This window comes from Marmota monax, unplaced genomic scaffold (genome assembly GCF_021218885.2).
Source record: "Marmota monax isolate L192 unplaced genomic scaffold, Marmota_monax_Labrador192_F-V1.1 WCK01_AAM20220418_F8-fsc00109, whole genome shotgun sequence".
NCBI lineage: Eukaryota > Metazoa > Chordata > Mammalia > Rodentia > Sciuridae > Marmota > Marmota monax.
In genome coordinates this window covers 1628878-1689825 of record NW_026695229.1, presented here as the reverse complement: position 1 = coordinate 1689825, position 60948 = coordinate 1628878, and the positions used below count along the sequence as shown (strand labels likewise).

The following is a 60948-nucleotide window of genomic DNA, read 5'->3' as shown; positions in this document are numbered from 1 at the left end:
CCCCGGTCTGAATTGCAGCCTTTCTTCACCCCCTCCTTCCCTGTCCAATCCCACATCCCGTTCTCACTTTGGTTCTGACTCCAGCCCAGAATCCAGAGCACTCGCTTCCCCCGCCCCTCAGTCGGAGGGATGGTGCTTTGCGCATTTTGGGCTGCACCTCCTACTTCAGGCGTGACCGGGGCGTGGCCAGGGCGAAGACTGGGGGCGCGACTGTGGGAGTGGCCTGAGGGAGTGGGCTCCCGCGGCCCCGCCCCGCACCCCACTGCGCTCCACAGAGCCCAGACCCGGACAAGCCGTCCGGAGTCCCGCTGGCCATGGAGAAGCAAGCGCTGCGGCTGCATCTTTTCCCGCTGCTGCTGCTGCTCTGTGGTAAGGGGAAATTGGGCCCCGGGGCCCTCCAGCCTCTCACGGCCCCGGGGCCGCGCAAACCCTCGCCTTCCCCCGCTGCGCCTAGGTTGCGCACCTCCCCTTCCTTGGAGCTCAGAAGCGACGTGCGGTGACCCCAGAGCATCCCCCAGGTTCTGCTGGAGGGTCCTGGATCTCCCTGACATCAGAGGATCTGAGGGTTAAGGACCTGTGCATCAGGGGAGGCGCGGGGTTTCCTGTGGGCTGCTGCGACGTCCCAAGCCTGGGGTACCATCTCCCTACCTGAGGGGGAGGTAGTGAGTTCCCCATCCTGATGAGTGGTGCACACTGTGCGAGTCTGTGGGTTGGAGGACTCCTGACCTTGGTAGCGTTGGCCTTTCTGACAGCTTCTACCCGAGTTCTTTTCCAGAGAGAAAACAGACTCAGTGAGAAACATAGCTTACAAAATGGGAATCGATTAAATTAAAAACTTGTTTTGAAATAGCTTACTGAAGAAATTATCCAAGAATAAGAGGGTGCGTTTACACGTATGCGTGTGTAATGTATATATGTGAGTGTGTGTGTGTGTCTGATATAGGGGCTTTGGTGGAGCTTCTAGGCAAGCGAGAGGGAAGCTGGTGATGGGGAGGGCCCTGGCTTGGGTATCAGTGACTCAGGATCTATCCACCAGGGCTGTTGCCTCTTGGGTTCTTTCTGCTTTCCTCTTCTGGCTGCAGCCTCCTTGGCTGTAAAATGAAAAGGTGGGCCTGTTTCCCCAGCATTTAAAATCTGGGATTCAATAAGTGAGGTGGGAAAGGGTGCACCAGGCTTAGTGGTGACTTTCCTTCTATTGAAGAGGTCTCTGTTCAGATCCAGAGTTGGAGCCAGTCTGGGGTGGATTTTTGTGTTAAAAGGGTGAAGGCATGTGACTACTTCTAGAAATCAGTATACCTATTTGGGATTTCAGCAGGCCTTCAATGCAAGGACCCTCTGATTGCAGTCTTGATCTTCATGGTGGAAGGAAAATCCCCAGTTCATTCTGAGGGAACCCGAGATTCTCCCGGCCACCTCCAGCATGAAATTGAAAAGGAGTGCAGTAAGAAACTATGAAAATCTTCCTCTTTAATATATCTGGGTCTTTTATGGACCCAGTCTCCAAGGTCTACCTTTTTGTCCTGTTTTGGTGGTTCCCACTGTCCCCCTTGCCTAAGGGCCAGGTTCCCTAGTGGGGGCCAGGTCCAGCCTCTCACAGACCTGCCTGGTATTATCCTGGCCTGAGCAAAAGTCAGAGAGAGGCAAAATGTATTCATGGTCATAAGTAATTTGCAGAGGTGGGACCAGAATTCAATCTGCCCTCTGGAAGGAAAGAGCTGAGTTTCCCAACTTCCAGGAATGGTGATCATTTGTGCTCTGGATCCTGACACATTGGTGACCTGAGCTGCCTTTAGGCTGCACAGAGTAGGAGTTTGGGGGCCTGCCCACTGCTGGGACTAGGACCTGAAGAAATAGTTCCTATTGACCAGCCAGTCATGAAGACCAGTTCTGAACAGGGAGGGTGCTGACTTGCAGTGTTTCTTTAAGAATTATAAAGCATTATTCAGAAAGCTGTTGGCACTGCACATGTCATGGGGGGTCTAGGAGGTGTCTACTAAGCAGGTAGTTGCTATGGTGCCCAGCTCTTGCCCGGACTTTCTTGGTGTGGGTGAAAATCCTGCATCATAATTCCAACATCATAAGACACTTACTGGCCCTAAGCCTCAGTTTCTTGGACTACAATGTGGATGCAGCTATAGCAACCTGTAGAGGGCTCTGTGATGATCAGTTTGATTTGATTGAATTCTTCCCAATCCTCTTGTGCTGGACATGGGATTATGAAGAGAAAGGATTTATGCTTAAATAAGGGGCTGTGCCTAGCACATGTCCCTCATGAGGGTTCACATTCAGCACTAGAACATAGGACACCCTAATATGTGTATATGTCTCTGTGTGTGGACATATTACCATCATTTTTTTTGGTACCATCCCTTTTGTCATTAATAAAAGTAATGGGCTGGGATTGTGGCTCAGCAGTAGAGTGCTTGCCTAGTACGGGCGGGACCTGGGTTCCATCCTCAGCACCACATGAAAATAAAGGCATTGTGTTGTGTCCATCTACACCTAAAAAATAAATATTAAAAAAATAAAAGTAATGACACCACTGTGTCATCTGTGGTCATGTTACTTCTGCTGAGTCAAATACATCCAAGGACACAGTAGTAAGTATCCTTGGGGACTTAAAAGTCTTCAAGGAGGTGGTTGGTCAAATGCAGGGCTATCGATTTTTTTAAGCACTGGAGGTGTCTTGGAAATTGCCTGGTTCCACTTTTCATTTTATAGATAAGGAAACTGAAGTGGAGGGGTAGGGATGGAATTACCCGGATAAAGGTACTGGGGGCAGAATTTCCCACATATCATATATATCATAGCCTTCTAAGGCCAATGTCCAAGGCCTACCACAGACACCTTTGATGCTGTCATCTGGTTACTGCGGAGGAGGATGAGAGCGCCTGGATCTCATTTCAAAATGACTGACCACAAAAGGCTTTTCTCTTGGAAATGCATCTGTTTGGCTGTTTATCATCCTTCAGCATCTGGAAGTCCCTGAGACCAAAAGATGCACAGGCCTCTGTGTTCTTTGTTTCCCGATGAACCTAACCAAAATGGATTTTTATTTTGATTTAGTTCCTGAGAACTTCACTGGTTCCGTAAGCAGCACACAGCCAGTAGCCTGAGTGGAGTGACCCAGTTTTATGGGGTTTCAGGGTCCTGTGTCTTTACTCTGTTATTGTTATACTGGGTGGGTTGTGGGGTTGTGTAAGGACCCCCTTAAACTCTGTGTGTATCAGATATGGTGTCAGAATGGGCCCCTATGGAGAGCACTACATGTGTCCCATGTGCCTGTCTTGTGTGGGCCTAGGGCATCTTCAGAGCACTCTTGGTTAAGGAAGTTATGTCAGAACATCTGCTTGAGATACCTACCTGCACATGGTCCTTAGTAGCACATGTACAACTGCCTGGGCCTGGCTCTTGCTGTGCCGACATGCAGGGATTCAAGAAGAGAGATTCCAGGGAATACAAAGGTCCTGGGATACATACAGCTTCTGGGTTATATGGTGATTCTGGGATATTTAGAAGTTATAGGGTATATGGAGGTTCTGAGGCACAGAGAGATTCTGGGGTATGAGGAAATCCTAGGGTATACAAAGATTCTGGGGCACAGGCAGATTTTGGGGTATGTGGAGGTTCTGGGGTGTGTAAGTTTTGGAACACATCAAAATTCTGGAGCACGTGAAGGGTCTGGGGCACGTGGAGAATTGGGGCACATTAAGATTTAGGGTAGTAATTGAGTCAGGCATATTATAAGAGATCCCTCATCTTCTTAGATAGCTAGATTGGCTTGATTGAGGTTTATAGGTCCATGGTAAAGGTGCTGGACAATACCTGTTCTGACATGGGGGTGGAGGAAAATCAGTGCGGTCTTTGATCTGTCCCTTAGGGGTAGGGGGAGAACAAGAGCTCAGAGAGAGTGATGGTCACTGAAGGGTCACTGGTATTTATGGTATCTTGTCCCAGAGATCAGTTTCAGAGCATCATGGCTCATGCAAAGATCAGATATGGCCCTATGTTGGAGAAATGGTTTGCCAGATATAGCCATGATCTGGGTTGGCTGTGCAAATACCTATAAGGATTCAGATTCATTCTGACTTCCAAAGGATAAAGAGGAGGAAGGGGAAGGGGAGAGAGAGGAAAGGGAGATTGAGTAGGACAAGAGAGTGACAAGTGGGACTTTCCTGGCCAGTGCCCATTAGGATGGCAGGTGGAGCTCAGGAGATTGACCCAAGGGTGCTGAGAGGGATCCCAACAGGGACTGATGAAGCCAGGCCAGGAATGAGGACAAGGGCTGCTTATGGGGAATAGCCTGTGGACTGTCAAAGCCTGAGGTGGGGAGCTCATCCTTGACCTGCAGGGAAAGGAGGCTTTTGGAACAAAGAGGCTTTAGGGAGAAAGGAGCACAGGCTGCCTTCACCATTGTCTGCCTCCATGTTGCCCTTGGGAACTGCGCTTCTCAGTCACTAGTGCCCCAACATGGATCAGAGCTGCCTTTCCACCACCAGGCTTGGCAGATGCAGCTGAGCAGGCGGCAGAGACTTGCTCAAGGCATCTCTGGCTCAGAGGCTAACTCTGTATTTGGTCCTGGGAAAGTTGCTTTTCTTTTGGGTTTCTGTCTTCCCGTCTTTTAACTGGGATGGAACAGAGGCCAGATATTTTTTTTCCCCAAGGTTCTTCCCAGGATAGATGCTGATCTGGACCCTGAAACTTGGTACACAGCCCAGCCTCCACAGGTACTTGAAATGTTTACTGGGAGAGAAGAAAAGGAAATGAAAATAGGGGAAGATGAGCAGGTACCATTGAACTTGGAGCACCCAGAGCAAGGAGGCAAGCCTGGGATAGACCCTTGCTTGACAAATCAAGGATGGGAGTTGGGTGAGGGTGTTAGCCCAGACCAGGGATGACAGTCCACCTGGAGGTAACTCTGTGGGAAGTCAACGTGGCTCTGAATCTTGATCCCCACCATGTCTTACTGCGCAGGTCACTGTTCCTGTCTTAAGCACCTGTTCCTTCTGGTTGTTGTAGGTTGGTGGGTTGGACCACACTTAGAACAGGGCCCTGGGGTACACTGGTCAGTGCTGAGGGAGGTGGAGACTCAAGAGCTGAAGGGGAAAGGAAATGGGACAAGGTACTACCAGTTGGGTGCCTCTGGTTCCATTTCCAGGTAGAGACATGGAAGCTTAGAGATGGAAGTGAGTGTGTCAAGGCTGAAGGGCAGAACCCAGGTGAACATTCAGGATGCCTGGTTCCTGCCTGCTGTTCTCCATCCTCTCTGCCCTTACTGCTCAGAGTGTGGTCCTCAGACCTTCAGGCATGGCATCATCTGGAGCTTTTCTGACATTAGCACATTGGCCCTACCCCAGGCCTGCTAGAGCAGAATCTGTACAGTACGAGGTCACCAAGGAGGTGATGGGAGATGTGTTGCCTTCCATCACTCGTTATTGATCTGGGAACATGGGAGTCAATTGGAGAGGAGCTTAACAAACATGAGTTCTTATCTGAGGTTCTCAAACAACAGGCCTGAGTTGTGGCCTGAGTGGGTCTAGTGTGCAGCCTAGTAGGTATCTCTGTTCTATCTTGTGTGTTTGTAGAGAGATGGCAGTGCCCAGAGGAGCTGGAGCTGGATCCCATAGCCTCAGGGCTTTCTGGATGGGCTTGTGCATGTGGTCCCCACCTGTCTCAGGGAGGAATAGCTTTATTCTACTTTCAAAATGCAGGATAATCATTTACTTCAAAGCTTTTCAGAGTCCAAAGCTGTGTTAAAATAGAACCTGGAGTCATCAACCTGCACAGAGAGGGCAGCTGCTGGAGCCCAGGAAGGGTTTGTAATAAAGGCAGTCTGATTTATGAAGGAGGAAGGGTAGGCACCCCTGGGAGGGTGGGGGATAGCTGGAGCCTGGGGGAGCAGTGGTGGAAATAGAAAGCTGGATTGTGATGGTGTAAAGCCTTGACAGAGATTTTGTAGGTGCACAATTATTAACCAGTGGAAACACTCAGAATCAGAATTACTCTTTGTTAAAAATGAGGTGATAATAGGCTAGCAAGGTGAAGGGACCTGCCCAGAGTCACACAGTGAATTGAGGACGAGTGTGGACAAGGTCTCGCCCTCTATTTTCCAGCCAGACTGGGCAGATGGTAGGTGGGATGGTCAAGCTTCAGAAGATTGTCAAACCCTCTCGCTGCAGAGATGACACAGGATTCTCTTGAAGGGATGCCAGCCCTGGACTTGGCAGTGCTTGCCTGGGACTTCATGGTGTGAAGGCTCTGAAGGCCTGTTTGGGCTCAGTGGGAGATTGCTGTGGATGAAAACTCACTCTGCCTTTCTGTTAAGCTTTAAATAAACTCCAAAGACCTGTCCATCCTGCTCCTGGCCTTAGGTCCACTTTTTAAAGCCATTTCTCATTCCCTTTTACCCAAACAACTGTGCACATCTTACCTCTTCTATACAGTGTGCGCCCTGTTGCTGTGGGCACCTCTGCTCTGGTGCTGCTTAAGTTTTCTAAAGTCTTCCTGATTTTTTTTTTGTCTATTTGTTCTGTAAATTATTGAGAGAAGAATATTGAATTATCCAACTATAATTTTGAATTTGTGTATTCTCTTTACAGTTCTGTTTTTGTTTGTGTATTGCAATGCTGTTTTATTAAATACATAAATGTTTTAGATTGCTGTCTTCTTGTTGAATAAGCCTTTTTTTTGTCATGAAAAGACCCTCTTTTTTTTTAAAAAAAATTTTTAGTTGTTGATGGACTTTATTGTCTTTTTTTTTTTTAAAAAAAAGAGAGAGAGAGAAAGAATTTTAATATTTATTCTTTAGTTTTCGGCAGACACAACATCTTTGTTTTTTGTATGTGGTGCTGAGGATCCAACCCAGCGCCCCACGCATGCCAGGCGAGCGCGCTACCACTCGAGCCACAACCCCAGCCCTACTGTCTTTATTTTTATGTGGTTCTGAAGATCGAACCCAGTGCTGCATACATGCTAGGCGAGCACGCTACCATTGAGCCACAATCCCAGCCCCAGAAAAGACCCTCTTTATCTCTGGTAATATTGTTGGCTCCAAAGTATTCTTTGTCCACTACTGGTATGGCTGCTCCATCTTTCTTTTGATTTATGGTGGCATAGTCTATCTTTTCCTGCTTTCTTACTCTGAGTCTTTATTTCAAATAGAAATTGAATTTCCTACTTTCTTTCTTTGAGTCTTTATTTCAAATAGAATTCCTGTAAGCAGCCTACAATTAAGTGTTGCTTTTTGATGTTATCTGACAATCTTTGCTTCTTAAGTGAATTATTTAGACAACTTATTTTGAAACTGATTATTGATATAGTTAAACTTACCTTTTTTTTTTTTTTTTTTGGTGTTGGGGATTGAACCCAGGGCCTTATGCATGCAAGGCAAGCACTTTACCAACTGAGCTATATCCCCAGCCCAATATAGTTAAATTTAAATTTATCATTATGCTATAAGTCTTTTTTTCCTTTTCTCTTTTGGGCTTATTGTTTTTAACAATTCCAGTGTATAGTTATTTATTGCAAATTGGTTGTAACTTTTTTGTTACTTTAACGATTACTGTATTTATTATATTTACCTTTATTTATTTATTTGTTTTTTGTAGTTACTGGGATGGAATCCAGAGGGTGATCTACCACTGAGCTTCATTCCCAGCCCTTTCTATTTTATTTTGAGACTGAATCTCATTAAATTGCTGAGGTTGGCCTTGAACTTGAAATCATCCTTCCTTAGCCTCCCAAGTAGTTGAGATTATAGATGTGCCTGGCTAGTGGTTGCTTTAGAGTTTATGGTATGCATCTTTAACTTATCACAGTCTGTCTTTAAGTGACATATATCAATTTGTATATAACCTAAAAATCTGACATGTCTCCCTCCTGACTTGAAGTGCTTGCTATCATACCTTTTACTTAAGTCATAAATCCTACAATACATTATTATTTTTGTTTTCACAGTCAGCTTTTAAATATATTTAAATATTGAGATACAAAATTTATATATTACATAGTTACAATTTCTGGTGCTCTGCTTTCCTTGGAATATGTCTATATTTGCTTCTTATATAGTTTTTTTTTTCTCCTTGAAGAACACTCCAAACCTTATTTGTGGTTTAGGTGTTTTCTTTTTTTTAAACATTTATTTCTTTTAGTTATTGGCGGACACAACATCTTTGTATGTGGTGCTGAGGATCGAACCCGGGCCGCACGCATGCCAGGTGAGCGTGCTACCGCTTGAGCCACATCCCCAGCCCTAGGTGTTTTCTTTTGACTTTTTTTTTTTTTTTTTTTTACCAGGGATTGAACTCAGGGGCACTCAACCACTGAGCCACATCTCTAGCCCTATTTTGTATTTTATTTAGAGATAGTGTCTTATTGAGTTTTTAGCGCCTTGCCATTGCTGAGGCTGGCTTTGAACTTGTGATCCTCTTGCCTCAGTCTCCTGAGCTGCTGAGATTACAGGTGTGGTCCACGGCACTGTTATTCTTTTAACTTTTGTATGTTTGAAAAAATTTTGTATTTTACTGTAAAAAAACCTCAACTTTATTGGGATGTAATTAATATACTATACAATTTGCCCATTTAAAGTATACAATTGAATGTCTCTTAGTTCATTCATAGAATTTTGCATTCATCACTACAATAAATTTTAGGGCATTTTCATCACCCCCCAAATAATTCCCACATCCATTTGCAGCCATTTATTTGAACCTCCTTCTCCTTAAGCAATCACTATTTTTTCTTTCTCTATATATTAACCTGTTCTCTACATTTCATATAAATGGAATCAATATATGGTATTTTGTGATTAACTTCTCTCACTTAATATTTTTAAGGTATTCATGTTTTAGCATCGTCAGTACTTCTTTCTCTGTGGACAAAAACTTCCATTACTTCATGGACAAATAATATTATGCAGTTGTATCTATATAGTATCTATGTCCATATACCACATTTTATTTATTTGTCAGTTGATGGACATTGGACTATTTCCACTTTTGGCTCCTACAAACAATGCCGCTTAAACCTTTATATAAAAACTGTTGTGTGAACATGTGTGATATACATCTAGAAGTAGATTGCAAGATCACCGTAACTCTATGTTTACATTTGAGAAACTGTAGACCATTTTTAAATATGGCTGCATCATTTTGCTTTCTCATCAATAGTACATGAAGGTTCCAATTTCTGCACATTCTCACCAACAATTGTGTTCAACCCCAGGCCTGTAAAGGATCCACGCCTATTTAGTAATCCCCAAGAGAGAACTTGGAGGACTCAGTGGAGAGGTTTTGGACATTTTATTACTTAATCACTCCTTGGCAGTGGCCAGCCAGGATACAGTGGAGGGCTACAGGGGAAAAATATAGGCTGGGTTGCATGCCCACTGTGCAAGTGGCTTTCTTCAGATGATTTATGAGTGCATTCTTTTACTTTACAACCAAGGTCACTCTTTTCATATTCTTTCCCAGGAAGTGCATATAAGGGAAGTGGCCAGCTCCCCCTATCCATTTCCTCATTACCATATTCTTTTTTAAAAAATATTCTCTTTTTTATTGATTAAAAAATATGACAGCAAAATGCATTACAATTCTTATTACACATATATACCACAGTTTTTCATATCTCTGTATATAAAGTATATAATTTGTGTCTTCATACATGTACTTTGGATAATGATGTCCATCACATTCCACCATCCTTGCTAATCCCCTGCCTCCTCCCATTCCCTCCCTCCCCTCTTCCTTATCTAGAATTCATCTAATTCTCCCATGTTTTCCCTCCCTACCCCACTATGAATCAGCCTCCTTATATCAGAGAAAACATTCGGCATTTGTTTTTTTGGGATTGGCTAACTTCACTTAGCATTATCTCCTCCATCACCATCCATTTACCTGCAGATGCCATGATTTTTATTCTCTTTTATTGCTAAGTAAAATTCTATTTTGTATATATGCCACATTTTTTCTTATCCATTCATCCAGTGAAGGCATCTAGGTTGGCTCCACAGTTTAGCTATTGTGAATCTTGTTGCTATGAACATTGATATGGCTGTGTCCCTGTAGTATGCTGTTTTTAACTCCTTTGGGTACAGTCCAAGGAGAGGGATAGCTGAGTCAAATGGTGGTTCCATTCTCAGATTTCCAAGAAATCTCCATACTGCTTTCCATATTGGCTACACCAATTTGCAGTCCCACCAGCAATGTATGAGTGTACCTTTTTTCCCACATTCTCGCCAACACTTATTGTTGTTTGTCCTCATAATAGCTGCCATTCTGACTGGAGTGAGATGATATCTTAGAGTAGTTTTGATTTGCATTTCTCTAATTGCTAGAGATGATGAACATTTTTTTCATATATTTGTTGATTGATTGTATATCTTCTTCTGAGAAGTGTCTGTTCAGGTCCTTGGCCCATTTGTTGATTGGGTTATTTGTTTTTTTGGTGCTTAGCTTTTTGAGTTCTTTATATACCCTAGAGGAGTAAAAATTTGCTCCCAGGATGTAGGCTCTCTGTTCACCTCACAGATTGTTTCTTTTGCTGAGAAGAAATTTTTTAGTTTGATTCCATCCCATTTATTAATTCTTGGTTTTAATTCTTGCACTATAGGAGTCTTATTAAGGAAGTTGGGGCCGTATTCTTTTTAGAGGCCTTTTATCTCATGGCAGGCTTTCTCAGGTACTCATTACTGATTAACCCAACAACTTGTTGTTGTCTTTTAAATTATATTCATTTTTGTATATCTAAAGTGATATTTCATTGTAGTTTTGATTTCTATTTCCTTGGTGATAATGATGTAGATTATCTTTTCATGTGCTTTTTGGCCATTTGTATATCATGGAGTAGTAAAAGTTCTTTAAATATTATTATATATACAAGTCTCCTATCAGACTTGATTTTAATGCATTTTCCCCCATTTTGTGGGTTGTTTTTCACTGTTTTGATGGCTTCCTTTGAGGCAAAACATTTTCAAACTTTGATGCAGCCCCTTTATTTTTTTTTCTTTTGTTGCTTGTTCTTTTGATGTCATACACGAGACAGCTCTGTGTTGTACAAGGACACAGAGACTGACTCCTGTATTTTCTTCTAAAAATTTTCATAGTTTAGCTCTACATATAGGTCTGTTGTCCATTTGAGTTAATTTTTGCATATGATGTGAAGAAGGTGTCCAACTTTTTATTCCTTTGTATGTATATATCCAGTTGTTTCAGGACCATTGTTGAAAAGATTGTTCTTTCCATAATGAATTGTCTTGGTGACCTTGTAGAAAATTGATTTGTCATAATGTGTGGGATTATTACTGGACTCTCAATTCTATTTCATTGATTTATAGGTGTAGCCTTATGCCAGTACCACACTGTGTTGATTACTGTAGCTTTGTTGTAATTTGGGAAATTGGTACCTGTAAGTTCTACAACTTTATTCCTCTTTTTCAAGGTTGTTTTGGGGTATTTTGGGTCCCTGGTATTTCCATATTAATTTTAGCATGAGTTTATCAATTTATTGCAGAGGGCTAGCTGTGATTTTAAATTTGTGGGTTATTTTAGGTAATATTGACATCTTAATAACACTAAGTGTTCCAATTCATGAACATAGGCTATTTTTCCATTTATTTAGGTCTTATTTAAAATTTTTTAACATTTTTTATTTTTTGGAAGTGGTTGGAAACAATACCTTTATTTTATTTATTTATTTTTATGTGATGCTGAGGATTGAACCCAGGGCCTTGCATGTGCTAGACTAGTGTTCTACCGCTGAGCCACAATCCCATTCCTTTATTTAATTTCTCTTTACAATGTTTTACAGTTTACAAAGTATAGGTTTTGCCATTTTTAATTAAATTTATAACCAATAATTTAATTTTTTATTGTATTATAATAAAGTTATTTTTTAATTTACTTTTTGGATTGTTAATGTATATAAATACAATTTATTTTATGTATTGATTTTGTATTCTGCAACTTTGCTGAATTAGTTTATTATTTCTAACAGTTTTATTTGGTGTGGATCCTTTAGCATTTTCTACAAATAAAATCATGATATTTGTGAATGGAGATAGTTTTACACTTCCCTTTCCAATTTGGATGACTTTTATTTCTTTTCTTGCCTAATTGCTCTGGATAGAACTTCCAGTACTATGTTTAATAGAAGTGGTGAAAACAGACATCCTTATCTTTTCTTGATTTTAGGGGAAAATTCACTACTGAGTATGATGTTAACTCTGGGGTTTTCATCATGTTGAGGACTTTCTATTCTTTCCTTAATTTGTTGTCATTTTATTTTTTTATAAGGAAAAATCATTTGATTTTTATCAGATGCTTTTTATGCATCAATTGAGATGATCATGTGTTTTTTTTCCCCTTCATTCTATTAATGTGCTGCATTATGTTGAATTACCTTCTTATTTGTTTTTTTTTTTTTTTTTGGTGCTGGGGATTGAACTCAGGGGCACTCAACCACTAAGCCACATCCCCAGCCCTATTTTGTGTTTTCATTTAGAGACAGGGTCTCATTGAGTTGCTTAGCACCTGATGAGCTGAGGCTGGCTTAGAACTCGTGATCCTGGCAATTTGCAGATCTTTTAAAAGAACCAGTCTTTCCTTTTGTTGATTTCATTTATTATTTTTCTGTTTTGTACTTCATTAATTTCTCCTCTGATCTTATTTCCCCCCCTTTGTTCTGTTCTCTTTAGACTTAGTTTGTTCTTTCTCCTGTGTGGTAAGGTAAAAGGTCAGATAATTGATTTGAGGTCTTTTAAAAAAAATGTAGATGTTTGCTGCTGCATTTTCTCCTCTAAATATTTCTTTAGCTGAATCCTTCTAAGTTTTTGTATATTGTGTCTTAATTTTTATTCATATCAAAGTATTACCTAGTTCCTGTTATGAAGTCTTCTTTGATCTATTGGTTATTTAGGAATGTGTATTTATTTTCTACATTTTTGCGAATTTCCCCAACTTCTTTCTGTTTGTGATTTCTGATTTTAATTCTGTTGTGGTCAGAGGCATTATATGATTTCAATATTTTAAAATTTATTAGATATTTTTAAAAGAAGTTTCACATCATTTTTGTTTTTCTGTTCTAGTTTTACTGCAGAGAGATTAATTAGGTCTTTAACCTGTGTTTCATAAGGGCCCAGTCTTTACCAGTGCTGTTTTTCTGCCTCATTTGCATTCAAATTTCTATCAGTTGCCACTCTCTTTCAGTCTGAAGAAATTCCTTTGGTATTTTTTTTAATTGGGTGCTGGGGATTGAACCCAGGACTTCATGCATATTAGGCAAGCAGTCTATACTGGACTATAACTTCCTTTAGCATTTCTTGTAACATTAGTCTGTTATTGATGCTATTGCTTTGTTTTTCTGAGAATATCTTTATTTAATTTTAATTTTTGGAAAGATATTTAGCTGAATATAATTTTTTTTATTGGTTGTTCAAAACATTACAAAGCTCTTGACATATCATATTTCATACATTTGATTCAGGTGGGTTTTGAACTCCCAATTTTAACCCAAATACAGATTGCAGAATCACGTCGGTTACACATCTACATTTTTACATAATGCCCTATTAGTAACTGTTGTATTCTGCTACCTTTCCTATCCTCTACCATCCCCCCTCCCTCCCCTCCCATCTTCTCTCTCTACCCCATCCACTGTAATTCATATCTCTCCTTGTTTATTTTCCCATTCCCCTCACAACCTCTTATATGTAATTTTGTATAACAATGAGGGTCTCCCTCCATTACCATGCAATTTCCCTTTTCTCTCCCTTTCCATCCCACCTCATGTATCTGTTTAATGTTAATCTTTTCTTCCTGCTCTTCCTCCCTGCTCTGTTCTTATTTGCTCTCATTATATCAAAGAAGACATTTGGTATTTGTTTTTTAGGGATTGGCTAGCTTCACTAAGCATAATCTGCTCTAGTGCCATCCATTTCCCTGCAAATTCTATGATTTTGTCATTTTTTAGTGCTGCGTAATACTCCATGGTGTATAAATGCCACATTTTTTTTATCCATTCATCTATTGAAGGGCATCTGGGTTGGTTCCACAGTCTAGCAATTGTGAATTGTGCTGCTATGAACATCGATGTAGCAGTATCCCTGTAGTACGCTCTTTTAAGGTCTTCAGGGAAAAGTCCAAGAAGGGCAATAGCTGGGTCAAATGGTGGTTCCATTCCCAGCTTTCCCAGGAGTCTCCATACTGTTTTCCAGATTGGCCGCACCAGTTTGCAGTCCCACCAGCAATGTACAAGAGTACCCTTTTCCCCACATCCTCTCCAGCACTTGTTGTTGTTTGACTTCATAATGGCTGCCAATCTTACTGGAGTGAGATGATATCTTAGGGTGGTTTTGATTTGCATTTCTCTGACTGCTAGAGATGGTGAGCATTTTTTCATGTACTTGTTGATTGATTGTATGTCCTCCTCTGAGAAGTGTCTGTTCAGGTCTTTGGCCCATTTGTTGATTGGGTTATTTGTTTTCTTATTGTTTAATTTTTTGAGTTCTTTGTATACTCTGGATATTAGGGCTCTATCTGAAGTGTGAGGAGTAAAAATTTGTTCCCATGATGTAGGCTCCCTATTTACCTCTCTTATTGTTTCTCTTGCTGAGAGAAAACTTTTCAGTTTAAGTAAGTCCCATTTGTTGATTTTTGTTATCAACTTTTGTGCTATGGGTGTCCTATTAAGGAATTTGGAGCCTGACCCCACAATATGTAGATCGGAGCCAACTTTTTCTTCTATCAGACGCAGAGTCTCTGATTTGATATCTAGCTCCTTGATCCACTTTGAGTTAACTTTTGTGCATGGCGAGAGGAGGGGATTCAGTTTCATTTTGTTGCATATGGATTTCCAGTTTTCCCAGCACCATTTGTTGAAGATGCTATCCTCCCTCCATTGCATGCTTTTAGCTCCTTTATCAAATATAAGATAGCTGTAGCTTTGTGGATTAGTCTCTGTGTCCTCTATTCTGTACCATTGGTCCACCCTCCTGTTTTGGTACCAGTACCATGCTGTTTTTGTTACTATTGCTCTGTAATATAGTTTTAAGTCCGGTATCGCTATACTGCCTGATTCGCACTTCCTGCTTAGAATTGCTTTTGCTATTCTGGGTCTTTTATTTTTCCATATGAATTTCATGATTGCTTTATCTATTTCTACAAGAAATGCCATTGGGATTTTGATTGGCATTGCATTAAACCTATAGAGAACTTTTGGTAATATCGCCATTTTGATGATGTTAGTTCTGCCTATCCATGAACAGGGTATATTTTTCCATCTTCTAAGATCTTCTTCTACTTCTCTTTTTAGGGTTTTGTAGTTTTCATTGTATAAGTCCTTCACCTCTTTTGTTAGGTTGATTCCCAAGTATTTTATTTTTTTTTGAGGATATTGTGAATGGAGTGTTTTTCCTCATTTCCGTTTCAGAACTTTTGTCACTGATATACAGAAATGCCTTTGATTTATGCGTGTTGATTTTATATCCTGCCACTTTGCTGAATTCATTTATTAGTTCTAGTAGTTTTTTTGTAGACCCTTTTGGGTCTTCTAGGTATAGAATCATGTCATCTGCAAATAGTGATAATTTAAGTTCTTCCTTTCCTATTTTTATGCCTTTAATTTCTTTTGTCTAATTGCTCTGGCCAGTGTTTCGAGAACTATATTGAATAGAAGTGGTGATAGAGGGCATCCCTGTCTTGTTCCAGATTTTAGGGGGAATGCCTTCAATTTTTCTCCATTGAGAATGATGCTAGCCTGCGGCTTAGCATATATAGCTTTTACTATGTCGAGGTAAGTTCCTGTTATTCCTAGTTTTTCTAATGTTTTGAACATAAAGGGATGCTGTACTTTGTCGAATGCTTTTTCTGCGTCTATTGAGATGATCATATGGTTCTTTTTTTTTTATTTTTTTATTTTTTATTTTTTTTAATTTTTTTTATTGGTTGTTCAAAACATTATAAAGCTCTTGACATATCATATTTCATACATTAGATTCAAGTTGGTTATGAACTCCCAATTTTACCCCAAATACAGATTGCAGAATCACATCGGTTACACATCCACATTTTTACATAATGCCCTATTAGTAACTGTTGTATTCTGCTACCTTTCCTATCCTCTACCATCCCCCCTCCCTCCCCTCCCATCTTCTCTCTCTACCCCATCCACTGTAATTCATATCTCTCCTTGTTTATTTTCCCATTCCCCTCACAACCTCTTATATGTAATTTTGTATAACAATGAGGGTCTCCCTCCATTACCATGCAATTTCCCTTTTCTCTCCCTTTCCATCCCACCTCATGTATCTGTTTAATGTTAATCTTTTCTTCCTGCTCTTCCTCCCTGCTCTGTTCTTATTTGCTCTCATTATATCAAAGAAGACATTTGGTATTTGTTTTTTAGGGATTGGCTAGCTTCACTAAGCATAATCTGCTCTAGTGCCATCCATTTCCCTGCAAATTCTATGATTTTGTCATTTTTTAGTGCTGCGTAATACTCCATGGTGTATAAATGCCACATTTTTTTTATCCATTCATCTATTGAAGGGCATCTGGGTTGGTTCCACAGTCTAGCGACTGTGAATTGTGCTGCTATGAACATCGATGTAGCAGTATCCCTGTAGTACGCTCTTTTAAGGTCTTCAGGGAAAAGTCCAAGAAGGGCAATAGCTGGGTCAAATGGTGGTTCCATTCCCAGATTTCCCAGGAGTCTCCATACTCTTTTCCAGATTGGCCGCACCAGTTTGCAGTCCCACCAGCAATGTACAAGAGTACCCTTTTCCCCACATCCTCTCCAGCACTTGTTGTTGTTTGACTTCATAATGGCTGCCAATCTTACTGGAGTGAGATGATATCTTAGGGTGGTTTTGATTTGCATTTCTCTGACTGCTAGTGATGGTGAGCATTTTTTCATGTACTTGTTGATTGATTGTATGTCCTCCTCTGAGAAGTGTCTGTTCAGGTCTTTGGCCCATTTGTTGATTGGGTTATTTGTTTTCTTATTGTTTAATTTTTTGAGTTCTTTGTATACTCTGGATATTAGGGCTCTATCTGAAGTGTGAGGAGTAAAAATTTGTTCCCATGATGTAGGCTCCCTATTTACCTCTTTTATTGTTTCTCTTGCTGAGAGAAAACTTTTCAGTTTAAGTAAGTCCCATTTGTTGATTTTTGTTATCAACTTTTGTGCTATGGGTGTCCTATTAAGGAATTTGGAGCCCGACCCTACAATATGTAGATCGGAGCCAACTTTTTCTTCTATCAGACGCAGAGTCTCTGATTTGATATCTAGCTCCTTGATCCACTTTGAGTTAACTTTTGTGCATGGCGAGAGGAGGGGATTCAGTTTCATTTTGTTGCATATGGATTTCCAGTTTTCCCAACACCATTTGTTGAAGATGCTATCCTCCCTCCATTGCATGCTTTTAGCTCCTTTATCAAATATAAGATAGTTGTAGCTTTGTGGATTAGTCTCTGTGTCCTCTATTCTGTACCATTGGTCCACCCTCCTGTTTTGGTACCAGTACCATGCTGTTTTTGTTACTATTGCTCTGTAATATAGTTTTAAGTCTGGTATCGCTATACCGCCTGATTCGCACTTCCTGCTTAGAATTGCTTTTGCTATTCTGGGTCTTTTATTTTTCCATATGAATTTCATGATTGCTTTATCTATTTCTACAAGAAATGCCATTGGGATTTTGATTGGCATTGCATTAAACCTATAGAGAACTTTTGGTAATATCGCCATTTTGATGATGTTAGTTCTGCCTATCCATGAACAGGGTATATTTTTCCATCTTCTAAGATCTTCTTCTACTTCTCTTTTTAGGGTTTTGTAGTTTTCATTGTATAAGTCCTTCACCTCTTTTGTTAGGTTGATTCCCAAGTATTTTATTTTTTTTGAGGATATTGTGAATGGAGTGTTTTTCCTCATTTCCGTTTCAGAACTTTTGTCACTGATATACAGAAATGCCTTTGATTTATGCGTGTTGATTTTATATCCTGCCACTTTGCTGAATTCATTTATTAGTTCTAGTAGTTTTTTTGTAGACCCTTTTGGGTCTTCTAGGTATAGAATCATGTCATCTGCAAATAGTGATAATTTAAGTTCTTCCTTTCCTATTTTTATGCCTTTAATTTCTTTCGTCTAATTGCTCTGGCCAGTGTTTCGAGAACTATATTGAATAGAAGTGGTGATAGAGGGCATCCCTGTCTTGTTCCAGATTTTAGGGGGAATGCCTTCAATTTTTCTCCATTGAGAATGATGCTAGCCTGAGGCTTAGCATATATAGCTTTTACTATGTCGAGGTAAGTTCCTGTTATTCCTAGTTTTTCTAATGTTTTGAACATAAAGGGATGCTGTACTTTGTCGAATGCTTTTTCTGCGTCTATTGAGATGATCATATGGTTCTTATCTTTAAGTCTATTGATGTGGTGAATAACATTTATTGATTTCCGTATATTGAACCATCCTTGCATCCCAGGGATGAATCCTACTTGATCATGGTGCACAATTTTTTTGATGTGCCTTTGTATCTGATTCGCCAGAATTTTATTGAGGATTTTTGCATCTAGGTTCATCAGAGATATTGGTCTGTAGTTTTCTTTCTTTGAGGTGTCTTTGTCTGGTTTCGGAATCAGGGTGATGTTGGCCTCATAGAATGAATTTGGCAGAGCTCCCTCTTTTTCTATTTCCTGAAATAGCTTGAAAAGTATTGGTATTAATTCTTCCTTAAAGGTTTTGTAAAACTCCGCTGTATACCCATCCGGTCCTGGGCTTTTCTTGGTTGGAAGTCTTTTGATTGCTTCTTCTATTTCATCTATTGATATTGGTCTATTTAAGTTGTGAGTATCCTCCTGATTCAGTCTGGGCAAATCATATGACTTAAGGAATTTATCGATGTCTTCACTATCTTCTATTTTATTGGAATATAGGTTTTCAAAATAATTTCTAATTGTCTTCTGTATTTCTGTAGCGTCTGTTGTGATATTGCCTTTTTCATCCCGTATGTTAGTAATTTGAGTTCTCTCTCTTCTTCTCTTCGTTAGCATGGCTAAGGGTCTGTCGATCTTATTTATTTTTTCAAAGAACCAACTTTTAGTTTTGTTAATTTTTTCAATAGTTTCTTTTGTTTCAATTTTGTTGATTTCCGCTCTGATTTTAATTATTTCTTGCCTTCTGCTACATTTGCTGTTGTTTTGCTCTTCCTTTTCTAGGGCTTTGAGATGAAGTGTGAGCTCTTTTATTTGTTGGTTTTTCCTTTTTTTGAGGAATGACCTCCAGGTGATGAATTTCCCTCTTAAAACTGCTTTCATTGTGTCCCATAGATTCCGATATGTTGTGTCTGTATTTTCATTTGTCTCTAAGAATTTTTTGATTTCCTCCTTTATGTCTTCTGTAACCCATTGATCATTCAGTAACATATTGTTCATTTTCCATGTGATGTAGGATTTTTCCTTCCTTCTTTTATCATTGATTTCCAGTTTCATTCCATTATGATCAGATAAAATGCATGGGATTATCTCCACCCCTGTATATTTACTGAGGGTTGCCCTATGGTGTAATATATGGTCTATTTTTGAGAAGGATCCATGTGCTGCTGAGAAAAAAGTATATCCACTTGATGATGGTTGATATATTCTATATATGTCAGTTAAGTCTAGGTTGTTGATTGTGATATTGAGTTCTATAGTTTCTTTATTCAACTTTTGTTTGGAGGATCTGTCAAATGGTGAGAGAGGTGTGTTGAAGTCACCCATAATTATTGTGTTGTGGTCTATTTGATTCTTGAACTTGAGGAGAATTTGTTTTATGAACGTCGCAGCACCATTATTTGGTGCATAAATATTGATAATTGTTATGTCTTGTTGGTGAATGGTTCCTTTTAACAGTATATAATGTCCTTCCTTATCCCTTTTGATTAACTTAGTCTTGAAGTCGATTTTATTCGATATGAGGATGGCCACCCCTGCTTGCTTACGAGGACCGTGTGCGTGGTATATTTTTTCCCAACCTTTCACCTTCAGCCTGTGTATGTCTTTTGCAATCAGATGTGTCTCCTGGAGGCAGCATATTGTTGGATTTGTTTTTTTAATCCATGTTACCAGCCTATGTCGCTTTATTGGAGAGTTTAAGCCATTAACGTTTAGAGTTACTATTGGTATATGGTTTGTACTTCCAGCCATGTTTGATTATTTATCTTCTTTTTTTTAAATTTAATTTAGTTTGTTTCTCCATGGTTAGCTTTCCCCCCGCCCTCTGTTTTTATAGAGGCACTTCCCACTGATGGTTTTGGTTATTGTTTTTCGTTTCTTCCTCGTGTAGTGTTTTGCTCAAGATGCTTTGCAATGCTGGTTTTCTGGCTGCAAATTCTTTCAGCTTTTGTTTGTCATGAAAGATTTTTATTTCGTTGTCATACCTGAAGCTTAATTTTTCTGGATACAGGATTCTTGGTTGGCATCCATTGTCTTTCAGTGTTTGAAATGCGTTGTTCCAGGATCTTCTCGCTTTCAGCATCTGTGATGAAAAATCCATTGTTAACCTTATTGGTTTACCCCTGAATGTAATCTGCCTCCTTTCTCTTGTAGCTTTTAATATTTTCTCTTTGTTCTGTATATTGGATATCTTCATAACAATGTGTCTTGGCGTTGGTCTACTGTGATTTTGTGTGCTCGGTGTCCTGTATGCATCTAAAATTTGTATATCCGTTCCCTTTTTTATTTCTGGAAAGTTTTCTGTAATTATTTCATTCAGCAGGCTACTCATTCCCTTGGTTTGAATCTCTGTACCTTCTTCTATCCCGATGACTCGTAGGTTTGGTTTTTTTATGTTGTCCCATATCTCTTGGATGTTTCTCTCATGATTTTTAACCAGCCTTTCTGAGTTGGCTAGGCTCTTTTCAAGATGATATACTTTGTCTTCATTATCTGACATTCTGGCTTCTACTTGCTCCACTCTGTTAGTGATACTCTCAATTGAGTTTTTAATTTGGTTTATCGTTTCCTTCATTTCTAGAATTATTGTTTGATTTTTTTATAATCTCTATCTCCTGATAAAGATGCTTAACTTCTTCTTTTATCTGTTTATGTAATTGATTTTCAAAGTGTTCTTTCACTGTTTGGATTTGCTGTCTCGTATCCTCTTTAAGGTTCCATTCCATCTGTCTAAGGTGTTCCTTGAGTTCTTTATATGACCATTTTTCTGCTGACTCTAGGTCCTCCTGAATATTTAGGCTGTCCTTCATTGTTTGTACCCCTTTTCTTCCTTGCTTTTTTATGCTGCTCATGTTACTTCTTGTTCTGCTTGACTGCTGAGTTACTGTTTACTCTTATAAATTTATTTGATGCTTGGGAGGAAAGATATTAGAAGGGAAGGGAAGAAGTCACTAAAGAGAATGAGAGTAGGCAGGTAGAATTCAAGGAAGGGGGAATAAGAAAATTGAAAAGAAATGAAAAGACAAAAGAAACAAAAGCAAAACACACACAAAAAAGTTAGAAAATAAAGAAAGAAAGAAAAGAAAAAAAAATTTTTTTCACAAAAATAATAATGATAATAAAAATAATGAAAATTAAAATTGAAAAAATAATAATAATAAAAAAAATTTAAAAAATTAGAAACATTAAAAAAGTTAAAGAACAACAACAATAAAAAATTGAAAATGAAAGAAAAAAAAGAAAAAGAAAAAAATGATAATAATAATAATAATAAATGCAGTCATAGAGTTCGATTAATTTCTCTTCCAGTAGGTGGAGCTGTGCCCACTGGGTCAAGCTTCTCCTCTCACTAAGTGGGAACCAATCACTGTGTAGCAGCTCTTCCTCACAGACTGGGAGGGTCTCCAATCCTGAGTGCCTAGGGCCTTCTCTTGTGTTTCCTCAAGCCAGGCCGCGCTCACCTGTGACGCTCACCACAATGCTGGCTACACGCCAGGTCTGCTGCTCCTGGGAGCCCTGTTGCGCTGGTTTCAATGCAGTTATCTCCTCCGCCCGTGACCTCAGTTCTCTGCCAAGGTGGTATCACATGTAAATGGTGACCGTTCGTTCCCTTTGCCGGGTGACCAGTGCAACGGGTGGGTCCTGACTGTCTCTCCCAATCCCCGTTTCAATCCTGTGGCCACTGCCTATGAAGGCTCGGTTGGTTTTTACCTCTGAAAGTTCCTAAGGGCCAACCAGTTATTTCAGCGGGATTGTTAGTGCTGAGTCACAAGAAGCAGGCGAACCGGAGCTTGGATGCAGCTGATCCAGGCTCGGTGTGTGTGTTCTGAGGGGCCCAGACTGTACACCCCAGATCCACGTCAGCTCAGCATTGCCTAGTGATCCTGGGCAAACAGCATTTATACAGTTTACAGCTCCCTATGCCCGCGCAGTTGAAGAGGTCAGAGACTTGATCTCTCCCCGCCCGCTGCCATGTTAGATCTCCTCAATGATATTCATGTTGCCCTTACAGCTTCCTGGCATAAGCAAGTTCTTGGGATTATACAAACTGCTGCTTCTGTTTCCAGTCCAGATTTCTAGAAATTAAACCCTGCCACCGTCGCCTCTTCCCCGGGGCCACGCTCAGGGGCGCCGCTCTCGTCCGCGACCGTAGCTGCGCCAATGAACCGGTGCCCAGCCCCCAGGGCCCAAGCGGCTGCCGCCGCGGCTCTCCGGCTCCTTCCTCTGAAGCACGGGTCCCCTCGCAGGGGCATGCAGAACGACCCCAGAGCAGACTCTGCCCGAGGGTGCAGCGGCGAACAGGCGACCCAGGCGCTCAAGGCTGCGGTCCAGCCTTTGGAGAACAGGGCTAGGCACGCAGCCCAGCTCCAACCTCTAGGTGCGGCTGCCGGACAGTGTAGCCATAGCCATCAAGACACCCGGCAGAAAGCAAATGGCGGCTCCCGCGGAGTGGAATTTCAGCACAGAAACCGCAGCCCAGCCCAACGATCCCAATCCACAAACTCTCCCTGTATAAAAAATATTCAAAAAAAAAAAAAAAGGGGCAGGGCGCACTGAGCTTTCTTTGCCTACTGAGCTTTCTTTGGGTACTTACAATCAATTGCTGATTACACATTCACCTTTTCTGCCCGGAGCGAAGCGAAAGAGGAAGCAGATGGGAGCAAAGCGCCCGCGGCTTTGGGCGGCAAAGCGTCCGGGAGCCAAGCGTCTCTTTTTTGATCTCTTTGTTCTTCCTGCTGCTTGGCAAAGTGGTCCGCTACAGATTAATGGTGGAAGGGGTTCTTACACGCTGTGCGAAATCTCGATTAAAGCCGCTGCTCTGAGCACCCTGCTCAGCACTTCAGCAACCCCCGTGTGCAGCGGCCATCTTCCCCCCCAAAGTATCTTCTATGTCTGAATATAATTTTTTTGAAAATTTTTATTGGTTCTTTTTAGTTGTATACAATAATAGAATCCATTTTGACATAATTATACACACATGGAACATATCTTATTCTAATTCAGATCTGATTACCTCTCCTTCCTATCTCTTTCCCTTCCCCCTGCTCCCTTCTCTTTATTGATTTTTCTTCCATTTACCCATATTTATTATTATTATTTCTTTTAAAAGATTTGTTCTTTTTAGATATACATGACAATAGAGTGTATTTTAACATTATACATACATGGAGTATAACTTATTCTAATTAGGATCCCTGAATATAAAATTCTTGATTGACAGTTTTTTTAAAGCACAATATGTCACCCCACTGCTTCTGGCCTCCATGGTTTCTTCTAAGAAGCTAGCTGTCAATCATGTTGGGGCTCCCTTGAATGAATCTTTTTTCCTGTTCTCAAGATATTTTTATGTCTTTCAAAATTTTTACTATTTATGCTTCTTACTTTGCTATTTATACTTCACTATTCTTACTTTGCTATTTATACTTCTTGGGCTTTGCAGAGAGTTAGTTGACAGTCTAATGAATTTACAATTTTGCTCCAAGTTTTGCCAAAGACTAGAACCTTGGAAAGTTCCCTCTTCAGTCTCTCTGAAGGGGTGCAGCCTTGGGCATATGAACAGTCTGACAGATTATCTGGAATGAATGGCATTTTAAAAAACTGCCAGGCTTCCTTGGATTCTGCCTTGGAGCAGTGTGGCTTATAGGTCAGCTAGTGCTTAGTTAGAAGTTGTGCTTATGCCCCATGAGTTAGTAAGGCCCTACCTTCAGCCAGTGGATCTGAGTATAACTTGGGGAGTGCTTTCCTGTCTTCCTCACATCTTGCCTTGCTGGGTCCTGCACAGTGCAGCTCATGCAGTGCACACCTCTTAGGACCTGTGGGGATGAGTGGTGTTCCAGGAGGGTTCTTTCCTGGTTCTTTCTGTTAAACTTCCACTTGGTCTACCATTTCGTTTGTTGTTTTTGTATAGTGGATCCACCAGCCTCTCTTAATGCCTTATTACTAAAACTCCCTTGTTTTTTGACAATGACCTTAGGCATATGCAGGTGCTATGTTCCAAATATAGTTAGTCCTCTTTGCCAGAGATGTGGAGATAATCTGTCTGTCCTTAACCTCTGGGCAAGACCTTGGTGCCACCATACTGAACTTGGGGTTGAGACAGTAACCTGTTTCTATCAGAGTGACATCTCTGTTCTATGAGAAGGTACTGGATTGTAGTTCCTGGTCTCCTTGGCTTGCTTCTCCCATTGAGGACCCTGTGCCCTACCTGTGAGCTGGTAGTATTATTGGCTTGCCATGCCTGGAGCAGAGCCTCCACTGGATAGGAAGGGAGTACCTGTCATCCTGGCCTCATCTGCCATAATAAAGAGACCTCCTATGACATGGAGCTCAGGGGAATATGCATTTGCCCCTTTTAGGGTGAAACTGTAGCCCTAGACTTGGAGCTGGAATAGAGAGGATCCTCTTCCACCATATTTGTACCCACTTGGAGCAGAGCCTTTATAACTAGAACTAGGAATCGGTGGGAGCAGGTTGTGGCTTAAATCACAGGCTCACTGTTCTGAGATGTAAAGGTTTTCCTAAATAATGTTCTCTGTTTGATATATGCCACATATGGGAAGGCTGCACCTGCTGGTGACACTTTCTATTGAGGCAATACTTAGTTGTGAGCTACCCGTCTTTCTTGGAAGGTGGGTTGTGATTTTTTTTTTGAGAGCGAGAGAGAGAGAGACAGAGAGAATTTTTAATATTTATTTTTTAGTTTTCGGTGGACACAACATCTTTATTTTATTTTTATGTGGTGCTGAGGATCGAACCCAGCACCCCGTGCATGCCAGGCGAGCGCGCTACCGCTTGAGCCACATCCCCAGCCCCAGGTTGTGATTTCATGAGGACTTCAGTCATGGTTCCTCCCTCTAGAAAGGGCCTGAATTTGCTTCTGCTGGATCCTGTCCATGATTAGGTTAAGCTGACGTGTAAGTTGGGTTTTCCCTGGGTAGATCCAGGTCATGTGAATGTGGGCTGTGAATCCACAAGAAGGTTGGCCTGTGTTGTGGCTTCTCAGAGGGGGTTCCCCCTTTTCTGCCCATGCCTAGGTACTACTCCTCCAAGTTGCTGAAGGTGAAGTTATTTCTAGCTCATTTCCTGCTGGATGTCAGTTACTGGGGGCCTTCCATTACACCTCCATCTCGGCTTCATCTGTCCCATTTTCTAGATTGGGCAGACACATTCAGGGCAAAAACAATTCCATGGCTCCATCCAGTCTTTGGCTTGACAATTCTTCCCATCTCATCATTTTGATGATTTTATGAGTATACTATTTATATTTTATCCAGGGCTTTTGGTTGTTTTCAGCAGGAAGTGGGTCTAGAGATCTGCCATATACCTGGACATAAGGATACGTTGAGGCTTGGATAGGCTTTAAACAATTCCATACTGCTGCTGTAGATGGCATCCAGCAGAAGTTGTGGATCATGGCCAGGTCTCAGGGTCATCCAGGCTGCCTGTAACAAGTGTAGGATTTTGGTTGTATGATGTGGCCTCTTTGATCTTGTTTTTATGGAAAGAAAGACACACACTTTGAGGTGACTGTGTGACACCAGCTGGGTCATAGTCCTGTGACTTCAGTGTGGACCTCACTGACCACTGGTGGGTGGGGGAAAGTCATTCTCTATCGGGTCCTGCCAGTGAAATGTGGGGAGGAAAAAAGGGGCAGGACTGACTGTCCAGGGTACTGATTTCTCTGCTGGGCATCAGTTACTTTGTCCACAGTTCACTTTGCTTTGACCACTAGGATCCTGGGCTCCTTTTTAAAAAATATGTTTTTAATTTTTTAGTTATAGATGGACACAGTATCTTTATTTTGTTTATTTATTTTTATGTAGTGCTGAGGATTGAACCCAGTGCCTCACATGTGCAAGGCAAGTGCTCTGCCACTGAGCCACACCCCAGCCCTGGGCTCCTTTTATTTACTGAGTAAACACTGCCAGGAATCTCCCAGGGCCACACTTGAGCTGAGGATAGAGGAGAAACACACCATGTGCACATGCACACACACACACACAGACACACATACACACACAGACACAACAGACATGCACACAGGTACACACTCAGGCACACACACACAGACATGTAGTTACAGAGACACATATAGACATGCAAAGACATACAGACATATGCATAGATACACACAGAGACACATGGACACATAGAGACACATATACAAATGCACACGGGCTCAGACACACAGACACATAGACACAAACACATGGACACACAGATACATACAGATACAAAAAAGGGACAGGACTGACTGTCCAGGGCACTGATTTCTCTGCTAGGCATCAGTTACTTTGCCTACAGACTATGCAGACACACACATACATAGACATACAAACACAGATACATAGACACACATAGACACACAGACACAAACACACAGATATGTAGACATAAACATACAAACACACAGATACACACAGACTCACAAACCAGGCACACAGACATACACAGATACACAAACACACAGATATGTAGACACGGACATACAAACATACAGACACATAGATACAGACAGACTCACAAACTAGACATACAGACAAACACACAGACACATAGACAATCAGACACACAAACACATAAACACAGACACAGACACACAAACACACAAACACAAAGACACACAGACACACAAACACAGATGATAGACATGCATACAGACACATGGACACATACATACACAAAAATACACAGACTTAGATACATATAGACACACAGATATGCAGAACACATGGAACACAGATGCACACACAGACACACAGACACTCAGTGATACAGACATACAGACATAGACATACTCACATACCCAAACATATAGACACACAGATACACAGAGATACATCCAGACACATAGACACAGACACATGAGGCAGAGCCACGACAACAGTAAAATCCAGCTCCTGGAGGAGTGTGAGGTCAGGGTGAGGTGAGGGGTTGCAGGGTGGCCTTCCTTCTGGAGAGAAGGGGTGTAGGGATGTCGTGGGCTATTACATGAGCTGAGCCTGCAGATGTGCTGGTGGGACAGGTGAACATGGGGATGATGGGCATTTAGATACAAGAAAACATAGAGGGCCAAGATGCTGTGTGTTCTGGAAGAGAGAGGATGCTGAGCCCTAAGCCAATAGGCTGTGCTGGGGGAATGCAGCCAGTCTCTGTCCCACTGTCTGCCTGCAGGTGGCAGGGGCCCACAGCTGAGCCAGGTCTGTGTGCATACCCTCCTGCCCCACCTTGTGGTTCCCTGGGGTCTTGGGATGTGGTGGGTGTTAGGGAAGCTCCCATGGACAGAAAGGGCATTCCCACACAGGCCCTCTGGTATATCCACTGGTACCTGTCTGCCTGTTCTATTTCACTCATGATGACCCCTGTGCAATCTTCCTCTTGTGGGTGGAGGTGAGGTGAGCACTCCAGTTCCCTCAAGTCTGTGAGCCCAACACCTCAACCCTATCTGTGGTCCCAAGCCTTTGTACTAGAACTTAGGGGGCCCCAGAACCTTCCCTGGCATGAAAATGGGGAGGGCTGTGGCCTCTTTTGTGGTGGCTGGGGGTACTGTGGTCTGATGGAGTAGGTTGCTGTACAGAATATGATTTGGTCTGTATCCCCCATTTCCATATCAAGGTGATTTATCAAACACCTTTTTGGTGCCCAGTTGAGCTGCAAAAGAGAGAATACAGGATCTTGACACATTTGCCCTCTGGGAAAGCAACATTCATTCATTCCCCTGACAGGTTTTTGCTAAAGGAGGGGAAAGCAGTGAGAAATTTACAGAACACCAGTAACAAAGGCTTCATAAAGATGGGTCTTCTGTGGGCACAGGACTTAATTTAGCAAACTCAAGAGCCTCATGGTCCTGTTTCCCTCTTTAGAGATGGGGAAACTGAGGTAGAGCTCCTAACCAGTGAGGCTGTGTGAGGTAGATCTATCCCATTCCAGTCTGGAGTCTCTTTCCTGCTCCCTTCCACGGTCTCTCCTATAACCCAACACTGGTTGCCAGGACACAGACAGCAGCCCCCCCCCCCCCCCACACACACACACACTCCAGGGCACATACACACGGACTCTCCTTTGATTATATGATAATGTGCAAAGCAAGGGTTGGGTGAAGGTGAAGGAAGTTTAGGAGCTGGTAGGTCCTTCACCAGGAAATGGGATGACCATGATGTGGGATGGGTCCTGGGGGACAGGAAGTCCCTGCGTAGTGGAAGGGAGGATGTTCCTGAGGGGAAAGTGTGTGGGGTGAATTTGCAAGGTTGGAGGGGATGAGATGTTTTGTGGGAAGATGCTGGGAAGGCCAACTGGAAAATCCTGGGGCAAGGACTGCCTCAGACTCAGGTCTCCTTAAATCAGAGTGGGGCTTGTATAGGGCTGGGTGGTCCTTACCAGCTCAGAACTCTGCTCCTTCTATAGGCCATGGGGTGGTCCCCACATCTCAGATCCCTTCTCAGAACTGTTGCAACCACCACCCACCACCCCTGGGTTGGAGCTGGAGCCTCCTGGCCATTACTGATGTGCCTAGGACCCCTCCTCACCTCGGGAGGATTCTCACTGCTGCTTGCTCCCTGCATCATTGCAGTGATGAAGGGGCAGACTTGCCTCCTGGGTGGGTCTCCTTTTTGGGAGAGGGGAGGTCAGGGCAGAGAGAAGAGTTGCTTGCCTATGAGGGCACATCAGGAGGTGCTGCGAGAGGTTGTGCTTGCCGGAGTCCCTGGGGCACCCCTCATGTTAGCCTGTAGAATTCTCATGCTGTCCTCTTCCCAGGTGGGTGTGCCCGAGTGTGCGGCTGCAATGAGACCCGGATGCTGGAACGGCTGCCTCTGTGTGGGAAGGCCTTCGCAGACATGATGCAAAAGGTGGACGTCTGGAAGTGGTGCAACCTGTCTGAGTTCATAGTGTGAGTGCCCTGAGAGGTCAGGTACCCTGACCCACACTGCCCATGGCCCCACCCACACCCTGCCCTGGCCCCAGTCCCCCCCATGGCTCTGCCCTTTGCCCCACCCACAGCTCACGCACAAACCCACCTACACACTCCGTCCACTAGCTGCCCAGGGCCCTGCCCACCCACAGGCCTGGTTCGCAGATGCTCCCAGGGTCTTTCTGTCTGGCTTAGCCGCATAGGTTTGTGGGCAGTTGTCGTTGGCAGTATTTCTGGGCAGCAGTTCCATGGACAGATCTGGAGTCCTGAGAGTTACAGAATGTTGTTCTCATCACATCAAGATGCCAGGCACTTTCGAGAGAAAGGATTTTTCAGAGTAGTGTTAGATGATTTTCCTGTCCCAGATCACCTGGTGGAGCAGAGTGGGTGGGCAGTGGAAACTGGGAACTTCTGGGGGTCAAAGGATTTGCCCATGGACCTGGCTGTTTAGGTGCTCCTAGAGCCTGGGCACATCCAGGGGCTGCATTATGTCTGAGGCTCCAGAGGGTTACCTAGGAAGGCACAAGTGTATGGCTTGCGTTTCAGCCTTGGTGCTGTAACCCAGCCTGGGATGAGTCAGGAGCCTGGTGGAATCAGTCAGGAGTCTGGTTGGGTGACTCAACTCAGGTTTCTCCACACTGCCTAAGAAAGAGTAGCTCAGGAGGGCCTTTGTGAGATGCAGACTCGGATGTTGTTCTGTGCAGGAAGCTCCTTGCAGGAAGAGGCCCCTTCCTGTTGATGGGACAGGTCAGCCACTCCCTCTTGGAACAGTACAGAAAGGAGGAGGTGGGCCTGTTGCCTGACCCCTTGGGAAAGTTGAGCCAGGACCCTCCTTCTCCTGTGTCTGTCGTGCATCTGCAGCACAGGCGTGGGAAAGTGCTGCTCTGTGTGGGAGCTGCCGGCTCTTGGCAGGTGTCCACCCAGCTTCCTCCAGAGCATCTTGAATGGATGGCTGCCATTGTCAGCCCTGAAGATCCTAACAGCAGGATGGTCACCACCTTCAGAGGCTGCTTACCAAATTCCAGGTCAGGTGGCTATTGGAAAATCCTTATATACGTCAGGCTGAACTCTAGGTTCAGTTAGCCATGGTCCTTAGTCAACCTCAAGAACTGACTAGAACCTGCCTACTGGACAGGCAAGGTTCATCATGGGTGGTTTGCTGAGAGCCATTCCCATGTATTTTAGTCAGCTTTTTCGTTGCTGTGACTAAAAGACCTGGTCAGAACGATTGTAGAGGAAGAAAAGTTTATTTGAGGTCTCAGTCCATAGAAGTCCGGCTCCATTCCTTGGGGCTCCAGGTGAGGCTGAACATCACAGTAGAAGAGTGTGGCAGAGGGAAGCAGCTCACATGTTAATCAGAAAGCAGAGAGACTCCCCTGGCCAGATACAAATACATACCCCAAAGGCATATCCCTCTAGTGCCCCACTTCCTCCAGCCATACCCTCCCCCCTTCAGTTCTCACTCAAGTAATCCCATCAGGTGATTAATTCACTGATTGGGTTAAGGCTCTCACAACCCAATTATTTCCCCTCTGAACCCTCTTGCATTGTCTCACATGTGAGCTTTTTTGGGGAATACCTCACATTTACAGCATAACACCATGTTTGATCACATGAACAGGGAACCCCCTTGAGATGCATGTTTCCTGCCAGGTGGGGCAGAGAGAGGCAGCTTCCCAGCAGGAGACCCAGGTGGGTGGGGCTCACAGATCTGATACTCCCAGTTGCCACTTGGTATATGAGAGCAGGTTGACTTGGTTAGAAGGCTACTGGCCCTGGCCTCAGACAGACCCTACTTTTGGATCCTAGGGTGTCCCTGGATGATGAGGGCCTTGCAGGTCCATGTGGCTGTGGCCCAGGTATCTTTTGGCCCTGGAAAAGTAGCACTTGGCTTGTCCTCTGGGCAGACTAGGGTGGTGCTGGGTGTTGGGGGCTGGGCCCAAACTTTGGGTTCTAGGAGCTCAAGTCCTCAAGGGGGCAGGAGACACAGACAGAAGGGCATAGATATAGATGACCCATGTAGTTGGGAGTATGGAAGTGGCTTTCAAGGCCACACTTTGAGTTGGTGTCCAAGTAGGACTGGGCCTAGAACATTTCCCACCTGTCCTGTTGGCCTGGGGTCAGGGGCAGGCATGAAGGACCCTGGGGAGCATTGTGATCTCACTTTCTGCCTTTGCAGGTACTACGAGAGTTTCACCAACTGCACCGAGGTGGAGACTAATGTTGTAGGCTGTTACTGGCCCAATCCACTGGCCCAGGGCTTCATCACTGGCATCCACCGGCAGTTCTTTTCCAACTGCACAGTGGACAGGACCCACTGGGAAGACCCCCCAGATGAGGTGCTCATCCCACTGATCGTGGTGCCTGTCCTGTTGACTGTGGCCATGGCTGGCCTGGTGGTGTGGCGCAGCAAACGCACTGACCAGCTCCTGTGAGAGCCCATTAGACAGAAGACCATGTCAGACAAGCTGGAAGAATGTTCCTGGGGCTGCGAGAGCTGGTGGATGGATGTCATTACTGTCTGGTCTGCTATGGCTGCATCTCACTCCATTCAGATTGATAGTCCCTGGTGACTGGCCTGTTGCCTGACTGGGACTCAGGCTGCCCTCTCAAGCTCTTCACTCTTCCCTGGGCCAGTGAAAGAAAGTGACAAAGCCAGGACTTGTGTGCTGGGCATGGAAATCATCCTCTGCTGAACCCTTCACTCCCCTGTGCTAGGCCACCTTGTCTCTAGCCATTTCCTTTCAGACTCTCTCCCTATGTCAGCCCCAGCCCTGGACCTAACTCCTCTTCAGCTGTGACCCTGACCCCATCTCCTGCCCAACCCTGGCCCCTGACCACACCCATGTAGAAAGGGTAGGTGAGAGCATTTGGCAAATGTTATGTGCTGTGGAACCCTGAGTCCTCCTGGTGGGGAGCCCAGATAGATCCACTGCTAGAAAGACTGAGGAGTGAGAGAGACTGGGGATCCCCAGGAGCCACGTGCAATCTGCAGATCTTCCTGATTCTGAAGCTGGTGTGGGTAGAGTGGGGCTGTGAGGACAGGGCCTTCCTTCTATGCTGGGGCTGGGGTGGGCTTTCTTCCCATGGGGCTCCCTGAAGAGTAAGGAACCCTGAGAGGGAAGTCTACATGCTAATGTTCTCTGTCTGCTGCTGTCTGCTATTTTTGAGTAAAGAGTCTCTCTAAGTCTGGAATTTCTGACTTTATTTCAGGGTATTTAAAAAGTTAGTGGCTTTCTTGGGACTGACATCCAAAATCTCTAAAATCTTTGAAATCTCTGAGGTCTTGTCTGAAAGTTTTTTTTTTTTTTATGGTTGGGTGTGTCTTTAATAACTTCAGTCAGCCGAGGTTTTTGCACTGCTGTGTTTAGAGCCTTGGGGAATACCAAGACCTATGAGGCACAGTCAGGCCCCCAAGAGTCCCTTCACTTGTTGGGGAGGCAGATACGCCAGCCCTGAATGCAGTGTGCACAGAAAGTGGGGTCCATCTGGGGATTTGGGAGAAGGTTCCCGGAGGAGATTTTGGAAGAGGGTCTTTAAGAATGAGTAGTTTCCCCCTTTGAAAGCATCACGAGTGAAAGCCCAGTGACATACAAGAACTTGGCATGGTTGGAGCCTGGGCTGTGTGAGCAGATTTGGGAATGAAAGGATAGATAAGGAGGGAGCTAGAAAGGGGAGAAGGGGTGGTTAGGGGATGAAGTCTTTGCAAAGGTACATTATTCAGGGCACTGAAGGCTGACTTCTTTTGTGAAGCTGTTGTGTAGTTTGCCCCTCTTCAGCCCCATTTTAATTTCAGAACCTTTCTGCAAATTGGTTCAGACTTCAAGTCCATACAGAGGTCCTGTCTAAGGACATGGTCACTAACATTCTCCCAGGGTGACCACTCCTCCTTATAACCTTACTCATAGTGGGAGGGCAGTGATTGATTAAATAAATTTTGAATTTTTCAATTGATAGAATTGTATGAAGTTGGTTTTTTTTTTTTTTTGTACTGGGATTGAACTCAAGGGTACTCGACCCTTGAGCCACATCCCCAACCCTTTTATGTATTTTATTTAGAGACAGGATCTCACTGAGTTGCTTAGTACCTTGCTTTTGCTGAGACTAGCTTTGAACTCACTATCCTCCTGCCTCAGCCTCCTGAGCTGCTGGGATTGCAGGTGTGTGCCACCATGCCCAGCTGTATGAAATTTGATGACTAAGCCCAGTGGGTTGGCAGAACTATAAGAGACCCTGGAATTTTTTTCCATTATCAAGGAAATAAAAATACAGAATATAAACTAATATTAAAACACATCTTCCCAAATGAAGCTCTATGCATGAAATTGAAATGCAAACTCTGAGAGGTGGTGGGAGAGAAAAATCAGCCACCCGATCTTTGCAGTGGACTTGGGAAAGGTACTTTCGGGGGTTGGAAAGGACTGTCAACGGAAGGTGAGACTTTCCTCTGGCCACCTCACCCCTGACGACTTGGCAAACCAAATCAGGAGTGCAGGGCAGCTGCCAGAGGGTGGCAACCCTTCTCGTTGGCCTGGATGTCTTCTGGAGGGACTGTAAGTCCTGTTGCTGAGATCCCTGTGGTAGCAGCCTGACTCTGTCCTTTTGAGGCTGACCAGGGAATGGCTTGTGAAACGGTTTGCAGAAGTCACGTGGCTAGAGGGGAGATCTCCAGAACAGACAGGCCCAAGTCTTGCAAGTTCTGGCAGTCACTTATGGCACCTGGGGGGATATCCTGGGGGACACTGGGCAGCTTGTGGGCTGAGCAGCTGCATTGTGGATGGGATAGCAAGGACTCAGTATCACTCTTAAAGGGTGATTGTGCAGAATGGAGAAGGAAAAGGCATGTCTTGCTGGCCTGCTTCTGGAGTCCCAGCATGCTCTGAAACAAGCTTCAAGTCCAAACAGAGGTCCTGTCTGAGGACATGGTCAGTGATGTTCTCCCAGAGTGACCACTCCTCTCTATGTCCTTGTTCATCATGGGGAGGCAGTGATTGATTAAATTGATTTTTAATTTTTCAATTGATAAAATTGTATGAAGTTTTATGACTAGGCCCAGTGGGTTAGCAGGACTTTAAGAGACCCTGAGTTTTCTTCCAGTATAAAGGAAGTAAAACTATAGATCATAAACTAATATTGAAACATGTCTTCCAAAAAGAAGTGAGAAGCTTCATGAACCAACAACCATAATTGGTGCAAATCAGAAACAACAAACAAACAAACATTTGAAGTCTCTGAAAATTGTCCTGAGGCTACATGGAAAACAAAGAAACATTTACTAAAGAAAAACGTACTAAATCTGGATATGAACATAGAGAGCATGAAGTCTTCTGGAGGTTTCCAGTGTTAACCAAGGAACTGTCCAGGAAGATGGAAGAAAAGACCAAAAAAAGGCCAGTCTTGGTGACTCTGATGTCCCCGGCACCAAGTATCCACCAAGTATGCTATGTGGATGACCCTCCTGATCCCCCTGAAGGGATCCTGCATTAGGGAGGTCAGGGGACTGGGCTGCTTCAGCATCAGGTCTTAGTGTGGATTGGTGAGGTGGCCTGAATGATTTTGGGAACTGGCCCTTCTTGCTCTTCTCTTTCAGGTCACACACTCTTTCTGTTGGAATCCTCAGTAGTTGCTTTATCTGAGAGCTCTCTCTCAAACTATGCTCACGTACAGAGCTGATCCTTGGGACTTTGGGGCTGTGGGTGTCAGGAACATGGTAAGGAGCTGCCAGGCAGATCATGTGCACCTGAGACAAGTCATACTTGTGCACAATTAGGTTTTCTAATTTTGATTTTCTCTTCCTTGTCTATGATAGGGCATGAAATACAAAATCAAGGACAAGAAGAGGGCCCTGGTCCTTGTTCCTTGACCAAAGGCAATCTTCCTCAACACACTAACATGATTGTGCACCTGACATGTGGTGCTGTCAACCCCAGGCTGCCTGGGACATTCCTTTGGGTCTCCCAATGAGTGAAACATATATCCATTATAAAATATTTCTGATTTATTTCTTGTAGTTTGGGTATGAGGTATTTCCCTCAAACCTCCTGTGTTAATGGAGGAATGTTTGGAGGTTAAATGATTGGATTGTGAGAACTGTGACCTAATAAGTCCATCCTAATTTGAAGGGACTGAGTGGTAACTTTAGGCAGATGGGATGTGGTTAGAGGAGATGGGGTGCCCTAAAGGGGTTCATCTTCCCTGCGGCTCCTTCCCCACTTGCCTCTCTCTGCTTCTTAGCTGCCATGAGCTGAGCAACTTTTCTCTACTATACCCTTCCACCATGATGTTCTGCCTCACATGGGTCTGGAGCAATGGAGTCATCCATTTATGGTCTGAGAACTCTGAAACTGTGAGCCCCCAATAAATTTTTCTTCCTCTAATTTTTTTTTGTTGTTTTTCCGGTATTTTGGTCACAGTGACACTGGTGCAAAGCTAACACGTTTATTTACTTATTTTTGTGGTGCTAGGGATTGAACCCAGGGCCTCATGCCTGCTAGGCAAGTGCTCTACCACCAAGCTATACCCCTAGTCCTATTCTGGAATAAAATCCACCAAAATATGCTGAACCCCACCCTGAGCCAGCCCCCTGCAAGGAAGCCTCATGCACATTTGTAACTTAAATGCATTCAAGCTAGGATTGTGTTGGATTGAGCTTTGGGCCCATTTCCACACCAATCCCCCCCCCCCCCCCCATCCACCCACCAACCCCTCTGTGGTTTTGCAAACATTAGTAAAATCAAACATTAGTAAATGTTGATGGGTCCAAATGGAGAGAAAGCTGTTCTTTCAGCTTAAGCATCTACGCTGCATGTTTTTTTTTTTCTAAGTATTTCAGTCCAGAAGGCTGTGAAAGGGACTCTGTTCCACAGCTGCACCAGTTCTTCATGGGGGAACAATCAAGACAGGATGCAACAAGCACATCGTTGCTCTTACAGTGAACTTGGGCACTGTGCTCACAATATGGCACATTCATGGAGCCTCTTTGCTACAGAGATTTACTTTGCTCTAGAAGCATTGTTTTAATTTTACAATGGGAAGACTGAATTCACAATAAAGGGATCAGCACCAAATAGATGTAGGTATGGCAATAAGATATTTGGGAAGTAAATGCTCTTTCTGTTATCTACCCTTCATTAAACAGGGCCTGGAATTGTAGGGAGAGGTTTCCACTAAGATACCACATTTTTTCTTAAGGGCTCCCTTCTCAGCTTAAAGAGAGAATGAGGCCAATCCATAAAGAGGTAAGTGAAGAAAGGGTGTCCAGAAGGATGGGTTTAGGTTTCGCTCTGTGCTCTTGAGCCCACAGAGGAAGTGGTATTTCAGCCAGCCCTTGGATGATGGGTGCAACTGGAATATGCAGAGAAGCAGCTGCATATGACATCATAGCTTCAAAGGATCCAGAGCAGGAATGAGCCAAGACATGAAGATAAATCACCCAGTTAATAAACATTAAGGGAGATTTGAGCAGATCTTACTCAGAAATCAAGATCAACTAAACACACACAAAATGTAGGAATATACAGGTTTTGCATAACAGTAAACAAACTTGATATAACATCTTAATATTTATCACCTATCTACCTATGTTAGTCAGTTTTCCATCTATATGACAAAATACCTGAGGTAATCAATATAAAAAAGGGTACAGGTTTGCTAAACGTTTTGTAGTAGAGTTATATTATATTGTATAAATTTCATCTTAATTTTTTTTTTTGGTGGTACTAAGGTTCTAACCAGGGCCTCCTACATGCTAGGCAAGCATTCTATCACTGAGCTACATTCTCAGCCAAGATGAAGTTAACTTATTTTGTATTGTTTGGGGGAGAGATTTTGAGTCCTGTGGTTGGGCAGTTTAACACCCTTCTTTCATTTATGACCCAAACAACTAGATCAGTGAATCAGTAACACTATAGAACATTTCAACTTAACCATCAATCAGGGTGACCTAATTGATCTTTATAGACCACTATACCCAGAAACTGAAGAAATGTATTTGCAAGGACATTTGGCATCTTTACAAAAGTAAGATTTTCTTCCTGAGGATAAAAAGAATAATCTCAGACATCATTATCCAAATTACATGTATGAAGACATGAATTGGGAGTCAACATACTTTATATAAAGAGATATGAAAAATTGTGGTATATATAGGTAATAAGAATTGTAATGCATTCCACTGTCATTTTTTTAAATCAATAAAAAACCTCAATACATTTCAAAAATTTAGAGTGAGACAGTGCCCACATGAAAGTAAGAAAACAATAACAGTAAAATACATAGAAAATCCCCCAAATGCTTAGAAATTGAGAAGAAATGTTTATAATCCATGGGTTAAGGAAAAACCACAGGGTAATTCTTAGTCTTAATTTGACAAAAATGAAACCACAATATATTAGAATTTGTGTGATGTGCAGAGAAGTCTTTAGTGAAAATTAGTAGTGTTGAGTGCTTATGTTAAGAAAGAAGCACAATTTTTGATAAATGATGATTCCACGTTTAGAAGCTAGGGGAAAAAACCAAAATAAACCCAAAATAAGTAGAAGAAAGGAAATTTTATTTTATTTTAATTATTTATTTAATTTTTTTGTAGTTATAGCTGGAAAGTATGCCTTTATTTTATTTATTTTTTATGTGATGCTGAGGATCGAACCCAGTGCCTCACACGTGCTAGGCAAGTGCTCTGCCACTGAGCTACAGCCCCAGCCCAAGAAAGGAAATTTTAAAGAGAGGAAATTAACAAAGTTAAAAGCTGGCTGTCTGGAAAGTAATTAAATTGACAAAACCCTAGTATGATTGATGAAAAGAAAAAGAAAACAACCCTAAAAGTTATTGATGCCAAGAGGAATACCAAGTAAACAAAGAACTTAAATGACTCAATAACAAGAAAAGAAATATCTTGATTAAAAAATGGGCGAAGACAATCCCAACAAACAAGAGATTGAAGGTTTTCTCTGATAAGTGGATGCTAATCCATAATGGAGGGGGCATGGATGAGTGGAAGAACTTTGAATGGGACAACAGGGAGTGGGCATAGGGCAAGGGGGTAGGAAAGATGGTGGAATGAGATGGTCATCATTACCTTAGGTGCATGTGTGATTACAGTAATGGTGACTCTACTTCATGTACAATCAGAAAAGTGAAAATTTTCTTCTCCATTTGTGTACAATGAATCGAAGAGCTTTCTACTGTCATGTATAACTGATTAGAAGTAATTAAACAAAGCAAAAAAAAAAAAAAGAGGGCAAAGAACCCAAATAACATATCTCAAAAAAACACATACAAATGACCAATGATCAATAGGTATATGAAAAAAATTCTCAACATCACTAATGATTGGATAAATTAAATTTATAACCACAATGAGATGTCTCACACCTGTCAAATGACTATTAGAAAGAAGACAAGAGATAACAAGTGTTGGTGAACATAGGGAGCATGGGGAACGCTGCTCTACTATTGTTAGGAATGTAAATTAGTACAGCTGTTATGGAAAACCATATGGAAGTTCCTCAAAAAGTTAAAAACAGAACTATTATATGATCCAGCAATCATATATATATATATCTATATCTATATCTATATATATATATATATGACAGAATGTACATATATTATAATAAAGCAATGTGTGTATATATATATATATATATATATATATATATATATATATCTCCAAAGGAAATGAAATTGGCATGTCAGAGAGAGATCTGCATACCTGTGTTCATTGAAACATTATTCACAAAAGCCAGAAAAATGGAATCAATCTAAGTGTCCATCAACAGACAAGTAGATAAAGAAAATTCAGTCATAAAAAGTAAGTTGTGCCATTTATAACAACATGGATGAATTTGGAGGACATTATGCTAAGGGAAATAAACCAGGTTCAGAAAGTCAAACACCACATGATCTTATTTATATATAGAATTTCTTAAAAAATAGAAAATAAAATGGTGGGTACCAGAGGCTGTAGAGGAGGGTACACTGAGGAGATATTAGTGAAAAGATAAAATTTAAGTTATATAGGAAGGATAAGCTCAAAAGATATGTTGTATAATATGGTAACAATAGTTAATAACAATGACTTATATACTTGAAAATTGCTAAATGAGTAGATTTTAAGTACTCTCACCACAAATATATGTTTAAGTATGTGAGGTGATGGATCTGTTAATTAACTTGATTTAGCTATTCCCACAGTGTATACATATTTCAAAATATCATATTACCTCATAAATATATACAATATCAATTAAAAAAAGACATCATGATAGATCCCACAGACATTAGAAGGATAATACAGCAATATTATGAATAAATTTGTGCCAATGAATTAAAAAATCTAGATTCAATGGACAAATTCCTTGAAAAACAGTTTATATCTTTATTTTATTTATTTATTTTTTATTTTTATGTGGTGCTGAGGATCGAACCCAGTGCCTCATGCATGCTAGGCGAGCACTCTTCCACTGAGCTACCACTATAGAAAAAGCAATCATGAAATTCATCTGGAGAAATAAAAGATCCAGAATAGCTAAAGCAATTCTAAGCAGGAAGAGTGAAACAGGTGGTATAGCGATACCAGATTTTAAACTATACTACAGAGAAATAGTAACAAAAACAGCATGGTACTGGTACCAAAACAGGCAGGTGGACCAATGGTACAGAACAGAGGACACAGAGACCAATCCACAAAATTACATCTACCTTATATTAGACAAAGGTGCTAAAAGCATACAATGGAGAAAGGATAGCATCTTCTACAAATGGTGCTGGGAGAACTGGAAATCCATATGCAACAAAATGAAATTGAATCCCTATCTCTCACCATGCACAAAATGGATCAAGGAGCTAGGAATCAAACCAGAGACTCTGCGTCTAATAGAAGAAAAAGTTGGCCCTAATCTCCATCTCGTGGGGTTGGGCTCCAAATTCCTTAATAGGACACCTATAGCACAAGAGTTAAAATCAAGAATCAACAAATGGGACGTATTCAAACTAAAAAGTTTTTTCTCAGCAAGAGAAACAATAAGTGAGGTAAATAGGGAGCCTACATCCTGGGAACAAATTTTTACCCCTCACACTTCAGATAGAGCACTAATCTCCAGAGTATACAAAGAACTCAAAAAGTTAAACAACAAAAAACAAATAACCCAATCAACAAATGGGCCAAGGACCCGAACAGACACTTCTCAAAGGAGGATATACAATCAATTAACAATTACACGAAAAAATGCTCACCATCTCTAGAATCAGAGAAATGCAAATTAAAACCATTCTAAGATACCATCTCACTCCAGTAAGAATGGCAGTCATTATGAAGTCAAACAACAACAAGGGCTGGCAAGGATGTGGGGAAAAAGGTACACTCGTACATTGTTGGTGGGACTGCAAATCGGTGCGGCCAATTTGGAAAGCAGTATGGAGATTCCTGGGAAAGCTGGGAATGGAACCACCATTTGACCCAGCTATTCCCCTTCTCGGACTATACCCAAAAGACCTACAAAAAAGCATACTACAGGGACACAGCGACATCAATGTTCATAGCAGCAGAAGTCACAATAGCTAGATTGTGGAACCAACCTAGATGCCCTTCAACAGATGAATGGATAAAAGAAATGTGGCATTTATACACAATGGAATATTACTCAGCACTAAAAAATAACAAAATCATGGCATTTGCAGGGAAATGGATGGCATTAGAGCAGATTATGCTAAGTGAAGTTAGCCAATCCCTAAAAAACAAATGCTGAAAGTCTTCTCTGATATAAGGGGGTGACTCAAAATGGGATAGGGAGGAAGAGCATGAGAAGAAGATTACCACGAAACAAGGAAAAGAGGTGGGAGGGAATGGGAGGGAGAAGGGGAATTGCACGGAAGATGGAAGGAGACCCCCATGGTTACAAAATACATATACGATGGTGTGAGGGGGAAGGAAGGAAAAAAAGAGAGAGAGAGAGAGAGAGAGAGAGAGAGAGAGAGAGAGAGAGAGATAAGTGTCACAGTAGAATGGGTAGAGAGAGGTGATGGGAGGGGAGGGGAGGGGGGATAGGGAGGACAGCAGAATACAACTGACACTAGGATTGCTGTATGTATACACGTGGCTGTATAACCAATGTGATCCTGCAATCTGTATACGTGGAAAAATGAGAATTCATACCCTATTTGAATCAAATGTATGATATGTCAAGATCATTGTATTGTCTTGAGCAACTAATAAAAAAAGAAAAACAGTTTATCAAAATAGACAAAGAAGTAATAGATCATAATAGCCCAATAACTATTAAATAAATTGAATTCTTATGAAAAAATCTTCCAAGAAAGAAGATTCTGAGTCAGAGGCCTTCATTGATAAATTCTGTCAACCATTTAAGGAAGAAATCATGCCAGTATTAAACAAACTAATACAATGGACGAGGAAGAAATGCTTTCTAATCTACTTTATGGGATCACCATAAGTCTAATACCAAAACCTGACAAGGAAATTACAAGGAAGTTATAGACTGATTGTCATAAAACATATATGTAAAAGTCTTTAATAAAGTATTAGCAAATTGAATCTAGCAACGAATAGGAAGGAGAATACAGGTTAACAAGTCGGTTTGATTCTCAGAATGCATGGCTGGTTTTACATTAAAAATGCAATCCTTGTATATCAGCCCATTCACAGGCTACAGGAGAGAGAGTTCAAGTTGATGTGGAAAAACAAAACTCTCAGCAAACTCGAAATAGAAGGGTATGTCCTCATTGTGGGAAGCAAGCAGAGTAGTCTCTGTTAGGTTTCAAGGCAAAAGATCTCAGGCAAGCCAGACTATGTGAGCCAGCAGACACTGTCCACTTGGCAGGACTCTCCCTTAGAGGTTCAGCAAGCATTCAGGGATTCTGGCCATGGCCTCCACCCTACCTGTTCCCTGGACTCCACAATCAATTTGAAGAACAGTGTCAGCTTCCTCTAGACCTTCCTCAAGGGACAGAATGTACTGGCTGAGATCAGAATATCCAGGCTGTCCAGCAGCCCCATTTACCGATGTAAATAAGCCCGCTGCTCCCTGGGTCAGGAACCTGTATGTGTGGGCTGGTTGTCACGACTTGACTACTGTACATCAAGGGTTGGCGTGATTGGTCTGGGGATCTCTTTGAGGGCCTGCTCCCCTCCAGTATGGTGGATGGACCTGTGACCTCTGCAGGGACCCTATATCCTAGGGGAACAAAGGCCCCAAAGCAGGGTCGGGTGGGATGCTCTTGGCCACTCTGGCTTATTGGGGGCCTGCTATTCCTCAGTCATCATTTCCAACTAGATCTGCTAACTTGTCTGAGAAGTGACACAGCTGACCTCTATCTGCAAAGCAGCTGCTAATATTTTAAGGTGAAAGAACACAAGATTGTTTGGAGACTGAAGGGCATTTTGCTGATTGATGGTTGATTCAATGCCCCGATAAGCTGTGGATGGGGAGGTGGAAACTGGGGCCTCGGATAGGCCAGAGACTTGTCACATCTTTAAATATGATACTTTTAGAAAAGTCACTGCCTGGGATGGGAAAAGCATGGTCTGAGTTGTTCTCGAGGAGAGCTCAGAACATTGACTCATGGTAGGTCCGTGCTGGGGTCATGGTCAGAGAAGTAGACACACATCCTATGCGGTAAGCGCTCCTTTCCTTTTCTGGGAAGGAGAAGGTGGCAGCAGCGGTGGAGGGAGATTTGTGACTCTGAAGGACCTGGCTGGGCTCCTTGCTTGTGCCCTTGCCTCAGCAGTCCCCTGCTTCCAGCTCACCCACGTGTCATAGGGTGACTGGGACACTCCTTTCTTAGATGTTCTGGATTTCTGGTGCCAACCTGGTGAGATGCTGATATCTGTACCTTCTGGCTCTGTGCATTTTGCCCTGGTTCCTGCTCCTGCCTGGTGCTTATGGCTATCCAGGCCCTGCAGACCCCAGCTTTCTTCCTCCTTGAATCTTCATTTTGGCCCTTCCCCTTGTAGTCATTCTAGGCAGGTCTGCCTGTAAACCCCCGCATCATGGAGATACTTTCCCCCAGTGTCCCCAGGCTCCAACTGGGCAGGGATATGAGTTGCCTGCAAGGAACACTGTTGGGCCTGGGTCTGATAATCTCTGAACCTGGAAGGACTGACACATGCCTGGCGCATGGACATTCAGAGTGTCTGAGATATACATGAAAGTGACTTTCAGAAGGTGATGCGGATGACCACTTATGTGTTCATCTCTTCCTCTTTTTAACTAAGTTATTTTTAAATTCCAAAGCAATAACTAGACATGGAAAAATCATAAGGAAACTATACTTTTCTCTAACACAAAGTAGAAATTTGACCCTTACCATCATGAAATACACCCCCCAGGGGATGAATATTCAGCATTTTGTGATGGGCATTGGCACAGAACAGCTTTTTTTAGGCATGGGTGGACCAGAGTTCTGTCCTAGAGAGAACTTGAGGCAGAAGTGGATGTAAACATTCAGAATTGTCTGCAGACACCAGTTGCTGATGGAGTGGGAACAAAATAGCAGAGAAAAGTGGGAATGAGAACACTCAAGGAACTGGGGGAGCCAGAAGAGCAAATGACATGGGTATCATCCCCGAAAAAGAATGACAGTAAAACATCTTGTCCCTGAAACACCCCTTTCTATTCACAATAACCTAGCCAAGTCAAGGAAACGATGAAAGTGGACCTGGAACAGAATGTTCAGAGTAAGTATTATCTTGAAGAACACTGACTGTCTCTCTTTCCTGCACCGGAAACTAGAGGAAACTTGTGTTATCTGTAGAAACTGTTTTCTTGTGCATATGCCAAGTTCCTTGGAATGCTGGGGCAAAGCACTTTAATGATGTCACTGTTTTTGTAAACCAACCTATAAAATCCCTATCCCTGCAATAACCGATACAGATGAGAACACTGTGGAGAGGATAAGGGCTTGTCCAACTGGCTGCCCCTCTACTAATCATGAGGGAAGGAGGTCCTACTTTCTGGTGAAACACCATGAAGGATGGAGGTGCTACTTGTCCATCCTGTATTTACTGGACCTTCCCCATAAATAGTTTCCAATAAACTTTACATCTTATATATGACTTCTAGGTATCTTCTTCTGTCTCTCAGCAGCCTATTCAACTGCCATAGCACGACTAGGCTGTGGATAGTTCACCATGGGACAGGATACATGTTGTTCTGTGGTTGTGGCTGGCTTGATGTTTCAGTAACTCTGATAGGGAACAAATCTCACTTCATTTCCTATGGATTTTGAAAATAGTCTTGTGTATGCTATCGGTAAACTATGCATAGAGCTCAGTTCACAGCATGCATTCATACTGAGGACATGTTTATTGTTTTCATAGGAGACAAAACAAAGACTTCTTCCAGGCAGGTTCTATAAGCACATCAGGTGGGATGGGTCCTGTCTAATGCCTGAAGGTGAGATTCTTGTGCTCAGAGCTGGTCAACCATTCTGGTGTCCTTTCCCTTGTGGATTGAGACTCCATAACTCTTGTTTGGGATGACTTCTGGCCAATCTGTGCCTCTCTGGTGTGGCTGCATCATGTACGCATCTGAGTGATCTACATGGGAAGAGTTGTGTGCCTGAATCTAGAACTCCCCTAAAGACTCCCTGTCCAAACAGAGAGTGGCAGTCCACTCATAGGAATAGGGATTCATATAGGTCCCAGAAGGAGCTGGAAATCTTGGCTCAGGGGACTAGCCTGAGATCCTTCCTCAAAAGAGATAGTGAGGGGCTGGGGTTGTGGCTCAGTGGTAGAGCACTTGCCTAGCACAGGTGAGGTCCAGGGTTTGATCCTCAGCACCACATAATAAATAAATAGAATAAAGGTTAAATTGAGAGAGAGAGAGAGAGAGAGAGAGAGAGAGAGAGAGAGAGAGAGAGAATATTGGTGTGTCTGTCTCTGTAGGTTCCAGCTCTGGTTCAGGGTACACTTTGTTCCCAAAGACTGGGGAAGTTGAGGCTCAGGACTATTGAATGGCCACAGCTGTTATAGGAAGTCTCTGTCCAGTATTTGGCTTGAGAAAAAAGGAAGCTTGAAAATCAAGGAGAATGGTATTTTTAAAAGACAGAACTGATTTTTTTAAGCTTTGGGTCTTTTTGAAATCAGGCCCAAACCCAGCAACTTCTCTGTTTCTAAAACCTTTTAGGCACTCTATTTTTCAGGATGCAGTAGAAGACATTGGTGGAACCAAGTTTCTGATGAATGGAACCTGAAGAAAAAGAACAGTGTCTTGCTGACCTAGATTACAAGTGAGGGGTGTGGTCAGTAGTTGCAGAATGGACCAGGATAACTTACAGGACACACTACAATAATGGATAGACTGGAAATAACCAACAAGATGCTATTTCCCCTCTCCCTGGGTTGCCTAAATTCCTTTGCTAATGGCTGTTGCCTCCTGACTCTTTGTAGGTGGACCTTCAATAAAGCACTTTCTCTCTCTCTCTCTCTCGTTCTCTTTCTCTCTCTCTCTCTCTTTTTGCAAAAACCAGTGCCATGGTATTAGCTTTTATGGGCCATCATTTTGCCCATAAAATATTGGCATCATTTTCAGACTGTAGAAATTTCTACCATCTGAATCCCAGGTCAGGATGAAGTGTACTCGAGTCAGGAAGAATGTAAAGATTCAGGGGCTGCTGTGGGCTTTCTTGGTAACCGGACTCTGTACAAGAGATATAAGAACCGAGAGCAGCACTCAGCATACTATACAAATCTAATGGAAGCTTTTCTTGACTTGGGCACCTTCCTCTTCTTCCTTTTCATGCTCCTGTTGTTATGCTTTTACATGTACCTTTTGTTTCTTTCTTATTTTCTAAATATCTCATGACTGTATCGTTTCTTTTTTAAAAAATTTTTTAGACGTTGATGGACTTTTATTTTATTCATTTATTTATATGCAGTGCTGAGAATCCAACCCAGTGCCTCATACATGCCAGGCAAGCACTCTACCCCTGAGCCACAAGCCCAGCCCTCATGACAGTATTGTTTCTTGTTATTCCTTTCCCATCTCATTTTGCCTGAAAATATTTTCAAAAATAGCATTTTAACTTCTTTAATGATTTTTTATAAGTATTTTTTTTTGGTTATTTTCTTAGTGGTTTTTCTGAGGCTTACGTATACAGCTTAACTTGAAATCTAGATTTATACTGGTTTCATTCTAATAAGATGAAGAAATGTATCAATGCTCCCTTCCCTTCTATCTTTTTTGTACTGTGATTATTATTTATATTACATTCATACATGTTATAAACCAGATAATACCTTGGTGTAAAAGTTGCTTTATATGATCTCATGTCTTTCAAAATAGTTACGACATGAAAGGGGAACACAATATTTTCACAGAGGCTTTAAAAAATAGTAATATTATTATGTACTACTTCTGGTTCTTTTCATTTCCCCACATGGATTTGAGTTATTATCTGTTCTCATTTCCTTATACCACTATAGTTTGATTTCCACCCTTCCTTTACATTGTTATTGCCAAATATATTACAGTAGTCCTCCCTCATTTGAGGTTTCACTTCCTATACTTCATCGCAGTTACATGTGGACAACCACAGTTTGAAAATATGAAATGGAAAATTCCAGGAAAACCATTAATGAGTTTTAAATTAGGTACCATTCTGAGTATTGGGATGAAATCTTGGGCCATCCTGCTCATTCCTGCCTGGGACACAAATCGTCCCTTTGCACAGCGTCTCCATACTATATGCACTACCAGCCCATGAGTCTCTCAGTAGTTGTATTAGTCAGCTTTCTATGGCTGTGATAAAATATATGAGGGAAACAACTTAAAGAAGGAAATATTTATTTTGGCTCATAATTTCAGAGATTTCAGTCCATGGTCATGTGGCTCTACTAATTCTGGGCCTGTGGTGAGGCAGAACATCATGGTAGGGAGAGTCTGGCAGGGCAAAACTGCTTGTATCATGGTGGCTGGAAAGCAGAGGGACAGACTGATGCATGGACCAGGGACAAGATAAATGGTCCTCAATGGCATGCCTCCAAGGACCCACTCTCTTCAATTAGGACCTACCTCATACAGTTTTCACAACCTCCCAATATCCCATTCAGCTATGAACCCATCAGTGGTCTAATCCATTGATGGGGTTAGAGTCCTATGATCCAATCACTTCCCCAAAGCCCCATTTCTGAACATTGCTGCACTGGAGAACCAAGCCTTCAACATGTGAGCATCTGGGGGACATTCCAGATCCAATCTATAATAGTAGTCTTTTAGGTTATCAGACCAACTGTCCTGGTTTTGCAATGCTTGTGTTCAAGTAATCCTTATTTTACTTCCTAGTGGCCCCAAAGTGCAGGAGTAGTGATAATGGCAATTCAGATATGCTGAAAAGAAGTAAAAAAGTTCTTCATTTAAGTATTGTCCCACGTCATCAGAAGAAAAAACATGAGCCTAGTACAATAGGTTATTTTAAGACCACATTCACATTACTTTTATTACAGTGTATTGTTCTATTTTTATTACAGTGTATCATTCTATTTTTGGTTGTCATTGTTAATCTCTTTCTTTGCCTAATTTATAGATTCAACTTTATCATAGGTACGTAGAAAAAGTATCATATATATATAGAGTTTGGTAGTATTTCTGGTTTCAGGTATTCCCTGGGGGTCTTATCCTCTTATGTGTCCAAGCAGGGGGGACTACTATACATTCCTTTTGCTACAGGTCTGACAATTCAATTTTATAGATATTTTTGCAATTTTTTTCATTAGCTAAGAGAAGAAATATAGTAGTACTTAGGATGTGTTTCATCATTTCCTCTGTGAGTACCTTGCCTGGAATTCTTTGATTTTTTTTTCTGTGTATTGAGATTATTTCCTGCTATCACTTCCTTTTAGCCTGAAGAACTTCCTGCATGCATTTTTTGTAAGGTGGGTCTGCTGGCAATGAATTAACTTGGTTTTGTTCATCTTAGAATGTCTGTTTCTCATCTTCAGTTTTGAAAAATGGTTTTAATTGATTAGCAGTTTCCCCCCTGTACTATGCACAGGTCATCCCCTAGTCTTCTGACCTCCATCGTTTCTGATGAGACCTCACTACTGTTGATCTTGTTGGGAATTCCCTTGTCCAGAACAAGTCATTTTTTCACTTGCTACTTTCAATATTTTCTCTTTGTTTTTTGACATTTTGGTTATGATGTGTCTAAGTATGGTTTTCTTAGCTTTTATTTCACGTGAAGTCTGTTGAACTTCTTGTATGTGTAGATTAGTGTTTTTCATCAAACCTGGGGAGTTTTAGTCATTATTTCTCCAAATAATTATTTTTGTAACTTCACCTCCATCATTTCCTTCTGATATTCCAAGTTTTTTTAATGTATTTAATGGTGTCCCACATTTTCCTGATGCTCTCTTCATTTTTCTTTATATTCTTCAGATTGCATAAACTATACTGATATATTTTCAAGCTCACTGGTATTTCTCCTCTGCCAATTCAACTATGCTACTAAATTTCTATTGAAAATCTCATTTTAGTTATGATAATTTTCAATTCCAGAGTTTCCACTGGGTTATTTTTAAAAATTTGTTCTGTTTAGATATACATGACAGTAGAGCATATATTGACATTATACATACATGGAGTATAACTTATTCTGATTAGGATCTCATCCTTGTGGTTGTACATGATGTGGAGTTTCACTGCTCATGTATTCACATATGAACATAGGAAAGTGATGTCCCATTCATCCTACTGTCTTTCTTATTCCTATTTCCCCTCCCTTCCCTTCATTCCCTTTTGTCTAATCCATTGAATTTTTCTTCTTCTCTCCTTATTGTGTGTTAGCATCTGCATATCAGAGAGTATATTTGGCCTTTAGTTTTTTGGGATTGGCTTATTTCTGGATAGTCTGGATAGTCTGGAAACTCGACAGTCTCCAGTTTCATCCATTTACTGGCAGAAGTCATAAAGCCATTCTTTTTATGACTGAGTAATATTCCATTGTTTATTTAATACCACATTTCTTTACCCATTCATCTTTTGAAGGGCACCTAAGTTGGTTCCATAGCTTATCTCTTGTAAATCGAGCTGCTAGTAAACATTGATGTGGCTGCATCACTGTAGTATGCTGATTTTAAGTTCTTTGGGAATTACTGAGTAGTGATATACCTGGGTCAAATGGTGGTTCCATTCCAAGTTTTCTGAGGAATCTTTATACTGCTTTCCAGACTGATTACACCAATTTGCAGTCCCTCCAGCAATGTACGGGTGTATATTTTTCCACACATGTTCACCAACATTTATTGTTACTTGTATTCTTGATAATTGTCCACTGGACTCTTTATCTTTAAAAATTATTTATAGGGCTGGGGATGTGGCTCAAGTGGTAACGTGCTCGCCTGGCATGCGTGGGGCGCTGGGTTCGATCCTCAGCACCACATAAAAATAAAATAAAGATGTTGTGTCCACTGAAAACTAAAAAATAAATATTAAAAGATTTTCTCTCTCTAAAAATTATTTATAATATCTGTCTCTTCATTAATATTCTGTATTTAGTAAGTCGCTGTTATGGCATTTTCTTTTAATTTTTTAACATGGTTCCTTTTGGTTTTTAAATGTATCTACAATAGCCTCTTTGACATCTTTGCTAACTTTGACATCTGGGACCCCTCAAGGGAATAGTAGTTTCTTTTGCTTGCTCCTTCGCTCTTTGGTGTGCACCACACTTTCCTGTTTCTTTACTTCTTTTGTGAAATATTGGACATTTTAGGTAATATATAATATAGATAATGTAGTCTACTGTATTGCTAAAGGTATTATGCTATGGCTTTTAACTTCCTCTTAATTACTCTCCATGAATCTCAATTGTCTCAAATCTGTCTTCAACAGTGCCTTTAGGCTCTAACTTTCCCATGCTACATTCTCAATGAAGTTGGTTATACTGGGGAGAACTATAGAGCTCTGTTCTTGTTACTCATTTCTCTGTCTTTGAAAAGAAGCTCTGTGCCAGTGCTCTGATGCCAGGGTCAGGACACTGGCTCATTGCTCTTCGAGTAATATTCCTCTCTGCATTTAGAGTGATGGGCATTAGACAGTAGTCTCTGGTCGTCTTGGTTTGCTTTTCCTGGTTTTGAACTTCTGCCCTAGAGCAAACTGGGTGAGGACAACTGGGTCCACTATTCTCAGCCAGTTGCACTTGGGTAGAGCTTCTGCCCTATGAACAGGGACTGGTGAAATAAGAGATCCCTAGAGAACTTAACCACATTTGCCTGCATTAGAGCTTCTTTAACACAGAGTCAGGGTGAGGAGAATGAGAAATACAATAAGCTGCTCCTCACAGGGAATAATGTAGCCCTAGATGGGAAGTGGGAGAAAAAGGAGACTCATCTTCCTGCATTACCCAGAATAGGGATTCTGTCCCTCTGAGCTTTTTTTCCAAAGCTCAGTGAGTGTCGTTTCTGTGTTTCATATCATTTTCCTCTGGCTATATTTAAGATTTTCTAGTTGTGAACACTATGGTTATAATATTCCTGTGTGTGTTTTTCTTAATAATTCTTGGAGCTTGTTGAGTTTCTTGGATCTGTGAGCTTATAGTTCTCATTACATTTGGAAAAAAGTTGGCCATTATTTTTTCAAACACTTTTTTTTCTGTTTACCCACTTCTGTTGTAGGGACAGACGAGGCAAGGCACAGAGGACAGCAGGAAACAGTTTTATTTGGCTGCCTCCAGGTTCAGAGGGCACAGCTTTTGCTGTAATCAATCAATCCCCTGAACCCCAAGTTCAGGTAGTTTTGGAATTGTATACCCAGCATGTAAGGGGAGGGGTTCAGAAGTTCACATAAAAGCAGCTTTTTAAAAAATGTTTTAAAAATTATTTTATTCTAGATTTTCCATGTTAGCATGTTATACATTCATAGTTGAGATCAGATATTTATACAGGTCTGAATCATTCTTTAAATCTTTATAAACTTCATGCATTTTTGCATTCATTAAACATTCTCTTAAACATCACTTTTTTATTAGTTGCTCATGACAATACAATGATCTTGACATATCATACATTTGAATCAAATGGGGTATAATTTCTCATTTTCATTTATATGTCTGTGAACCTATCTCAAATTAATTTTTTGAACCCTGTGAAGTAGGGCTTAATACTGTTTGTTTGCTTTAAAATGGGTATTTAAATAATATAGTCACTTTTATAGAAAAAAAAAGCAGCTTTTTCTTTCACCGTTCTGGGCAAGTTAACCCTTCAAGGACAACACCTGAGAAGGAGAGTTTCTTCTCCTCTCTCTTTCCTCCCCCTCGAGCTATTACCATGGAGCCCAGTTGGTAACTTCTCTTATCTTAGAAATGTAGACATCTCTGTGAAATCCAACTCAAGGCCAGAGGTCTCATTTTCATATTTCTACAAACAACCCTACTGGATAAATGTTTGTGAAAAACTAGTAAGGGGTGTCCAGCACCTGGAGTCCCAATTTCTTCCAGGTTAGCAGCTAAGTAAAATAAGGCAACATGAAAATAGGAAGTTTATCTACATTGAACTCTTTTGTAGAGATTCTTTTGATGACAGTCCTAAAATCAGCCATGGTGAAGATTTCTGCAGAAGCCCAGTTAAGATTTTTTTGGGGAAGAGGGGGTGCCACTACATCTCAATATCCTCTTGATTTGGGGCCTCAGATGCAATATCTTTTAGATTACTGGAAGTTGTTCCTGGTTCATGGTGTTGTTCACTTTTTGAGTATATTCTGCATTTCATTTTGAGTATTTTCTATTGCTATGTCTTCAAATTCTTTTCTCTTTTCTACTTTGGTGTCTAACCTTTTGTTAATCTCATGTGACCCATGTTTCCTCTCAGATATTATAGTTTTCATCACTAGAAGTTTTTTTTTTTTTTCCCATGGGCCTTTTAAAAATGACTCTGTGTTTCTACTTCTACTTCTATGTTAAAGTTTTCTTCTGGTTTTTGATTGTAGTTATAATAACTGTTTATAGGCCTTTATGTTCTTGTCCCTAATTTTAATATCTGTGTCAGTTCTGAGTTAGTTTTGGTTGACTTGTTCTTCATCATGAGCCATACTCTTTCTATGCCTGGTATTTTTGACTAAATGCCAGGCATTGTGAGTTGTATTTTTCTGGTGCTGGATATTTATGTATTCATATAAGTAATCTTGAGTCTTATTCTTGGTTGTGGTTATCTTCATGGAACTGAAGCAAATAAGGAAGCAAAGAGAATTTCTGCTTTTAAGGTTTGCCAGGCTGGACCAGAGTAGTCTAAGGCCAATTGTCTGCCACTACTGAGGTTAGATTCTTATGAGTATTTTACTCAATGAACCATGAGGTTTGAATACTTATGTGTATTACTTATTCAAAAAAATAGTTAGTACTTTAAATATGTGTCTGGATCCTTTTGAATTTTCCTGTATTATCCCTCCCCCACTACTATATTCAACCCATCTTCAGGGCTTATTGACTCTACCATCTAGTTTATTTCAAATGTATTCCCACTTTCTCTACATCCTTTTTCCTATTTCTGTTTCTTATTCTCCTCCAAGGCCCCAGTCTAAAGACTTTCTCATCTGTGAAGTCTCTTTAACCCCTTCTGGTATAAGTGCAGCTCTAACCACCTTAGGTTTGGGATGCCAAGGGTACATATCTGAATATGGATCTCAGGAGAGAGATTTAGACCAGAGATCCAGATTGAAGGTCATTTGGTGCATTTTATGGCTGCATTCTCAAGCACCTGAGTTGACAAGTGGCTATCAGAAATGATAGGATTTTTATCTAGGACTGAGGGTCGGAACCTGCTGTTTCTGGAACAGAATGTGATTGTCAGGTGTAGCTGATTCTAAGCTTACAATTTGACATTGGTCTTCCAAAAACCTACAGGAAATAAAAAAACACACCAAGAGATTAGCCAGCAGGATTTCCTTTGCCTTACCATGGGACCACACTGAATGTGCTTTCCCCTAAGACTAAAGGATATCATTCAGAAAGCCCCTCTCATGCCTGTCACTGTATAGGACGTGGTAGAGGAAGGTCACTTGGGGAATGTGTTTCCCTCTATTGTCTTCTGAGATGTCCTTGAGACCTTCTGTTTGAGAAGAATGTCTACTGATGATACAATTACTGTGTGGTCTCTGCTAAGGTCAGTGCAAGGGCACCAGGTAGGAGGGAAAAGATGATGGTCTGATTTGGTGCCTTGTGCATGATGACCCCATGATCCTGGCCTGAACACAGGAAGGAAGCCTGTCCTGCTGAGAGCCTGAAGGGTGGTAGTGCCTACAAGCTGAGGTGTAGCCACTTTGAGCACAAACTTCAAACATCAAGTCTGCAAGTGTGTCCTGGATACCTGTTGTTGCTCCCTGAGACAGTCACTCTCTGTATTCTGATTGAGTAGAAGCCCCAATATTTGACACATTCGACCTGAGGACTGGTCTGTGGTGTAGCAGGGATGTTGAAGGACAACCTGTCCTGCGCCTCCTGCACCTTCTGTTCCCTATCCCTTCATTCCTGGCCTAATTAACCCCTTCCTGTTCTTTAGCTCTGCACTCCCAAGCTCCCCAGAAAACCTGAAAGGATCAGAGACCCCTTTTGCATGTGACCATTGTGGCATGAAAGGTGATGGTGGCTCATCAGAATATTGCACAAATGCATTTTTGTTTCTTGCTAAATTTCATAGTCCTGTGGCCAGATAATGGGTAGAATGAGAAAGCTATTGCTTGACTTTGAGTTTCTAGTGAGGCAAGGGTCCAGGAAGCCAGGCTTCAGGGTAAGAGGTCAGGGGTGTCTAAATCCCATACCTCCCATTTCATGGGACAGCTGGAGGTATGAGGACAGGGGGCATGATATTTGGGAGGGGAGATGTCAACAGAAGGCTTAAGCAAAGCTTGTTCCTACAAGATTGATCTGTTTGCCCTTGTTCTTCTCTTCCTTCCTCCCAGTTGGGAGAGAACCTGCAGGTGGTGGTAGAAACTTGGGAACATGACTTTTAATTAAATGTGGTGGAGGAACATTCATTTACTAAGCACCAGACTTATAGAGAAGTATCATAAAAAACAAAGAGAATGAAAATCAAGGAGAGATGTCAGAAATTTTTTGGGAGGTAGATGGAAAGTATGTAGACTTCACCAGAGGAAAGTGAGACCCACAATTCTGGTGGGTCAATAGGAAACAAGATATGGGGTCCCAAGGACCCCAGAGAGGCTCAGGAACTAGAGGGAAGAGGACTCAGATGAGGTGGGCTATTGGGTAAGCAGTGAGACTTTCTGCCCTCCCCAAGATCCTGGCCTGTATGCTATAGAAGACCTGCCAAGGGTGGAAGTGAGAGTCTTGTGGGAGTGTGAGGACTGGTTTCTTACCAGACACAGCTTCTAGAATGTTCTGTCCCTCCAGGCAGAGACTGGAGAAATTGACCAACTTGGAGGACAAAGCCTCTGGGTTCTCCAGGGAGGGTGTGGTGATCTGCTTGTCATTACATGAGTCATGTCGGCACCAAGGTCTTGCCCTCTCCTTTGGAGTCTTTAATCAATGTTTTAATGTTTTCTTTTTAAATATTCACATTTGGCTCAGGATCAGCCAACTTTCAAGGAGTGTCTAGTTAGTTTTTTCATCACCGTGAAAAGTTTTTCAGGGCTCTTGATTTCAGAGGTCTCAGTCCATGGAGAGCCTACTCCATTGCTCTGGGCTCAAGGTGGGGCAGAACATTATGGCAGAAGGGAGTGGAGGAGGAAAGCATCTTGGGTCATGGCAATAAGGAAGCAAAGAGAATTCCACTCACTGGGATAAAATATAAACCCTAAAGGCATTTCCCAGTGACCTATCTCTTCCTGCCACTTCCCACTTGCCTACAGCTATGGCCCTGTTAATCCCAATCGGCGGATTAATGCACTGATTAGGTTAAAGCTCTTACAGTCCAATCGTTTCATTTCTAAACTTTCTTTCATTGTCTCACATGAGCTTTTGGGGGACATCTCATATCTAACCCTAACATGCTTTTCACCTTGAACCGCAGAGCAGACAGAGGAATGGAAAGAGGGTTGAGAAGAAAAGAAACCCAGACAATAACAGTCACTCCAGAATTACCATCCTCAGGGGCAGGGATGATGGTGCACTGTGTGACAGCTACAAGAACCAGTTAAAACAAGATAAAGAAATTAGTTATTATAATTCAGTCTAGTTCAAAACATGATTATATTCTAAACATTTAGTGAGAATTAAAGTGACTCATAAACCAGAATAGGAAGTTTAAGAAACTCAAATTAATTAGATTTATGAAGAGAAAATTCCCCACAAGCTTACTTTGTGGGTATCATATTTCATACTGTGATACACTAAAGGAAAAGATGGATAATTTTTTATGTCAAAATCATTCAGTTAAATTTTTCAAAGGATAAACTGTGATATATATAATATAAAACAAATTAATTTTTATAATCCTTATTAAATTCTCCTGTGGTTTTAGAGTACCATTAACAATGTTTAAGTCTTGTTTAAAGATTTTAATATTTGGGCTTCTTGGAGCCTTTTTCTTTTAACTCCTGACTGTGTGAAATCGCATCACCTGACTTATTTTCCTGTAGCTTAGCAACAACCTCTAAATTCACGGTTGGCTGGTGGTGGTTCCAATTGCGTTTGCTCCTGTCTGAGATGGAATCCCTCCCATGGAGAGCACTGGAATTGCTCTTCAAGAGTAGGCATAATTAAATGTAAAGTGTTAGGAAGCTTCCCCCACTTTTTAGCATTCTTATATAAGTGACTGCTTGGATCTACTAATCAATAAAAACAGATGAGCCTTTAAAAATGGAGAGACATATTGACCCTCGAAGGGTTGTGGACCATCTTTCTGAATTGAATCTTCTTGTATGTCTCTGTGACTGGCTGACAGCTAAGGGCTCAGATTCAAAGGGTGACAATTTTCACCCACTGTTGTCTCTTGGGAAAAAAAAAAAGATTCCTCACATAAAACACGCAGATCGGTGAAGAAACCAGGATACAGAGACTTCCACAAATAGCCCCTGCTATGAAAAAACAGAGAGAGGTCCTCCGCCCAGGGTACCTTGCTCCTGGGTGGGTGGTTGATGCCTGGTAAATTTGTAAGTGGGTGCATTGATCCTTCTTTTGGCAGTGAGAGGGTCCATCTCCCTAGTCGCTGGGATTCCTTTTACAAATCCAGCAACTGGCTCCTCCTGGGCCAGGAGCCCTGATCCTCCTAGTGGGTCTGTACCTGCCAGAGCCAGGGCCACCATCCATGGTGGAATCTCTAAGGATCCCAAATAACGTGCTCCTAGGCTAGGTCGTTGTCAAAGTTTTCTTTAACTCACGAGCAAACAGTGAATGTGTGCCCTGAGCTTTGCAGGAGGGATGAAATGAGAACCCAGGGAGCCTGGCTGCTCAGCTCCAGGCATTTATCCTTCTACCTTCTTGTTTCTTTTTGGGGAGCTCACATCCCAAACTGAGTCCCTCATTTCCAGGGCCCTGCCCCACAGGCCTCCTCTGCTCAGCTCAAACTCTGGTGGGTGAGGGGATGCAGGTACTTACTGTTGCTCTTGAATATCACCTTTTCACCAAAGGCTGTTGGTTCCACCTTTGAAACGTGTCCAGAATCCAATGCAGCTTATCACCTCCATTGCCACCTCTCTGACTCAAGCTGCCTTGCTGGTTCTGTCTGATAGTGACAGTCTTGGAAATCAGGGTCAGGTCCTCGCTCCCCTGGTGTTGAAGAGTAGACATCCGAGAAACACTGAGGCAGGCATAGAAAGCAAGTTTTGTTTAAGAGAGAGACAGAGATAGACTTCTCTGGAGAGAAGGGGACCCAGAGCTGGGTATCCCAGGAGTGGATGTGTCTTGCCTTTTTATAGATTCCAGATTTCCTCTCCCTCCCCACCTACCTACGTGCCTAAGAGCAGGAAAAGCAGCTTGGGGGAGAATTGTTAGCAATTCCTTGTGTTGGGAGGAGCGATTCCCTCTGAAGTGTTAGCAAACCATTTCCTAAATTAGCCAATCAGCCCTAAACTTTTCTACCTGATCATTTACTATCTATGCTGACCACCTGTCCTTTACCCCTGTCTTAATAGTTCTTCAGGGGTGGGTGGCCCAAATCATTCTGAATAAAAGCCTTCAGCCCATGTTCTCTCCCTGACCTCACCTGCCCTCCCTGGGCCCACTTTGCTCCGGCCACATCAGCTTGCCTGCTGATCATTGAGCCAGGTCTGCTTCAGCCTCAGGGACTTTGCATGTGCTGCGGTTTCTTGCTCCAGAGACCTGGTGGCTTCTGCCTGAATAGCTTCTGGTCTCGGTTCGTATGGCATACACACAGGTGAGGCCTCTCCTGGGTGTGTCTCTTATAGCATCTGTCCCCACTCCTGGACTTTCTGACAATTCTGTCCTTTTTCTCTCAGAGCACTTAACACCACAAGCATGCCATCTATTCCTACTTGTATGTTTTGTTTAAAGACATTTTAATGTACATAGAAAGTCATCTCTGGGAGGGCAGAGAATTCGTCTGTTTTCCACATAATCCTAGAGCCTAGGATAGGGCCTGGTTCCTGGCTGGTGCTCATTAAATTTGCTGAATAATGAATGATGGATGCTCTTCTGCAGCATGGCCTCACCTACTAGCTGGCATGCAGCAGGGACCACACAGGGGAGGTGTCTGCTTGGGAGTGTGCTTCCTGCTTGATTTGCTGAGAAGCCAAAGGGCACAAAGAGCAAATGAATCTGATAAAAATGGGTCACGTTCATCTTGCTCCAGTAAGCCCTTCGTCCCCTAGAAAGCCCTGCCTCCTGCCCCGACTTGAGGAGTTTGATGACAGCACGTCTGAGCTCACCTGGGGACTGTCCAGAAGGAGGATCCTCCTTCTGACCACAATGAGCCTCCCACAGTGCAGGCCAGGCAGGGAGTGTGAGTTGTGGACTCTGGAGTCAGAAATGGAAGGACATTGGCACACACAAGGCACTCCCCTGCCTCTCCTGCCCCAGCAAGTTATAGCTTGGCATCTCTAGAGTCCAGGCAGAGATGGCCAAGCACCCAGGCTGACCAGGAGACAAGGAGACAAGCATCCTTTTCCTCTGGCTGATGCTTTGGGCCCAGCCAGTTTTTGTAGTACTGTTTGAGATGGAAGGTTCCAGAAGCCCCCCAATTCTTACAGAGATCTCACCCCAGGCCGTCCTGCTTTCCTATACTGAGGGGGCCTCATTGAAAATTCAAGCTTAGGATTCACTTATCAAAATTTGGGGCTCACAGAGTGCAGCCCTGCTTGGCTGCTGACCCAGGCAGTAGGACACTTCCCAAATTGCTGGAGTGGAGGCAAGGATGAGCTGCCACATCATGGAGGAGCAGTGGGCCTTCTTTGCCACATAGCATCTCTGAGCCTCACTGTCTTCATCGGTTAAGCCTGCTACTACAGGAGTCTGGGGAGCTTCTGTCTCCCAAGAGTTGTCCATCTGACCCCAGCTCTCCCTCTGCTCAGGGCTCAGCCTACCCAGGCAGTTGTGACCTCTGGCTGTCCAAGGACCCTGCCTGCCCCACCTTGCAGCTCTCCCCAGCTTTTAGGAGTATCTAGGTGCTCACAGAAGAACTTTTCCCCCCAGAGGGCAGGGTCCTGTTCCTCGGATCCAATCAGGCCAGGCTTTGGGGTGAAGGGAGAATCCCAGATGAACTCACAGCTCAGTGCTGGACACCACCACTGAGCATTGCAATCCTGGGCCCAGGATTTGGGCCACCCCTGAAGAACTCCTCCCTGCCTCCTCGGCTCCCCAGCCTCCTATCTCTATGGGGAGCCTCAGCCTCACATGGATATGGCCTCATCAACGCTCAGGGTGGACCCAGCGGCTGCTCATGGTCGCCTGCTTTTGCAGCACCTCTCTACCTCTTTGACACCCCTGTCTCGTTGTGGCCATCTTCACACCTGCCAGTGGCAGAACTCGTGGGAGCACTAAGCAGCCTCACCTTACTGTGTCACTCTAGAGGGACAGATGTGCACGTGGCAGTAGAGGATGCCCTGCCTTCCTGGGGACAGAGGAGCTGAGAGGACAGGAGTCCTCTTGAGATTGTGGCAGGAAGATGGAGGAGGCAGGGAGGGTATCTGAGGAGAAAGGGGCGTCTTGGAAAAGGTACAAGAGGAAAATAGCTCGGGAAAGAGGCCAGTTGGCAGCAGAGGCCTTGGAGGTTCATGCTTGGTTAGTGGGTTAATGCTGCAGAGTGGGACAGGAGAGCTGGTCGCACTGTCCTACATGCCAGGCCTCACACGTGGGAGTGGATTTACCCCTGGTGCAGGAATAAGGTTGTTCTCCACATCTATGTCTTCTGAGTTTCTCCCTTGACATCAACCTATGCTGATGTCCCTTATCCTCTGCCCAGGGAGACCTCTGTGTTCAGGAGCAGGGTGTCATTGTGTGTGGAGAGTGTGCATGTATGTGTTTACACCATGTGTGCTCATGTGTGAGAGTGAGTGTACTGTGTGTGTGCACATACACGGTGTATAAGTGAATGTGTGTAAGTGCACATGTGAGTGTGAGAGTGCATGCATGTGAGTGTGTGTACATGCATGCGTACAAGAAAGCAAGCGTGTGCTATGTGTGTGCATGTGGTGTGTGCATGTGGTGTGAGTGTGTGGTGTGAGTACAGGTGTCCTTCCTGAGCTTGCCTCCCACCATGCAGCATGGATGGAGATTTCCTTGTCCTCACCTGCTGGGAGTAAACCCACTGTGGAGGCTGCTTCCCATCCTGTGTCCTCTCTCACCTGATGCCTGGCTCAGCCCTGCTGGGACCCATTGTGCTGTCAGGTCTCATCTGCATTTGAGGCTGAAAGTTGTACATTCTTTGGCTCCACGGGAGGAGATGAGACCACTGCTCTCAGCTTCCCGGGCTGCCATAGGCCCAGGGAGCAGGAAAGACTGAGTGTTGCAAACCCTCAACTTTTGACATTTAGAAAGAAGATTCTAGGTTTGCTACCCAAAGGCTTGTTTTTCTCAAAGCTAGAAAACAAGAAGCCTAGAACTGCTTCAGTGTGCTCTGTGTTTTCGTGGGTCAGTGAGGTAGAAACCCCTAGGGGAGGACAAGTCCTGGGTAACAGGAGTGATCAGAACAAACCACATCAATTAATAGAGCAAAAGAAGATATTGTTTTTATGCCTATAGACTTGTGCCAGATTCTGACTTAAGATGTTAAGGTTTACTGAGAACTACCTTTAAGAAGAGACAAAAGCTGCACTTGTTTTATTGTTTAAAAATGTTTTTATTAGTGCATTAGTCATACATAATTCATATTGTTTTCATGCTATTTACCAATAATGAGTCTCATCGAGTTCCAAAATTTAAAAGCTGAAATATTGGCATAATAAGAACCACTCTATGTTTAAGGAATTTTCCACTCATCATGTTTGTTCTGATATGGATTCTGTGGTGGACGGGGAAATGGTATAGAACTGGAGCAGGCAGGGAAAGAGGCCTGTGCTCTAGAGAGCTTGCCCACCGTGGGAATAACCAAGTGCTCAGTGCACCCTGTACCTCAGCTGGCATGCCTTCTGGAAGATTTTCTTTGGTGAAGAGAGCAATATTCTGATTTACATTCCAGATCAGGTCACCTGCAAGTCCTCTTTAACCCATCAGGACCAGGGAATGATCATTTCCTTCCATCCCAGTGTGAGAAGT

At 42.4% G+C, this 60948-nt stretch overlaps 1 protein-coding gene across 2 annotated transcripts; it reads left to right on the top strand.

Moving 5' to 3' along the window:
- The first annotated feature begins 212 nt into the window (after window positions 1-212).
- Ramp3 (receptor activity modifying protein 3) lies at window positions 213-35711 on the top strand. 2 transcript variants are annotated; one of them, XM_046437906.2, is made up of 3 exons: window positions 213-369; window positions 29181-29313; window positions 31514-35711. In XM_046437906.2, the coding sequence occupies exons 1-3, from the start codon at window positions 315-317 to the stop codon at window positions 31767-31769; spliced, it is 444 nt and encodes a 147-aa protein (XP_046293862.1). In that variant the 5' UTR covers window positions 213-314; the 3' UTR covers window positions 31770-35711. The 2 variants fall into 2 exon arrangements, with proteins under 2 accessions (XP_046293862.1, XP_046293861.1); XM_046437905.2 differs by lacking the exon at window positions 213-369 and adding an exon at window positions 28666-28754.
- The last annotated feature ends 25237 nt before the right edge of the window (window positions 35712-60948 follow it).

Bases quoted from the DNA above. Each gene is read 5' to 3' on its own strand.
- Ramp3 (XM_046437905.2), top strand. From the start codon at position 28,682: ATGAGATGTTTTGTGGGAAGATGCTGGGAAGGCCAACTGGAAAATCCT. The intron at 28,755-29,180 runs GTCTCCTTAAAT...TCCTCTTCCCAG, and splicing joins AAGGACTGCCTCAGACTCAG to GTGGGTGTGCCCGAGTGTGC. The intron at 29,314-31,513 runs GTGAGTGCCCTG...CTGCCTTTGCAG, and splicing joins AACCTGTCTGAGTTCATAGT to GTACTACGAGAGTTTCACCA.